The sequence below is a fragment of the Amblyraja radiata genome, chromosome 4 (assembly GCF_010909765.2).
Source record: "Amblyraja radiata isolate CabotCenter1 chromosome 4, sAmbRad1.1.pri, whole genome shotgun sequence".
Lineage (NCBI taxonomy): Eukaryota > Metazoa > Chordata > Chondrichthyes > Rajiformes > Rajidae > Amblyraja > Amblyraja radiata.
In genome coordinates this window covers 118,840,871-118,912,959 of record NC_045959.1, presented here as the reverse complement: position 1 = coordinate 118,912,959, position 72,089 = coordinate 118,840,871, and positions in this window count along the sequence as shown.

Genomic DNA, 72,089 nt, shown 5'->3' with positions numbered 1-72,089 from the left:
TTTTTATTGTTTTCTGTCTTGTTCTATGTAGTTTTTATTGTTTTTTTTGTCGGGGTATGTGTGTGTGTGACTCTGACATGGGGGGGAGAGGGGAGTGCAGGGGAGAGATATGTTTAAGTTTTGCCTTCCATCACAGCGAGGAGGAGATGCGCTGTGAAGTATGTTTATGTAAATTGTGTTGGGTCTTGGGTCTTTTTTGTTTTGTATGTATGGCTGCAGAAACGGCATTTCGTTTGGACCTTAACTGGGTCCAAATACAAATAAATGTATTGTATTGTATTGTATTGTATTGTATTGTATTGTATTGTATTGTATATTTTTAAGGCAGAGATAGATAGATTTGGGTCTCAGGGGTTATGGGGAGAAGGCAGGGGAATAGGAGGGAGAGATAGATCAACCATGATTGAATGGCGGAGTAGACTAGACCAAGGCAAATTCCTTGGCCAATAAACTTATTCATTAATTCATGGGCCGAATGGCCTAATTCTACTCCTATCACTTATGCTCTTATGTCTTCCTGCACATTAATCATGTCTAGTCTTCCCGCTGACAGGTTAGCATGCAACAAAGGCTTTTCACTGTACCTCGGTACACATGGCAATAAACTAAACTGAACTAAGCGTTATTCCCTTTATCCTGTATCTGTACACTGTGGACGGTTCGATTGTAATCATGTATTGTCTTTCCCTGACTGGATAGCACGCCACATACAAGCTTTTCACTGTACCTCGGTACACGTGACAACGAACTAAACTCAACTAAACCAGTATAACTAATGCCCCTGTCCCACTTACGCGATTTTTTAGGCGACTAGGCTGTCACCACATGGTCGCTGGGGTTGTCGCCTGTACGGTCGTGAGACGTCTCCTCAGTCGCCCAAAGAATCGTAGCGTTATTCTGGTCGCCGCTGGATTTTGAAAAGTTCAAAACCTTTTGGCGACAGTCGGCGCCCATGGGCTTGACGACAACGATCGTAGCCTGATGTAGGCGCTGTCGTAGGTTGTCACCAGGATGACATAGGTTGCCGCCAGTGCTGACTTCGGTGAATTCCATTGGCGACAGCCTACGTCAACCGGCGACAGGTATCAGCGACTAAATTGTCTTCAGCTGTTGCCGACAGGGTCGTACCTTGTCGTAGCTTGTCGCGGGAGGACGTAGGTTGTCGTAGGTGTGGTCGTAGGTGGACGTTCTAATGGGTCGCCGGTTGTCGGTAGCTTGCCGTAGCTTGACGTCAACTAGGTGGTAGGTTGTTGCAGACATTGTCGTAGTTGGGGGGGGGGGTCCAGTCGCCAGTTTTTCGGCGACCTGCTACGACTGTGACAGTCGCCGAAAAATATCGCCTACGTGGGACAGGCCCTTAAAGCTCAAAATCTTCTGCTTTAGGAACGAAGGATTCAGTCTCTGCTCTCCCTCCGTGGTTCCTCTCACGGTTCCTCTCCCCCTCTCATGTTAGACCGGTTGGCCCAGACTATGCTCGCTGATGGTGGCCTCTCTACTCCCTCTTTGCCGCTGTTTGTAGACACCAGTGGTGCAGCATCTGGAACTCACTGCTTCCTTCCCACAGCGTTCATCTTGGAGAAACAGCCACCGCATCTTGACCAAGCCCCCACATCTTTAAAAGAGCCATTGGCCAGAGCTGAGATGGCCTTCAGTTTTCTTAACATGCCATCTGGTGGATCTGGTGACCACTCACGCTGTCTGGCTGCTGTAACCGGAGCAATTGTTCAAGGGCCTCCCAGTGCGGAACGCCTCATAGAACACGGAGAAGTCGGGCAGGTTGTGGATATTGAGGATAGATTGGGTTTGGAGCAACATGGGCCAAACTGTCACATGGTAGGCGGGACTAGTGTAGGTGGGACATGTTGGTCGGTGTGGGCAAGTTGGGCCCAAGGGCCTGTTTCCACGATAATAATAATAATAATGGATGGGATTTATATAGCGCCTTTCTAATACTCAAGGCGCTTTACATCGCATTATTCATTCACTCCTCAGTCACACTCGGTGGTGGTAAGCTACTTCTGTAGCCACAGCTGCCCTGGGGCAGACTGACGGAAGCGTGGCTGCCAATCTGCACCTACGGCCCCTCCGACCACCACCAATCACTCACACACATTCACACACATTCACACACAGGCAAAGGTGGGTGAAGTGTCTTGCCCAAGGACACAACGACAGTATGCACTCCAAGCGGGATTCGAACCGGCTACCTTCCAGTTGCCAGCCGAACACTTAGCCCATTGTGCCATCTGTCGTCCCATGATGTACGACTCTGTGACCTTGTGACCCTGCGACCCTGTGACTATGACCCTGAGACCCTGTGACTATGACCCTGAGACCCTGTGACCCTGTGACTATGACCCTGTGACCCTGTGACTCTGTGACTATGACCCTGTGACCCTGTGACTATGACCCTGTGACCCTGTGACTCTGTGACTATGACCCTGTGACCCTGTGACTCTGTGACTATGACCCTGTGACCCTATGACCCTGTGACCCTGTGACTATGGTTCATTGACTATAACTCTCATCTCTATGACCCGATGACTGTCTAACTAAGTAGCCACTACATACTTGGGCAGCCAACAACCCTCAGTGGCAAGAAAATGGACTTTTCCTTTTCAGATAATCCCCTCCACCACTTCTCATCCTCCCGCTCCCTCCGGCCCCCTCATCGTCTCTGCACACTCTTCTATCACTCTGCTTCATCAACAGTCTTTAAGGGCGGCACGGTGGCGCAGCGGGTAGAGCTGCTGCCTCACAGCGCCAGAGACCCGGGTTCCATCCTGACCACGGGTGCTGTCTGTACGGAGTTTGCACGTTCTCCCCGTGACCGAGTGGGTTTTCTCCGGGTGCTCCGGTTTCCTCCCACATTCCAAAGACGCGCAGGTTTGTAAGTTAATTGGCTTCAGGAAATTGTCCCGAGAGTGTAAGATAGAACTAGTGTACGGGGTGATCGCGGGTCGGCGCGGACTCGGTGGGCTGAAGGACTTGTGTCCACCCTTGAGTTAGATAGAGCTCTAGGGGCTAGTGGAATCAAGGGATAGGGGGAGAAGGCAGGCACGGGTTATTGGTTGGGAACGATCTGCCATGATCACAATGAATTGCGGTGCTGGCTCAAAGGGCCGAATAGACAATAGACAATAGGCAATAGGAGTAGGCCATTCGGCCCTTCGAGCCAGCACCGCCATTCAATGTGATCACGGCTGATCATCCCCAATCAGTACCCCGTTCCTGCCTTCTCCCCATATCCCCCGATTTTCTTAAGAGCCCTATCTAGCTCTCTCTTGAAAGCATCCAGAGAACCGGCCTCCACCGCCCTCTGAGGCGGAGAATTCCACAGACTCACCACTCTCTGTGAGAAAAAGTGTTTCCTCGTCTCCGTTCTAAATGGCTTACCCCTTATTCTTAAACTGTGGCCCCTGGTTCTGGACTCCCCCAACACCGGGAACATGTTTCCTGCCTCTAGCGTTTCCAAACACTTAACATTCTTATATGTTTCAATGAGATATCCTCTCATCCTTCTAAACTCCAGAGTGTACAAGCCCAGCCGTTCCATTCTCTCAGCATAGGACAGTCCCGCCATCCCGGGAATTAACCTTGTAAACCTACGCTGCACTCCCTCAATAGCAAGAAACGCCTCCTCCTGCACCTATTTTCTACATCTATGTCTACAGTATGTCTATGTATCTCTAAACTAAACTAAACTAATCAGAGACCCACACCACCCTGGCCATGGTCTCATTCACTGCTACCGTAGGGAAGAAGGTACAGGAGCCTGAACACCGTGACCTCCTGGTTCAAGAACAGCTTCAACACAGCAACCATCAGGCTCTTGAACGCTGCACAACACTAACCACAACTATGTGTTTAAGAAGGAACTGCAGATGCTGGAAAATCGAAGGTAGACAAAAGTGCTGGAGAAACTCAGCGGGTGAGGCAGCATCTATGATGAGTTTCTCCAGCACTTTTGTCTATCACTAACCACAACTATGATCTATGGACTGTCTTTGGTTGCACTAAGGACTTTGTGGGGGGGAGGGGGGTTGCAATGATATTGGGGTTATTAAATTATTCCATTTTCTATTATATATTATCTAAGCGTATTTTCTTTACCAGCCTGCTATAGATATGAAGACCACACTAGTGTTATCCCACTTTCTCATCCACTCCTTACACACGAGGGGGCAATTTGATTCCTTTATTTGATTCCTTTATTGTTTCGTTGCCTGCAGTCATACACAGTAACAATAAATAACAAAACATACAATAAACACAAATTAACATCCACCACAGTGAGTTCACCAAGCACCTCCTCACTGTGATGGAGGCAAAAGTCTTAGTCTCCGTCTCTTCCCTCCTTGTTCTCCCTCTGCGCTGAGGTGATCGATCCAGGCCGAAGATGCCGCCCTCCAGTCCAGCGGACCTCCGTGGTGATGTCGCCGCCGCCGAAAGCCGGAACGCCGTCTCCGCTCCGAGTCGGCCCGCCACAGCCTCAGCTCCTAGTCCCGCTGCATCAGCTCCGAGTCCCGCAGCCTCAGCTCTGGGTCGGGCCGCTGCCGAAAGCTGGAACGCCGCATCAGCGAGTCGGGCCACCACCGCTACAGCCCCGAAGACGGCCAGCCTCGCGTTGGTGAGTCCTGGCTAGCTCTGCCTCCGGAGCCTCGAGGTCGGTTGCAGGTTGGAGACCGCCAGCTCCGCCATTAGGCCTCAGCGCAGACGGAGGCAGAGAAGGGGGATACGACAAGAAAAAGTCACATTCCCCCGAAGGGAGAGACAAAAAAACATGTTTCACCCCCACCCCCCCATAACACAACATAATAAACTAAAATTTAGCTAAAACAAGACGAAAAAACAACAACAAAAAGTAAAGACAGACGGACTGCAGGCGAACCGCAGCTGTTCAACAATGCCGCCACTTCCGGATTTTTACAGAGGGGCCGATTAGCCTACAAACCCGCACGTCTTTGGAATGTGTGGGAAGAAACAGGAGCACCCGGATGAAACCCACGCGGTCACGGGGAGAGCGTGCAAACTCCGCACAGGCAGCACCCGAGGTCAGGATGGAACCCGGGCTCCACCCGCTGCGCCACCGTGCCGCCAACATGGATGAAATTAGTCAAAGTAAAATTGGGGAGGTTTCAAAAACAAGCCGGAAACATTATAATGCGTATAACATAAACAGCAGGGCGGTTTCATTCTCAGTTTCTGAAATATTTTAAGAAGCCCAGAAAACTGTTTGAAATCTGTGGGGAGGTGAGGATTTAGTGAGTGAGTGAGAAAACAAAGAGACTATTGGGCCTGTCCCACTTAGGCGACTTTTTAGGCGACTGCAGGAGACTGCGGTCTCCACATGGTCATAGAAACATAGAAACATAGAAAATAGGTGCAGGAGTAGGCCATTCGGCCCTTCGAGCCTGCACCGCCATTCAATATGATCATGGCTGATCATCCAACTCAGTATCCCGTACCTGCCTTCTCTCCATACCCTCTGATCCCTTTAGCCACAAGGGCCACATCTAACTCCCTCTTAAATATAGCCAATGAACTGTGACCTCAACTACCTTCTGTGGCAGAGAATTCCACAGATTCACCACTCTCTGTGTGAAAAAAAATAATTCTCATCTCGGTCCTAAAAGATTTCCCCCTTATCCTCAAACTGTGACCCCTTGTTCTGGACTTCCCCAACATCGGGAACAATCTTCCTGCATCTAGCCTGTCCAACCCCTTAAGAATTTTGTAAATTTCTCTAAGATCCCCCCTCAATCTTCTAAATTCTAGCATGTACAAGCCGAGTCTATCCAGTCTTTCTTCATATGAAAGTCCTGACATCCCAGGAATCAGTCTGGTGAACCTTCTCTGTACTCCCTCTATGGCAAGAATGTCTTCCCTCAGATTAGGCGACCAAAACTGTACGCAATACTCCAGGTGTGGTCTCACCAAGACCCTGTACAACTGCAGTAGAACCTCCCTGCTCCTATACTCCTGTTCGTGGGTGGTTGCCGGGGAGTTGCTTCCATGGTCGCCTTCCTGTGTGGTACGGTTGCCCAGCCTGCAGCTGTTCGTTTTTCACTGTTTTTTTTGTGAGTTTTAGTGTTTTGTTTTTGGAGTTCTAGTCTTTTTTATGTGGGGGGGGGGGGAAACTACATTTCAGGGTCCCTACCTGGTCGGAGAGGCAGCTTTTCTCCAGGCTGCACATTCGACCTGTCCTCGCGGCCTACCAGCGGGCCTGGAGCGGCGTTTCCTGAGGGGACCGCCCAGAACCTCGGCTTCGGCAGCGGCACAGCGCTGGAGCGCTATCGCGGAGCGGGCGATGCCTTGTCCGGGTCGCCGCGCTGGAACTCCGGTATGCTGAGACCGCCAAGAAAAACATCGCTGAGCTGCGGGTCTGAGGAGCGGCCAGCTGCGGGCGGTGGCGCTGACTTCAACATCGGGAGCCTGGGATCTCTCGATGAGATCACCAGTGGTGGAGCTCCATCCGGCGCGGCCTTGTTGGCTTCGGAAGCCGCGGTCTCCGGTAAAGGAAGCGGCCGTTCCAGGTGTCCCATGCCGCTGAGAGGATTCTCCCGACGCCGGAGTACAATCATCCGGCGAGAACGGCCTGGAACATCGGGCCTCCTTAAAGGCAACTGCGGAGGCCTCAATAGGCCCGACTATGGGTGGACATGGATGGGGACTGGACTTTGTGCCTTCCCTCACAGTGGGAACCATTGTGGGGGGATGTTTTTATGTTTAAATTTCCTTATTAATGTTATGTCTGTATTCTTTCTTTATGTGCTGCATTGGCAAGAAGCATTTCACTTCACTACACCTAGGTGTATGTGACCAATAAAATAACCTTTGAACCTTTGAACCTTTGGTCGTGAGGAGTTCCCGCATTCTGGGAACTAGTCGCGGCCTCATTATGGTCGCCGAGAAAAATTAGCGGCGCCTGGAACGAAGCCGCCATGGAGAGTAGCGAGAATTCACGAGCCGTAGGTGGGTCGCGAGGAGGTCCTCGTGGGTTGCCAGGAGGTCGAAGGTTGTCGGAGGTTTGAATGGCGGAGAAGACTTGATGGGCTGAATGGCCTAATTCTGCTCCTATCACTTATGAACTTATGAATTTATGAATTTAATATTTTTTTTACCAAAGCCAATTAACCTACAAACCTGTACGTCTTTGGAGTGTGGGAGGAAACCGGAGCGCCCGGAGTAAACCCACGCTGTCAGAGGGAGTGGCTGGGGTGCGACTGGTCCTTGATGATGCTGCCGGCCTTGCCGAGGCAGCGTGAGGTGTAGATGGAGTCAATGGAAGGGAGGGAGGTTGGTTGGTGTGATATCATCAACATTTTCGGGTTTTATTTCACATTCCCGACATCCACGGCAAATTTCCTTTTGCTTTGGATTCACTCCCCTTTCGAAGAGCGACCTGCTTTCATATTTATTCCACCAAATGAGAGACCAATTCCACAGGTCTGAATCCCAAACCGTGAATCACTTCAACAACTTGAGACCTTTATTCAGTCTCCCAACCATAAATCAATCCCTAATGAATATTAAACCATCACCCCCAATCCCAGAAGCATTAATTTAGCCAATAACTTTAGGCGAGGCAGTTTATCAGATGCAATATGTCTGCCGCTACAGTATAATTTCATTTATAGTCGATTTCCTTTACATAGTCTATCAGTTACAGCCTCATAAACATCCCAATAGACAATACACAATAGGTGCAGGAGGAGGCCATTCGGCCCTTCGAGCCAGCACCGCCATTCAATGCGATCATGGCTGATCATCCCCAATCAGTACCCCGTTCCTGCCTTCTCCCCATATCCCCTGACTCCGCTATCTTTTCGAGCCCTATCTAGCTCTCTCTTGAAAGCATCCAGAGAACCTGCCTCTCTGAGGCAGAGAATTCCACAGACTCACAACTCTCTGTGAGAAAAAGTGTTTCCTCGTCTCCGTTCTAAATGGCTTACCCCTTATTCTTAAACTGTGGCCCCTGGTTCTGGACTCCCCCAACATCGGGAACATGTTTCCTGCCTCTAGCGTGTCCAAACCCTTAATAATCTTATATGTTTCAATAAGATACCCTCTCATCCTTCTAAACTCCAGAGTATACAAGCCCAGCCGCTCCATTCTCTCAGCATATGACAGTCCCGCCATCCCGGGAATTAACCTTGTAAAGCTACGCTCCACTCCCTCATTAGCACGACTCCAGTAAAAGACATCCTTTATCTCCTGCCACTTGATCACGATACAAATATTGTAATTTAAAAATGTATATATTTGCAATCACAACCATTTACTTGAGATTCAGAATATGCAAATTGAATGACATTTCTGTTCCAGTTGAATTGAAACAGGCCATTAGCATCAGTGAGGGCATCCAGTTTTAATTTCTTATTTCAGAAGAAATGGTTTTATTATCCATTTTCTCCATTTATCTCCCTTGAGAATAGAAATGGGTAAATTCATTAAGTTTGCCTTTGTGTGTCTTGCCACGATAACTAGTTTATAAGACTGCTGACTCGAAAGATTTGAGCATGTAAAAAACAGATTATATCCGAACACAGAAATCTCTGCTGAGACTCCACAGAGTCTAATGGGCCTGTCCCACTTACTTGTCCACGGCACGCAAATTACGCGACCTCGTGGTCGCGTTGAGGCGCATGGGCACCGTATGGCCGCGCGGGGCCGGTCCCACTGTGAAGCGCGGAGGGGTATCTAATTGTGCGCGTCATCGAAAAATTTTGTAGCGAACGAAATCTTCGCGCGCCAACGGCCTGTCGCGTAACTGACGGCCAAAGTGGGACAGGCCCAAGACCCTGGCGTGACGCAACGTCTCACCTTTAACAGCAGCGGAAGCAGGCAAACGATTGACAAACTCGGCCTAGGGGCTCACGTCCGTTGGGGTCCGGATCCGCCCCCAATTCTACTCCCAGAGCAGGGCCAAGAAAATTGAAGATAGACACAAAATGCAGGAGTAACTCAGCGGGACCGGCAGCATCTCTGTAGAGAAGCAATGGATGAAGTTTCGGGTCAAGACCCTTCTTTCACACTGAAGAAGGGTCTCGACCCGAAACATCACCCATTCCTTCTCTCCAGAGATGCTGCCGGTCCCGCTGAGTTACTCCTGCATTTTGCGTCCATCTTCAAATGACGTCACGCGCTCCAGACGGCTGTGCGGGCGCATGAAGACGTGCGCGACCTTCACGGGACAGTCGCGCCTCAATGCGACCACGAGGTCGCGTAATTAGCGTGCCAAGGACACGTAAGTGGGACAGGGGGTTTACAGCATGGTAACAGGCCCTCTGGCCCAAGTTGCCCACAACATGTCCCAGATTGTGGACTTTTGAAGGAGTAGGATGGGGACCCACAGTCCCATTTATAACTTTTGTGATAGTCCCAGCCTCAACTACCTCCTCTGGCAGCTCGTTCCATACACCCACCACCCTCTGTGGGAAAAAGGTTACCCCTCAGATTCCAATTATATCTTTCCCATCCTCACAATAAACCTCTGTCTTTTGGTTCTCGATTCCCTTACTCTGGGCAAAAGACTGTGGACCTGATCTATTCCCCTCATGATCTTATACACCTCTATAAGATCATCCCTCATCCTCCTGCGCTCCAAGGAATAGAGACCCAGCCCACTCAACCTCTCCCTGTAGCTCGCACCCTCTAGACCTGGCAACATCCTCATAGATCTTCTCTGAACCCTTACAAGCTTGACAATATCTTTCCTATAACATGGTGCCCAGACCAACGTCCTATACAACTGTGCAGGAGGATGAGGGGTGATCTTATAGAGGTGTATAAAATCATGAGGGGAATAGATCGGGTAGTCTCTTGCCCAGAGTGGGGGAATCAAAGAAAGGTCTCGGCCTGAAATGTCACCTATTCCCTTTTCCCGAGATGCTGTCTGACCCGCTGAGTGACTGCAGTTTGGTGGAATTGAGGACCAGAGGACATAGGTTCAAGGTGAAGGGGGAGTGGAGAAAGATTTATTAGGAACCTGAGGGGCAACATTTTCACACAGAGGGTGGTGGGTGTATGGAACGAGCTGCCAGAGGAGGTAGTTGAGGCAGGGACTATCCCAACGTTTAAGAAACAGACAGGTACATGGATAGGACAGGTTTGGAGAGATATGGGCCAAACGCAGGCAGGTGGGACTAGTGTAGATGAGACATGTTGGTCGGCATGGGCAAGTTGGGCCGAAGGGCCTGTTTCCACACTGTGTGACTCTATGACTCTGAATGACTATCGCTCCTCATTGAGAGGACTGGTACAGGATTACAGAGACCAGCATGGATTCCAAATGTGCCATCTGTCATTGGCTTGTGAGTGCACTAAATCACATCAACTCAAGTCACCTCGAAATCAGCTGTGCTCTATTTAATTTGCCAAGACGTTACATGACCTCCCCATCTTTTATCTTCAATGCTATCTTTTAGAAAGCCAACTATCGCATGTATATATTTTCCCAACGGCCTCACCAAATTACCTGGTTGCAATCAAAGTGTCTTAAAGAGTTGTTTCTATTCATCTGTAGCTCTGGCAGATTGGAACACCTCGCACTGGACATCAGGTGACATAAACACTCGCTCAGCGCCTTACCCCAAACGCATCACACCGCACATTGTAGATTAAAATCAATCTGTCGTACGTCTCCCCCCCCCCCCCCCCGCCTCTTGACGTCTATCTCCGTCTCCCCCCTCCCCCCCCTTGCCAATTTGGGAACCTCCTGGAAACCTTGAAGCAATCGATCCCAACCTTCCTCATCCCGTTTTCCCCTAGCAACTTTAATCGGGCATTACAATGTTATTTCACTTGCTTATGACAATAGACAATAGGTGCAGGAGTAGGCCATTCGGCCCTTCGAGCCAGCACCGCCATTCAATGTGCACATAGCAAAAAAAGCCTTAAAATGTAAAATAATTAAAGATTATAATGTAAAATGATTAAAATGGAAGGATTACAATTTAGAGTACATTTTATTTTTTTGCTTTCCTTCGTAATGCTGATATTCTGGGTTATTTTGTGGATTGTATAGGATGGGCAAACATAAGCTTTGTGGCTTCAGCCTATTCCTTTTTCGGTCATTGGTTATGTGAATGTTGTGTGAAATGGAGACAGTGTTGGTTCATATTCACACAGATTGTAAACTTTTGTTCTTTTTAATGTATGACCAAAATAAACTATTCATTCATTCATTCATCATCCCCAATCAGTACCCCGTTCCTGTCTTCTCCCCATATCCCAGGTTGACGGCCCGATTGTAATCATGTATTGTCTTCATTCTCTCAGCATATGACAGTCTCACCATCCCGGGAATTAACCTGGTGAACCTACGCTGCATTCCCTATTTCCTGATCTTTCCCTCGCCAACCCCATTCTCCTGCCCCCCCCCCCCCCCCCCCCCCCCACCCCCACAACTCCTGACACCCGTACTAATGAAGAATCTATCGATCTCATAGAAACATAGAAACATAGAAACATAGAAATTAGGTGCAGGAGTAGGCCATTCGGCCCTTCGAGCCTGCACCGCCATTCAATATGATCATGGCTGATCATCCAACTCAGTATCCCGTACCTGCCTTCTCACCATACCCTCCGATCCCCTTAGCCACAAGGGCCACATCTAACTCCCTCTTAAATATAGCCAATGAACTGGCCTCGACTACCCTCTGTGGCAGGGAGTTCCAGAGATTCACCACTCTCTGTGTGAAAAAAGTTCTTCTCATCTCGGTTTTAACAGGTGAAATAACCAAGTTAACTAGAAATAACAGTTCAGGATCACAGAGCAAGTGTGGAATTTGATATTGCATCAAATAACAATGCAGTCTCAGTCATAAAGACAATGAAACCGTTTCAGTTTAGTTTATTGTCCCGTGTATCGAGGTACAGTGAAAAGCTTCTGTTGCGTGCTAACCAGTCAGCGGAAAGACAACACATGATTACAATCGAACCGTCCACAGTGTACAGATACATGATAAGGGAATAACGTTTAGTGCAAGGTTGAATAAGTTAGGTCTTTATTCTTTGGAGCGCAGAAGGTTAAGGGGGGACTTGATAGAGGTCTTTAAAATGATGAGGGGGATAGACAGAGTTGACGTGGATAAGCTTTTCCCACTGAGAGTAGGGAAGATTCAAACAAGAGGACATGACTTCAGAATTAAGGGACAGAAGTTTAGGGGTAACATGAGGGGGAACTTCTTTACTCAGAGAGTGGTAGAGGTGTGGAATGAGCTTCCAGTGGAAGTGGTGGAGGCAGGTTCGTTGGTATCATTTAAAAATAAATTGGATAGGCATATGGATGAGAAGGGAATGGAGGGTTATGGTATGAGTGCAGGCAGGTGGGACTAAGGGAAAAAAGTTGTTCGGCACGGACTTGTAGGGCCGAGATGGCCTGTTTCCGTGCTGTAATTGTTATATGGTTATATGGTTAAGGTAAAGCCAGCAAAGTCCGATAAAGGATAGTCCGAGGGTCACCAATGAGGTAGATAGTAGTTCAGGACCGCTCTCTGGTTGTGGTAGGATGGTTCAGTTGCCTGATAACAGCTGGGAAGATACTGTCCCTGAATCTGGAGGTGTGCGTTTTCACACTTCTGTACCTTTTGCCCGATGGGAGAGGGGAGAAGAGGGAGTGGCCGGGGTGCGACTGGTCCTTGATGATGCTGCTGGCCTTGCCGAGGCAGCGTGAGTTGTAGATGGAGTCAATGGAAGGGAGGTTGGTTAGTGTGTGTGATGGTCTGGGCTGCTGAGAAACATAGAAAGATAGAAAATAGGTACAGGAGTAAGCCATTTGGCCCTTCGAGCCAGCACCACCAATTTCACACAGAGAGTTGTGAGTCTGTGGAATTCTCTGCCTCAGAGGGCAGTGGAGGCAGGTTCTCTGGATGCTTTCAAGAGAGAGCTGTATAAGGCTCTTAAAGTTAGCAGAGTCAGAGAACATGGGGAGAAGGCAGGAACGGGGTACTGATTGGGGATGATCAGCCATGATCACATTGAATGGCGGTGCTGGCTCGAAGGGCCGAATGGCCTACTCCTGCACCTATTGTCTATTGTCTGTAATATTATCATGCCTGACCATCCACAATCAGTACCCGTTCCTGCTTTCTCCCCATATCCCTTGATTCCGTTGGCCCTAAGAGCTAAATCTAACTTTCTCTTGAAAACATCCAGTGAATTAGCCTCCACTGCCTTCAGTGGCAGAAAAAGATTCACAACTCTCTGGGTGAAAACTATTCTCCGAAGGGGAAGGGTTCCTGCTTTCTTCATTCAGACGTCTCTGTGAGATTTAATTCTGACAATGCCAGCAAACCCCAGGCAGTTGTGTCGTAGTGTTGCGTGAAACGTATAATTATGTAAATCCTCCTTCCCCATGCATCTTGGCAAGTGTGAAATCCCTAACTAGATGGATGGCGTTCTCATTCCCGCTACAGTTGTCTCAGGACAAATGAACAATGGAACAGGGACTAGCTGTACATGAGCTGTCTGCCGTTAGTCCACGTACTGAGGTAAAGTGAAAGGCTTTGTTTTGCATGGAGTCCAAACAGATCAGATATATCATAAGTGATCGGAATAGGCAATAGACAATAGGTGCAGGAGGAGGCCATTCGGCCCTTCGAGCCAGCACCGCCATTCAATGTGATCATGGCTGATCATCCCCAATCAGTACCCCGTTCCTGCCTTCTCCCCATATCCCCTGACTCCGCTATCTTTAAGAGCCCTATCTAGCTCTCTCTTGAAAGCATCCAGAGAACCGGCCTCCACCGCCCTCTGAGGCAGAGAATTCCACAGACTCACAACTCTCTGTGTGAAAAAGTGTTTCCTCGTCTCCGTTCTACATGGATTACCCCTTATTCTTAAATTGTGGCCCCTGGTTCTGGACCCCCCAACATCGGGAACATGTTTCCTGCCTCTAGCGTGTCCAAACACTTAATAATCTTATATGTTTCAATAAGATCCCCTCTCACCCTTCTAAACTCCAGAGTGTACAAGCCCAGCTGCTCCATTCTCTCAGCATATGACAGTCCCACCATCCCGGGAATTAACCTTGTGAACCTACGCTGGGCTCCCTCAATAGCAAGAGTAGTTTTGCATGGTGTCCAAACAGATCAGATATATCGTAAGTGATGGGAGTAGAATTAGGCCATTCTGCCCATCAAGTCTACTCCACCATTCAATCATGGCTGATCTATCTCTCCTTCCTAACCCCATTCTCCTGCCTTCTCCCCATAACCCCTGACACCCGTATCCGAGCAAGGGAATCCATTTATCATCCGTATATTTCAATGCACAATGTACTGTGTGTTAGCACCAGAACAAAATGCCAAGCTTTAATGAAATAAAAGGTGAATAGATCTAGTAAGTAAGTAAGTACGTTTTATTTATATAACACGTTTTAAGTCAACTCACATCGACACCAAAGTGCTTTACATTAAATAGATAATGTTTCCATACAAACCATAGAAAAAGGTGAATAGATCTAGGATTCATCTTTGTAATTTTTATACATAGGTACATCATCAGACTCGGGTAGAACAAAGGGGAAGATACAGAGTGCAGAATATAGTTCTCAGCATTGTAGCGCACCAGTCCCACAGACAAAGTCCAATGTCCGCAATGGGGTAGAGGTGAATCGGACAGTACCCTAGCTTATGGTCAGACAGCGGGTGGGCTCGGTGGCGCAGCGGTAGAGTTGATGCCTCACAGCGCCAGAGACCCGGGTTCCATCCCGACTACGGGTGCTGTCTGAACGGAGTTTGCATGTTCTCCCCGTGACCTGCCAGAGTTTCTCCAAGATCTTCGGTTTCCTCCCACACTCCAAAGACGTGCAGGTTTGTTGGTTAATTGGCTTGGTGTAAATGTAAATTGTCCCTAGTGTGTGTCGGATAGTGTTAATGTGCGGGGATCGCTGGTCAGCACGGACCCGGTGGGCCGCAGGGCCTGTTTCCGCGCTGTGTCTCTAAATAAACAATAGGTGCAGGAGGAGGCCATTCAGCCCTTCGAGCCAGCACCACCATTCAATGTGATCATGACTGATCATCCCCAATCAGTACCCCGTTCCTGCCTTCTCCCCATATCCCCTGACTCCGCTATCTTTAAGAGCCCTATCTAACTCTCCCTTGAAAGCATCCAGAGAACCGGCCTCCACCGCCCTCTGAGGCAGAGAATTCCACAGACTCACAACTCTCTGTGTGAAAAGGTGTTTCCTCGTCTCCGTTCTAAATGGCTTACCCCTTATTCCTAAACTAAACTAAAGGCTCTAATGATCATCTAAGGATCAACAAACTCCTCTGGCAGCTGGTTCTGTGTCAATGTTTGGAGGAGCTTTGCACTATAAGCTAGCCTTGGCAAGGCCATGTAACTCTGGCAGACTATTTTGCGTGTGACAATACCAGCGACGTCGGTGATGTGTTAATTGCCGACTTTACTCGCTGTACTGCCGTAGGAATATAATTTGTGCCTCTCATCGCCTGCCAGCCACTCGCAGCTCTTTTGTTCCTTGCCCCGCCCTGCACCCTGCCACTGCTCAAACACACACAGCGTTTCCAAATGATTCCAGTCAGGCCCTGATGTTGCTCTAGTGAGCTGGAGGCCAGGCGGACACAGGCAGGCAGGGAGGGAGGGAGGGCTGGGAAGGAAATGTGGTTACAAGATGGTGCCCAGTCCAGGCGACTATTAGCATGCCCGCCGCGCGAAACGATCGACAATCTCACAGGTCTTTGGCTTTTCTTACGGGGCAGCACGGTGGCGCAGCGCTAGAGTTGCCGCCTTAGGGGCCTGTCCCACTTACGCGACTTTTTCGGCGACTGTCGGCACCCGTCATAGGTGGCCGAAAATGTTCAACATGTTGAAAATCCAGCGGCGACCAGAACAAGGTACGACTGTTTGTGCGACTACTCACGACCGTACAGGCTTCACCCCGCGACATGTCACCTGTACGGTCGTGAGTCGTCTCCTCAGTCGCCCAAAGAGTCGTAGCGTCTTTCTGGTCGCCGCTGGATTTTCAACATGTTGAACATTTTCGCCGACCTGCAACGACCTACGACGGGTGCCGGCAGTCGCCGAAAAAGTCGCGTAAGTGGGACAGGGCCATGTTCAATCCTAATCACCAAGATCTTCAGTTTCCTCCCACACTCCAAAGACGTACAGGTTTGTAGGTTAGTCATGTTGGTATAAATATAAATTGTCCTTAGTGTGTGTAGGTAAGAGTAAATAGACAATAGGCAATAGGTGCAGGAGTAGGCCATTCGGCCCTTCGAGCCAGCACCGCCATTCAATGTGATCATGGCTGATCATCCACAATCAGTACCCCGTTCCTATCTTCTCCCCATATCCCCTGACTCCGCTATCTTTAAGAGCCCTATCTAGCTCTCTCTTGAAAGTATCCGGAGAACCGGCCTCCACCGCCGGTTCTCTGGATACTTCTCGGGGTACACTGATTGATTCCACAGACTCACAACTCTCTGTGAGAAAAAGTGTGTCCTCGACTCCGTTCTGGACTCCCCCAACATCGGGAACATGTTTCCTGCCTCTAGCGTGTCCAAACCCTTAAGGCAGCATCTGTGGAGAACATGGATAGGTGACGTTTCACAGAGTGCTGGAGTAACTCAGCGGGTCAGGCAGCATCTGTGGAGAACATGGATAGGTGACGTTTCACATAGTGCTGGAGTAACTCAGTGGGTCAGGCAGCATCTGTGGAGAACATGGATAGGTGACGTTTCACAGAGTGCTGGAGTAACTCAGCGGGTCAGGCAGCATCTGTGGAGAACATGGATAGGTGACGTTTCACATAGTGCTGGAGTAACTCAGTGGGTCAGGCAGCATCTGTGGAGAACATGGATAGGTGACGTTTCACAGAGTGCTGGAGTAACTCAGCGGGTCAGGCAGCATCTGTGGAGAACATGGATAGGTGACGTTTCACAGAGTGCTGGAGTAACTCAGCGGGTCAGGCAGCATCTGTGGAGAACATGGATAGGTGACGTTTCACATAGTGCTGGAGTAACTCAGTGGGTCAGGCAGCATCTGTGGAGAACATGGATAGGTGACGTTTCACAGAGTGCTGGAGTAACTCAGCGGGTCAGGCAGCATCTCTAGAGAGAAGGAATGGGTAACGTTTTGGGTCGAGACCTTTCTTCAGACTTCAACCTGTCCCGTTGAGTTCCTCCAGCATTTTGTGGTGTCAACCAGCATCTGCAGTTCCTTCTTACACATGTCACCTGCACATGTTCTCCAGTGATGCTGTCTGCCCGCTGAGTTACTCCAGCACTTTGTGTTTTTTTTTTGTAAACAGACACCTGCAGTTCCTCATCCCACCGCTGGTCACATCTTCCCATCTCCACCCCTTTCCGCAGAGACCGTTCGCTCCATAACTCCCTGGTCAACTCGTCCCTTCCCACCCAAACCACCCCCTCCCCAGGTACATTCCCCTGCAACCGCAGGAGATGCAACACCTGTCCCTACACCTCCTCCCTTGATACTGTACCCTTTTTCACACCCTACACTTCCATATCTCTGTGTCTCCCTCTCTCCTGCCACTCAGTCTGAAGAAGATGTCTCGACCCGAAACGTCACCCGTTCCTTCTCTCCAGAGCTGCTGCCTGTCTACATCGGGGAGACTAAGCGGAGGTTGGGCGATCGTTTCGCCGAACACCTCCGCTCGGTCCGCAATAACCAACCTGACCTCCCGGTGACTCAGCATTTCAACTCCCCCTCCCTTCCCAATCCGACCTCTCTGTCCTGGGTCTCCTCCATGGCCAGAGTGAGCAACACCGGAAATTGGAGGAACAACACCTCATATTCCGCTTGGGGAGTCTGCATCCTGCGGGCATGAACATTGAATTCTCCCAATTTTGTTAGCCCTTGCTGTCTCCTCCCCTTCCTCTGCCCTCGAGCTGCCTCCTCCCATCCCCCCGCCCTCGGGCTCCTCCTCCTCCTTTTTCCTTCCTTCTCCCCGCCACCCCCTATCAGTCTGAAGAAGGGTTTCGGCCCGAATCGTCGCCTATTTCCTTCGCTCCATAGTTGCTGCTGCACCCGCTGAGTTTCTCCAGCATTTTTGTGTACCTTCGATTTTCCAGCATCTGCAGTTCCTTCTTGAACAACATGCTGCCTGTCCCGCTGAGTTACTCCCTCACTTTGTGCCTGTCTTGGGTGTAAACCAGCATCTGCGGTTCCTTCCTACACCTAACGTTTGCAAGGTTACATCGGTGAATTCTCTAAGATCTTTCACTTCTCAGACCTTACATAACTGCATCTATAGCCCAAAGCTAAACATACTCTGCAGTTACTGATCACAGTCCATGCTGTCAGTCTTTGACAGATGAACTCTCCAGCTAAAAATAACATGGTATTATGTAAAGGATAAATACTTAGTAGGAATCTCCCCTTCCTGCCCACTCCGCCTCAACTAACTCCACCCGACTACTCTTCGCAAAGGTTACATCGACTAAATTTCTTTCAAGATCGGCAAGGGACAGTTTATAATCTAACAACTAAACACAGCTTTACTTTAGACTATAGAGATAGCTGTCTCTATCACTCTGTGACACGTCACCTATCCATGTTCTCCACAGATGCTGCCTGACCCGCTGAGTTACTCCAGCACTCTGTGAAACGTCACCCATCCATGTTCTCCACAGATGCTGCCTGACCCGCTGAGTTACTCCAGCACTCTGTGAAACGTCACCTATCCATGTTCTCCACAGATGCTGCCTGACCCGCTGAGTTACTCCAGCACTCTGTGAAACGTCACCTATCCATGTTCTCCACAGATGCTGCCTGACCCTCTGAGCTCTGGACATTGTGGGGTTTGTGTCACAAGATTTGAACTTCTTTAGCCTAGTTTTGTTTTGCTTAGTTTACAGTGCAGAAACAGGCCCTTCGGCCCATCGAGTCTGTGCCGACCAGCGATCCCCGCACACTAACACTATCCTACACACACTGGGGACAATTTTCAATTTTTACCAAAGCCATTTGACCTACAAAGCTGTTCGTCTTTGGAGTGTGGGAGGAAACTGAAGATCTCGGAGAAAACCCACGCAGGTCACGGGGAGAACGTGCAAACTCCGTACCGACAGCAACCATAGTCAGGATCAAACCCGGGACTCTGGCGCTGTGAGGCAGCAAACATAGAAAAATAGAAACATAGTCAATAGGTGCAGGAGTAGACCCTCGAGCCAGCACCACCATTCAATGTGATCATGGCTGATCATCCACATTCAGCATCCCGTTCCTGCTTTCTCCCCATATCCCTTGATTCCTTTAGCCCTAAGAGCCTCATCCAACTCTCTCTTGTAAACATCCAGTGAATTAGCCTCCACTGCCTTCTGTGGCAAAGAATTCCACAGATTCACAACTCTCTGGGTGAAGAAGTTTCTCCTCATCTCAGTCCTAAATGGCCGACCCCTTATTCTTAAACTGTGGGCCTAATGTGCTGCCCTAATGTCTACGGTGAATGAAGATGAACTAAACGCTCCCAATGCTGACATAATTGCAGTGGATCAGAGATGGGGTAGGGTTAGGAACTTTAGGGTTGAGTCTAAAGAAGGGCCTCGACCCAAAACGTCGCCCATTCCTTCTCTCCACAGATGCTGCCTGTCCCGCTGAGTTACTCCAGCACTCTGTGTCGACCTTGGGAACTTTCATACTGGGACATGAAGTTAACATAGAACATGTTGAATATATATGGAGGGAGAAATATATAACGGCATTAAAATGGATGGCCTTTGGTGTTTGTGTTAGAGATGGGCTGGGAAAGAAAGGCGGGAGAGGGGGAGGGAGAGGGGGAGGGGGAGGGGGAGGGGGAGAGGGAGAGGGGGGAGGGTGAGAGGGAGGGAGAGGGGGAGGGGGAGGGAGGGGGAGGGGAAGGGGGGGAGGGGGAGGTTGGAGAGGAGAAGGGGAAGGGGAAGTGGGGGGGAGGGGAAGGCAGGGAGGAGGGGAGGAGGGAGGGAGAGATGGAGGGAGTGTGGGAAGATAGAGGATGAAAGGTTGAAGGTGAGAAGGGAGGGAGGGGGAGGGGGAGAGTGGGGGGGGGGAGCAAGGTGGAGGAAGTGGGGGAGAGGGAGGGGGGGACGGACAAATTGCATTCACCGAGCAACTTTATGAGTTGTGAATGTTTGCCTCACTAACCCGTTTAATATGTAGTCATTGCTAAATGGAGAAAACACTCCAGCAGGTTTCCCACAGGGAGGGCTCTGTAAATACAGTAGCCACAACAAGATGACCAAATCATCTGTCTGTGATGTTGTTTCAAGGAATAAAATTAGCCCGTTTATTGTTGGGCGTTGTCTGTAAATAGCCCCATGAGATATTTTACACGGATCTAACAGTGCCGTGAGAGCCACAGTGTACAATAAACTAAACTCTCAGTCTGAAGAAGGGTCTCGACCCAAAACGTCACCTACAGGGTTTTTTTACAGGGTTTCCTTTATTGTCATTCAGACCGAAGTCTGAACGAAATTTCGTGCCTGCAGTCATACATACATACAATACAATAAAAAAACAACAATAAACACATATTAACATCCACCACAGTGAGTCCACCCAGCATCTCCTCACTATGATGGAGGCAAAAGTCTTAGGGCTGCAGTCTCTTCCCTCCTCTTCTCCCTGTCCACTGAGGCGATACCCCACCGGGCGATGTAGCAAACAGTCCCGCGGCTCAAACACCGCGGCCCCGGGGTGGTCGAAGCTGCCGTCCACCAGTCCTGCTGACACAGCCGCTGGCCCACGGCCGAACCCCGGACTCAGGTCACCGCCGCCAGAACGCCATCCCAGCCACCGGAGCACCGTTCCAGCCCCGAGCCGGATCGCCCTCACGTGAGTACCGTTACCGTCTCAGCCTCGCGCCAGGCCGCCCCGACTGGGCGCCACTCCTCCCTCGGGCTGGGCCGGGCAGCCCCGACATGGGCGCCGCTCCTCCCTTGGGCCGGGCAGCCCCAACATGGGCGCAGCTCCTCCCTTGGGCCGGGCAGCCCCGACATGGGCGCCGCTCCTCCCTTGGGCTGGGCCGTCCAAACATGGGGGCCGCTCTCCCTTGGGCTGGGCCGTCCAAACATGGGCGCCGCTCCTCCCTCGGGCTGGGAGCGCCGTACCTCCCCGAGCTCGGCCGCTCCGACGGGAGCACCGTTCCTTCCTCGGACCAGGCCGCCCCCCGGGAGCGTCACTGCCCCTCACGGAAGCCCTGTTCCAGCCCCGCGCCGGGCCGTCCTCACGAGAGCGAGTCCTGGCGGGCTCTACCTCCTGAGCCTCGAGGTCGCCAGCTCCGCCATTAGGCCTCAGCGCAGACGGAGGCAGAGAAGGGGAATACGACAAAAATGTCGCATTCCCCCGCAGGGAGAGACAGCAAGCCCCGTTTCAACCCCCCCCCCCCCCCCAAAACACAAACTAAAAAACCAAAAACTGGACTAGCCAAAACGAAATAAACAACACAAAAAAAGCAAAAACAAATGGACTGCAGGTGAGCCGCTGCTGCCAGGGCAGCGCCGCCACTTCCGGACCATGTTCCCCACAGATGCTGCCTGACCCGCTGAGTTACTCCAGCACTCTGTGTCTCGTTTGATAAACCAGCACCTGAGGTTCTTTGTGGCTAGCTCTGGACAGAGAGTGGTGAGTCTGTGGAATTCTCTGCCTCAGAGGGCGGTTGAGGCAGGTTCTCTGGATACTTTCAAGAGAGCGCTAGATAGGGCTCTTAAAGATAGTGGAGTCAGGGGATATGGGGAGAAGGCAGGAACGGGGTACTGATTGTGGTTGATCAGCCATGATCACATTGAATGGCGGTGCTGGCTCGAAGGGCCGAATGGGCTACTCCTGCACCTATTGTCTATTGTCTATTGACATTGTGGGGTTAATGTCACAAGATTTGAACTTCTTTAGTTTAGTTTAGAGAAACAGCGCGGAAACAAGACCTATGGCCCACCGAGTCCGTGCAGACCAGCGATCCCCGCACACGAACACTATCCTGCACACACTAGGGACAATTTACAGTTATACCTAGTCAATGTACCTACAAACTTGTACGTCTATGGAGTGTGGGAGGAAACCAGAACGTCCGGCGAAAACCCACGCAGGTCACGGGGAGAACGTCCAAACTCCATACAGACAGCACCTGTAGTCAGGATCGAACCAGGGCCTCCGGCCCTGTGAGGCAGCAACTCTACCGCTGTGTCCCGATAGTTGTCGCCAAAGTTATTCAGTGCAATTGAAAAGGTTTGTTTGGTTATTAGGGGTAGTTATGATATGACTTACAGATCACTGCAAAGGTTTGTCAATTCTCCTTCATCCTTTACTTTGAGTTTATGAGTCACTAGACCAAGTGGGACCCGTTGGGTCCCTGTCACATGGGGGGCCTGGTCCCCCAACGCAACCCGTTCCCCCAACGCAATATTCCACCACTCACCCATAGCCCCCACAGGAGGCCTGGTCCCCCAACGCAACCCGTTCCCCAAGGCAACATTCCACCACTCACCTGTTTCCCCAACACAACCCGTACCCTCACGGATAGCCAACAACTGTGCAAGGGCTGCTCATTTTGCCTTATTCAGCCTCCTTCATTTTCAAACTCAAAAAAAAAATGCATTTGCATTTGCTAGCTAGCAGGACTCAGTGTACTGTGACTAAAAAAAATGCATTAACCCTTGCTCGGGCTAGCAGGACTCAGGGTACTTGGATAGCAACAATGTTGTGAGCAGGGCTAAGCACAGGGAATAAGTGAAAGACAGTTGTTTTTTTCCCAAGTTTTTAGAGATTTTTGAAATTTTCATAAATAACTCAAGAAATAATACATGAAATTTTCAGATAAGACGATTTTTGACATCACGGCATGAATATCTATCGGAATATGTAAAAATTTCACTGTTAGCCCGTCGTGTTTTCGAGGAGATGTGAAACGCACAGGAACATCACACACACACACACACAAATACATACACATCCAAGATCAGAGTTGTATAAGTATAGAGATACATTCGACAGTTAGTCTGTGTTTCAACTGTGGCGACTGTAAAAATGTACGGAGCAAACCTGCAGAGGGAAGACAGAGCCTACAATAAATAAACGGCAAGGAAGAAGTCATAAGGTCAGAAGCAGAATTAGGCCATTCAGCCCATCAAGTCTACTCCACCATTCAATCATGGCTGATCTATCTCTCCCTCCTAATCCCATTCTCCTGCCTTCTCCCCATAACCCCCGACACCCGCACAAATCTATCTATCTCTTCTTTAAAAACATCCATTGACTTGGCCTCCACAGCCCTCTGTGGCAAAGAATTCCACAGATTCACCACCCTCTGACTAAAGAAAAAGTCGTTGAGGCAGATACTATTGCGATCTTTCAGAAACATTTGGACAGGTACATGGATAGGACATGTTTGGAGGGATATGGGCCAAATGCAGGCAGGTGGGACTAGTGTAGCTGGGACATGTTGGCTGGTGAGGGCAGGTTGGTCGGATAGGCCTGTTTCTATGCTGTATCACTCTCACTTGGAAGCCCACAGAGCAGTGAAGCAAAAAGGTGAACCAGATGGTGAATATTGAGCTGAGCGCGTGGATCATTGCTTGACAGAGGAAGGGAGAGGATCGATGGGATGTGCTGACATTTGTACAGTCAGTGCTCACTGACATTTCACAAGGCCAGTACCAGCCTTCCCAGGAAGGCAAGACAAGGTACAGTCACATCAGGTCTTAAGAACAATGAGACTGATGCTTGACCTGAACCTAGGCTTCCGTTACAGGAATTAGTGGGTTAACCTAGGATGGGCGTTTGTCGGCACTGGGCCTGTACTCGCTGGAGTTCAGAAGAATGAGGGGGGACCTCATTGAAACGTACAGAACAGTGAAAGGCTTGGATAGAGTGGATGTGAAGAGGATGTTTCCACTAGTGGGAGAGTCTAGGACTAGAGGTCACAGCCTCAGAATTAAAGGGCGTTCTTTTGGAAAGGAGGTGAGAAGGAATTTCTTTAGTCAGATGTTAGTTCATCTGTGGAACTCATTGCCAAGGAGGGCTGTGGAGGCCACGTCAGTGGATAATTTTAAGGCAGAGGTAGACAAATTCTTGATTAGAACGGGTGTCAAGGGTTATGGGGAGAAGGCTTATGGGGAGAGGATTTTGGATAGGTGACGTTTCACAGAGTGCTGGAGTAACTCAGCGGGTCAGGCAGCATCTGTGGAGAACATGGATAGGTGACGTTTCACAGAGTGCTGGAGTAACTCAGCGGGTCAGGCAGCATCTGTGGAGAACATGGATAGGTGACGTTTCACAGAGTGCTGGAGTAACTCAGCGGGTCAGGCAGCATCTGTGGGGAACATGGATAGGTGACGTTTCACAGAGTGCTGGAGTAACTCAGCGGGTCAGGCAGCATCTGTGGAGAACATGAATAGGTGACGTTTCACAGAGTGCTGGAGTAACTCAGCGGGTCAGGCAGCATCTGTGGAGAACATGGATAGGTGACGTTTCACAGAGTCAGGCTGACCCGCTGAGTTACTTCAGCACCCTGTATCTATCTTAGATATAATAACCTATTTAACGCACACTGTCAGTGCAGAGAATTAGCAATGACAATGTATTTGATTACAGTGATGTTGTTTTGAAACAAAATTACTCTAGAGTACCAGAAGCAAATTATTGAGCATTTCTCGTGAAGGATTTTCAACATCGGTCGGTCCTGATAATGAACGATGAATCATCTGCTCAAACTTTATAAAGTACTCTCAGCATGCCTGAAAGATTAGCATAACATTGGAATCTTTTGTTAATTCACCACACATTTACTTATGGTGCTAAGCTGGGAATATGTTCAAAATAAATACAGGCAGAAATGTTTTGAGAGTACAGGTATGACTTTTCCTCCCTGCAGATATATTAAGTGCAATCTTAATTGATAGATTTTCGATTAGTACGGGTGTCAGGGGCTATGGGGCGAAGGTAGGTGATTGGTTTAGTTTTTGTTTAGAGCAGGGGTTGGCAACCTACGGCCCCCGGGCCGAATGCGGCCCCTGCCCCGAAATCATCCGCCCCGCCGAGCGGCAAGTGCGGTCAAGCACGGCCGAACTCTGTCTGTACCGCATCCTGCGCAAAGCCGCCGGCACGACCCCGAACCTTCTGTGAACACGTTTATGAAAGAACTGCAGATGCTGGAAAAATCGAAGGTAGACAAAAATGCTGGATAATCTCAGCGGGTGAGACATGCGAGGATTGCACGAGGCTGCCTCACCCGCTGAGTTTCTCCAGCATTATTGTCTACCTTCTGCGGACACGGGATTTGATGCCTGCTATCCGGGGCGGGATCCATGTGTACACGTGATAGATGTGACCCCCCCCCCCCATCCGCTCACAGACCTGCGTCCCGGCCCCTATGCAGAACAAGGTTGCACACCCCCGGTTTAGAGATACAGCGCAGAAACAGGCCCAGCGGGTCCGCGCCGACCAGCGATCCCCGCACACTAACACTATCCTACACACACTAGGGACAATTGTTACATTTACACCAAGCCAATTAACCTTCAAACCTGCACGTTTTTGGAGTGTGGGAGGAAACCGAAGATCTCGGAGAAAACCCACGCAGGTCACGGGGAGAACGTGCAAACTCCGTACAGACAGCGCCCGTAGTCGGGATGGAACCCGGGTCGCTGGCGCTGTGAGGCAGCAACTCTACCGCTGCGCCTCCGTACCGTTTTGAGAGTGTACATTTTCGTTCATGCAGGTAAGTCAGGTGCCATCTTAATTGACACGTTCTTGATTAGTACGGGTGTCAAGGGTTATGGGGAGAAGGCAGGAGAATGGGGTTGAGAGGGAGAGATAGATCAGCCATGATTGAATGGCGAAGAAGACTTTAGACTCAGTCAGCGGAAAGACAATACATGATTACAATCGAGACTTTTACTGTGTATGAATACATGATAAAGGGATTTAGTGTTTCATGCTTCCTTTATCATGTATCTGTACACTGTGGGCGGCTCGATTGTAATCATGCATTGTCTTTCCGCTGACTGGTTAGCGCGCAACAAAAGCTTTTCACTGTACCTCGGTACACGTGACAATAAACTAACCTGAAGAATAATGCAAGATAAAGACCAGTAAAGTCCCACAACAGACAGTCCGGGGATCTTCAATGAGGTCGATGGGAGGTCAGGACCATATCATTAGATCATAAGCAATAGGAACAGAATTAGGCCATTCGGCCCATCAAGTCTACTCAACCATTCAATGATGGCTGATCTATCTCTCCCTCCTAACCCCATTCTCCTGCCTTCTCCCCATAACCCCTGACACCCGTACTAATCAAGAATCTATTTATCTCTGCCTTAAAAATACCCACTGACTTGGCCTCCACAGCCCACTGTGGCAAAGAATCCCACAGATTCACCACCCTCTGACTAAAGAAATTCCTCCTCATCTCCTTCCTAAAAGAACGTCCTTTAATTTTCCCACTAGTGGAAACATCCTCTCCACATTAACTCTATCCAAGCCTTTCACTATTCTGCATGTTTCAATGAAGGTCCCCCCTCATTCTTCCAAACTCCAGCGAGTACAGGCCCAGTGCTGACAAACGCTCATCATAGGTTAACCCACTCATTCCTGGGATCGTTTTTGTAAACCTCCTCTGGACCCTCTCCAGAGCCAGGACATCCCTCCTCAGATATGGGGCCCAAAACTGCTCACAATATTCCAAATGCTGCCTGACCAGCGCCTTGTAGAGCCTCAGCATTACATCCCTGTATTTGTATACAAGCCCTCTTGAAATAAATGCTAGCGTTGAGTTTGCTTTCTTTACTTCCGATTCAACTTGCAGATTAACTTTTTTGTGAATCCTGCACCAGCGATTCCAAGTCCCTTTGCACCTCCGATATCTGGATTCTCTGTCAATATTGAAAATAGTCTACGCCTTTATTCCTATGACCAACATGCGTGACTCCACACTTTGCGACACTATATTCCATCTGCCACTTCACTGCCCACTCTCCCAACCTGTCCAAGTCCTTCTGCAGAGTCCCTGCTTTCTCTACACTACCTGCCCCTTCCACCTATTTTTGTATCATCCGCAAACATGACCACAAAGCCTTCAATCCCCTCGTCCACATCATGAATATACAACGTGAAGAGTAGCGGGCCCAACACCGAGCCCTGTGGAACTCCACTAGTCACTGGCAGCCAACCAGAAAAAGCCCCCTTTATTGCCACTCTTTGTCTTCTGCCACCCAGCCAACCTGCTATCCACGCTAGTATCTGCCCTTTGATGCCGCGGACTCTCATCTTACTATGCAGCCTCACATGCGGCCTCCCATATGTTCCTAGTATTTTGTTTCCGACCACACACTATGTGTACAAAATCACGAGGAGAATTGATTGGGTAGATGCACAGAGTCTCTCGCACAGAGTAGGGGAATCGAGGACCAGAGGACGTAGGTTCAAGGTGAAGGGGAAACGATTTAATGGGAATCTGAGGGGTAACTATTTAAGGTGGGTGTATGGAACGAGCTGCCGGAGGAGGTGGTTGAGGCTGGGACTATCCCAGCCTCAACTTCCCTTAAAATCTTCTATTTTAAGAAACAATAGACAATAGGTGCAGGAGTAGGCCATTCGGCCCTTCAAGCCAGCACCGCCATTCAATGTGATCATGGCTGATCATCCCCAATCAGTACCCCGTTCCTGCCTTCTCCCCATATCCTCAGACTCCGCTATCTTTAAGAGCCCTATCTAGCTCTCTCTTGAAAGTATCCAGAGAACCGGCCTCCACTGAGGCAGAGAACAGTTAGACAGGTACATGAATAGGACAGGTTTGGAGGGATGTGGACCAAGCGCAGGCAGGTGGGACTAGTGTAGCTGGGACATGTTGGCTGGAGTGGGCAAGATGGGCCGAAGGGCCTGTTTCCACACTGTGTGACTATTTCTATATTTATCACTCATCCATCTTGGTTGACTCAGCATATTTTGACAGTCTGAAGATATTCGGTGCTCTAGATGTAAATTTAAGCTGACCTTTCTTGAATTTGTAACTAACGGTGGCACAAATCCAATATTTCACATCCTGTCCATTCCGATATATCCTGGCTCCACTGACATTTGGATTTGTTACAGGCAGAGTAACGTCAGCTTCAAAGAACAGCATTGTGAGAGATATACTTGCAAATGCAGATCATTAGTTCCATTAGAGACTGAGGTAACTAAACTATTGAGGTACAGAGCCCTAGTGAGACCACACCTGTAGTATTGTGTGCAGTTTTGGTCCCCTAATTTGAGGAAGGATATTCTTGCTATTGAGGGAGTGCAGTGTCGGTTTACAAGGTTAATTCCCGGGATGGCTGGACTGTCATATGCTGAGCGGCTGGGCTTGTATACTCTGGAGTTTAGAAGGATGAGAGGGCATCTTATTGAAAGGTATAAGATTATTAAGGATTTGGACATGCTAGAGACAGGAAACATGTTCCCCATGTTGGGGGAGTCCAGAACCAGGGGCCACAGTTTAAGAATAAGGGGTAAGCCATTTAGAATGGAGATGAGAAACATTGTTTCTCACAGAGAGTTGTGAGTCTGTGGAATTCTCTGCCTCAGAGGGCGGTGGAGGCCGGTTCTCTGGATACTTTCAAGAGAGAGCGAGATAGGGCTCTTAAAGATAGCGGAGTCAGGGGATATGGGGAGAAGGCAGGAACTCAATGAGATATCCTCTCATCCTAAATTGCAGAGTGTACAAGCCCAGCCGCTCCATTCTCTCAGCATATGACAGTCCCGCCATCCCGAGAATTAACCTGGTGAACCTACGCTGGGCTCCCTCAATAGCAAGAATGTCCTTCCTCAAATTAGGGGACCAAAACTGCACACAATACTCCAGGTGTGGTCTCACTAGGGCTCTGTACAAATGCAGAAGGACCTCTTTGCTCCTATACTCAACTCCTCTTGTTACGAGGAAAGTGGAGAACCCTCATCCTCCTGTGCTCCATGGAATAGAGTCCAAGACTGCTCAACCTCTCCCTGTAGCTCACACCCTCGTGTTCTGGCAACGCCCTCTCAGTTAAGGAGAGATTGGCTCTGATTGTGACCTATCCCACTGAATTAAAACTATCGGAACAATCACAGTTGTTGGCTTCCAACTTTCCAACCAGAAATGAAGCTGTGTGGGAAGGAACTGCAGATGCTGGTTTACGCCGAACATGGACACAAAGTGCTGGAGTAACTCAACGGGACAGGCAGCATCTCTGGAGAGAAGGAATGGGTGACGTTTCGGGTTGAGAACCTTCAGACTGAGAGTCGGGGGAGAGGGAGACACAGAGACATGGAAGGGTAAGGTGTGAAAACGAGAGATCACAGGGTATGAAGCTCAAGGAAAGTGTAGATTAGAGCATTTGTTAGCTGGGAGAAGTGGACAAAGAAGCACACAAAGATAAGATTTAATCAGGAGGACAGTCAAACTAGTATGAAGAAGTGTCTCGACCAGAAACGTCACTCATTCATGGAGTCAAAGAGTGATACAGCGTGAAAACAAGTCCTTCGGCCCAACTTGCCCACACCAGCCAACATGTCCCAGCTACACTAGTCCCACCTGCCCACATTTGGTCCATATCCCTCCAAACCTGTCCTATCAATGAACCAGTCTAACTGTTTCTTAAACATTGGGATAGTCCCAGCCTCAACTACCTCCTCTGGCAGCTTGTTCCATACACCAACCACCCTCTGTGTGGAAATGTTACGCCCCAAATCGTTTCCCCTTCACCTTGAACCCATGTCCTCTGGGCCTCAATTCACCTACTCTGGGCAAGAGGCTCTGTGCATCTAAAATGATTCCTTCTCTCCAGAGATGCTGCCTGTGCCGCTGAATTACTCCAGCATTTTGTGTCTATATGAAGCTGTTTGTACTGAAGATCTGTATTATAGAAACATAGACAATAGGTGCAGGAGTAGGCCATTCGAACCTTCGAGCCAGCACCGCCATTCAATGTGATCATGGCTGATCATCCCCAATCAGTACCCCATTCCTGCCTTCTCCCCATATCCCCTGACTCCGCTATCTTTAAGAGCCCTGTCTAGCTCTCTCTTGAAAATATCCAGAGAGTATCATAAGTATCATATGCTGAGAGAATGGACCCCAAACGTCACCTATTCCTTCGCTCCATAGATGCTGCCTCACCCGCTGAGTTTCTCCAGCATTTTTATCCACCTTCGATTTTTCCAGCATCTGCAGTTCGTTCTTTAACATTTCCTATCCCAATAACATTCTGCAAGCAAAGCAATTGTTGCAATCAGCCTCCTGATTATTTTCTGAGCTAATCCTTCCTGCCCTTGTGTTGAATAAAAGATGATAAATCCAATTTTACTTTGCAATTCTCAATTATAATATTTTATAATTTTTGTCTCCATTGTGTTCACCTTCTCTGTTGAGGAGCACAATTCGGGCGTGACCTGATCATAAACTGTAGCTTAAAGAGGTTTCAATAGACAATAGACAATAGGTGCAGGAGTAGGCCATTCGGCCCTTCGAGCCAGCACCGCCATTCAATGTGATCATGGCTGATCATCCCCAATCAGTACCCCGTTCCTGCCTTCTCCCCATATCCCCTGACTCCGCTATCTTCAAGAGCCCTATCTAGCTCTCTCTTGAAAGTATCTAAAGAACCTGCCTCCACCGCCCTCTGAGGCAGAAAACTCCACAGACTCACAACTCTGTTCAATTCAATGTGATCATGGCTGATCATCCACAATCAGTACCCCGTTCCTGCTTTTTCCCCATATCCCTTGATTCCGTTAGCCCTAAGAGCTGTATCGACAGTAACTCTCTCTTGAAAACATCCCAATTATCTTATTTAAACATCAAATGCTCCTCGCTCTTCCCCCCCCCCCCCCCCCCCCCCCCCTCCCCCTCCTCCCTACACTAGGCTCCTGCTCCCAGCTTAGTCACAATGGATGCTTACTGAACATGGTTGCTGTTAGCATGAGTCCTGGTCGCCCTAGATGCCCTGCCACTGTGTAATTTCTATATTACCCTTTAGCATAATTGTACTAATTAATCAGATGATGTATAAAACTGTTAAAAGTCTGTCCTCTCATCTCTTCAATCCCACACGCCATGCACTCAAGCATCAGTCCACTGCCGCGTGAGAGGGCTCATTTACATCAGCATCTCTCCTCTGCTTTCTGCTCAACACATATAATTTTTCTTGAATTTTAATGTGAAAGTGGCAATTCTGTCTGCAGCAAGCTGAAGCGAAACTGAAGGCCCAAGGAATTGCCGGCGCTGTATAAAATGAATAGTTCATGATGACTTGCTATTGAGGGAGTGCAGCCTAGGTTCACCAGGTTAATTCCCAGGATGGCGGGACTGTCATATGCTGAGAGAATGGAGAAAAGGGGAAGTACAACGGGATCTGGGGGTCCTTGTTCATCAGTCAATGAAAGTAAGCAGTTTAAGATGGAACTGCAGATGCTGGAGAATCGGAAATTCGCCCGAAACGTTGCCGATTTCCTTCGCTCCATGGATGCTGCTGCACCCGCTGAGTTTCTCCAGCATTTTTGTGTACCAATGAAAGTAAGCATGCAGGTACAGCAGGCAGTGAAGAAAGCGAATGGCATGTTGGCCTTCATAACAAGAGGAGTTGAGTATAGGAGCAAAGAGGTCCATCTGCAGTTGTACAGAGCCCTAGTGAGACCACACCTGATGTTAGACCGTTTGGCAGCGCCTTGTATTGCCAAAGCTGTCCCATCCAGTTAAATTTCAAAAACCGCCTGTGTTCACCTCTGATGGGTATCGTATAGTAAGCATCTTGAAGATCAATACTTGCCATAAAGTAGCCCGCTAAAACTAACTCTGTAGCAGTGCTAAAAGTATCCATTTTAAAATGAACATATTGTACAAAATTGTTAAGCGTTGATAAATCAATAATAATACGGCAACCCCCATCTTTCTTATGTCTAATAAATATGTTTGAGACAAATTCCTGTTGTTCATGTTTGGTCATTTCAATTACTCCTTTAGTGAACAACCTTTGTAGTTCTATGTGAGCTTTAGCTTGTTATAATTTGGTAAGCATGTATATTCTGTCCGGTGTATGTTGTACTGGAGGGTTTCGTATGTGTATAAACTCTATCAGATATCCCTTAATACTGCTAAGGATATATCTGTCCATAGTTATATTACACCATGCTTCCAAATGAAATTGCAACCTCCCTCCAACTTCCGTGCTCCTTATTAATTCTGGAGGCACAGACCCACCTACCTCCATGGTTATCGGTGGAAATTTAGTTACTTTCTTGGTTTCAACCGTGGTTGCGGAGGGCCTTGAGGTTGAGGGTGGGGTAGATGTTGAAGTGGAGGCTTGCGCATCTTCCACAGTGGGCGTCCCGGGCCAACCCCTAAAAAAGGCCGCTGCTGCTGGTTACCTCTGGCCTCTCTCCAATTTCTCGTACTATAAGTATAAGTACTACCTTTTTTAGGAGGCCCATAAGGTTGATATCGTTTGCCAAGATATCCTTTGGCCGCTCTGATTAGGCCCAAAGTCTTGGCCTCCTCTACCAAATCTTTGACCTGTTTCGACAGGTCACCACCAAACAACAAGGTTTGGGGTTTTATAGCTTTTTGCTTGCACAGGATTGCAAACTTTGGATCCAGAGCTGGCTGAATAGCTCCCTTCCTTATATTATTAAGTTCAAATTGAACGTTGCAAAAAAGCGCTAAAGCATCTTTATGGTAATTCGTCATGTCTACGTTCTCTAGCGTACGGCCCAAGGCTGTTATGCCCGCCGAGAGACCTTTCAGAGCGTTTTGAATTTTTATATCCTGACTCCTGATTGCCTGACCAACGTGTCTCCAAATACTTTGGTTAACACTGGCCACATTCAGAGCCCCACAATTTCCCGGAGGTAAATGTCTTGCCAACACCTCAGCAAAGGTATTGGCTTGCAGGTGATGTGTAGACATGTACTCAATGCTGGCAGCCATCCTGGCCTCTAGATCTTTGCCAGTCTGTTCTTGCTGAAAGTATTGCCCTACCATGTCCAGCAACTTGGTTTCCTCGTCCTCCATATGGGAATGTGGGTCCATCTCTAGTTCAGAATCTGACACAGGCAGCCCTTCAACACCCTCTTCAATGTCAAGCAGCCCTTTATGGTAATCTGCTGAGGGACTTACACCTTTGCCACTGTGGTTATCGTCCATATCCTGGAGCCTGCCACTCTGGAGAAGTTTCTCCAACAACCGCTCCTGCCGACCTTCGTGCTCTCGGGCACTAGTCGCATGCGGTTTTTGCCGCAGCCGGTCCCCATGCCTACAGGCACTGGTCGCTCCCGGCCGCCCCATATAATTATGCCATTGCTCGCAGTCCCGGTACTCCCCGGCAACTGTCGCTGACGGCCGAACATGCTGCAGCCACTCGTACCGGTTTCCCAGCTCCGCGAAAGTGGCCGCTGCTGGCTGCGCTATATCCTGCAGCTGCTCATCCTTACTCTGGTATCGGTAAGTATTATCCGGAGGCTGTTTCTCCACATCACTTTCGCAGTGATGTACTTTGCACTTTGCCTTCCCGGCCGGTCTAGGATTTAATTTTCCCGGCGCGGGGTTTAAATCCGGCACAGCTGATGTCTCCATACAAGTTGCCTGTGCCGGCGGCTGCTGCTGCAGGTCCCCGGCACCTTCGCCACTGACGTCCTGCAGCTTCTTTACAGCCTTTCTACGCGTTGCTCTGTCCATTTCCTACACAGGGTGAAATGCAGAGTCACTTACCTGCCGTCCGTCGGCTTTTTCAGTTCTCCCGTTCAAGGGGACGTCCTCCCCAGGTGCGACTCGTTCAATGCGTGTATGCGATATGACACGCATGCGTCGTAAGCGGGGTTCTTCACGTAGTCACTCACGTGACTCTGAAGTAAAATCTATCTATGTATGTGTAAGAAGGAACTGCAGATGCTGGCTTAAACCGAAGATGGACACAAATAGCTGGAGTAACTCAGTGGGACAGGCAGCATCTCTGGAGAGAAGGAATGGGTGATGTTATGGGTCGAGACCCTTCTTCAGAATCTATCTATCTCGGCCTTAAATATATCCACTGACGTGGCCTCTACAGCCTTCTGTGGCAAAGAATTCCACAGATTCCCCTACTCTAGGCAAGAGACTGTGCATCTACCCAATCTATTCCTCTCTTGTGTTTTATACATATACATACATGTGTATGTACATACACTGAACTATTTGTGTTTATTTTATGGGTTTTACAGATGACTATGTTTACACATCTGTTGTGCTGCTGCAAGTGTGAATTTCGTTGCTCTATTTTGGAACTTCTCCGTGGGTTGTCACCTTGTCGTGGTGGAGAATCTTGCGTGGACCTGAGATCCTGAGAGCGATGCCGTCTGGAGCTATGCTCCTGGTAGGGCCACCCATGGCGGGAAGGTCGAGGGGGAGGTCCCTGACAAAGAGCCAATCCAACCAAGACCTCAACAGTGGAACAGGCAGAGGACGATGGCTGACCTTAGTGGAGCGTCACAACGGCTGGGAAGGTGGATGAAGGCTGCAGCAGAAAAGGGTCTCCGGTCGTCTTGGACTCCACGCCACTGGATCCTGACCCAGATCTGTCAAGGACCGTGGGGTGGCTGTCTGTGCACCAGTCTCCCCACGTTAAACAAAGTCACGCACAGGCGTCCTCCATATAGGGAATAGCACCATGACCAAAGGCAGCCTAAGAATTTTGGAACATATGACAATATAACACTCTTCACTCAATGGGCCGAATGGCCTGTTTCGTTGCTGCATCTTTCAATCAGGCATTCAAGTGGACAAAGTGAGTGCCTGAGCCTCTAATCACACTGAACTCAATGGGCATTAGTCTAGGGGAACTTCTAATGAAAAACACTAGTGTCAACATGAGCGCTGACCCGCTGAGTATTTGCGGCATGCTCTGTTTCCATGATGTTTTTACACACTGCCTCCTTGCAGGGGGCTAGCAAACTTATTACATGTTGGAAGAAAAGTTTATTGGGAACTAACAATTTGAGAGTTTGCCTAACTCAACAAAAATATCAGCAACTGATTCGACTCTGTTAATTGGGGATTACACCCAGAGAGTTGTGAATCTGATTCGAAGACGTTTTTATCACCGAAGTATGTATACAGACTGTCAAGTGGCTGGCAGTCGCCTGAAAAACCAGCGACAGGAACGGCGACTGTCAGAGTGGAACACACACACACGCACACGCACGCACGCACGCACGCACACGCACGCACACACACACACACACGCACGCACACACACACGCACACACACACACATGCACACACACACGCACATGCGCACACACACGCACACACGCACACGCATACACACACACACACACACACACACCTACGCACACACGCACACACACACACAGGCACACACACATACACACACACACGCACACACACACGCACGTATGCACGAACGCACATGCACGCACGCACACACACACACACACGCACACACACACGCACGTGCGCACACACACGCACACACACACACACACACACGCACATGCGCGCACACACGCATACACACACACACACACACACACACACACACACACACACACACACACACACACACACACACACACACACACACACACAACTTCCTTCACCAGCCCGTTATACAGGCGGGGGACAGGGCAAGTGGGGGGAGCGCTGTCTGAGTGTTATTCACACGGTGCAAGGCCACTGTGATACAGACACACACCGCGTGGAACAGGAAGGGTGGCGCTGTAATTAAAACACAGTGTGAAAACACAGTGTATGGGAAGGGTCACTGAAGTCCTTTAAAATGGGGGGAGGGGGGGGGGTAGAAGGGGGGAGAAGGAGTGGAGACAACTTTTAAGAAGCCAGAGATACACGGCTGTGAAGCTCGGAGGATATTTAATGTTACCGATCGGTTATCCTTGGTTCTGAAAACTACTGCTTACGTTTTTTTCCCCAATGAGCCAATGAAATTCACCAGTCAGCACCGGCTTCAACCTACGAGAACCTTCAATCAATTAACCTTTATTGTCACCTTGCAAAGCAACAGTTGTACAGTGCAAAATGACAAGACGTTTCCCGGGGAATATCGGAGCATCGCACATGAAACTTAAACATTTCACACATAATAACTGTAAAAACAATCCAGTCCCTGATGGAACAGTATAAATAGTTAAAAGCAGGTAAAACAGCAACATTAAAATACAGTAAAAACAATCATTAAAATGTCCGGGGCAGCTGATTTGAGTGGCCAGTGCCAGTTATTAAAGTGGCCAGTGCCAGAGTTATTATTAAAGCTTTATTTCAGACACAGGTCCATATAACACATCAAACAGTATTATTAAAGTGTCCGTGCCAGCCGCAGAATCAAGTGACTGAGTACAGAGTGACTGTTTAGCAGCCTCACAGCCTGTGGTAGGAAGCTGTTTAGCAGTCTTGTAGTCCGGGCTTTGATGCTGCGATATCTCTTGCCTGATGGCAGGAGATCCAAGTGTATGTGGAGGGGGTGCAGTTTGTCCTTAGCTATTAACCATATAACCATATAACCATATAACAATTACAGCACGGAAACAGGCCATCTCGACCCTTCTAGTCCGTGCCGAACACGTATTCTCCCCTAGTCCCATATACCTGCGCTCAGACCATAACCCTCCATTCCTTTCCCATCCATATAACTATCCAATTTATTTTTAAATGATAAAAACGAACCTGCCTCCACCACCTTCACTGGAAGCTCATTCCACACAGCTACCACTCTCTGAGTAAAGAAGTTCCCCCTCATGTTACCCCTAAACTTCAGCCCCTTAATTCTCAAGTCATGTCCCCTTGTTTGAATCTTCCCTACTCTCAGTGGGAAAAGCTTTTCCACGTCAACTCTGTCTATCCCTCTCATCATTTTAAAAACCTCTATCAAGTCCCCCCTTAACCTTCTGTGCTCCAAAGAATAAAGCCCTAACTTGTTCGGGGATAAAGCACTATTCTCAGTGCTTTTTTCAGTCAGCGGCTCTGGAACAGTTCTTGTACCGAGGGTAGGGAGACGCCAACGATCCTCTCTGCTCCCCATCACTACCCTCTGCAGAGCCTCCTGTCTGAGCAGTTGCAGTTGGAGTACCACGTATTTATGCAGTACGTGAGTACAGACTCCACTGTACCCCTGTAGAAAGTCCTGAGGATGTTGGTGGGGAGTGAGGCCTGTTTGAGTTTCCTAAGGAAGTGCAGTCGCTGATGGGCCCGTTTGACAATCCCAGTGGTGTTCCTGGACCAGGTGAGACTGTCTGTGATTTGCACACCGAGGAACTTTATGCTCTCCACTCTCTCCACCGTGGTGCAACAAACTGACGACCCACCTACGGCATGAGAATTCTCGCTACTCTCCGTGGCGGCTTCTATCCAGTCGCCGCTAATTTACCAACATGTCGAAAAACTCGCGGCGAACATAATGAGGCCGCGACTAGTTCCCAGAATGCGGGAACTCCTCACGACCATGAAGGCGACTCCCCGGCAACCACCCGCATAGTCTCCTGCAGTCGCCTAAACAGTTGCCTAAGTGGGACAGGCCCACAAAGGAATTAAGGGATTTGGGGAGAAGGCAGGAACTGATTGGGGATGATCAGCCATGATCATATTGAATGGCGGTGCTGGCTCGAAGGGCCGAATGGCCTACTCCTGCACCTATTGTCTTTGTTTCAATGTTTTAAGTTTTTTTCTAATGTGCTTGTGTGTGGCAGTACTTTGCTGGCCTGTGTGGAAGGCAAGTAGTACACAGTGTGTTTGCACATGTGACAATAGAAACTCTATTGAACACTTAGACTACGTCATTTAGACAAGTGCATGGATTGAGTAGGTTCATGATAGGAGAAGAATTAGGCCATTCGGCCCATCAATTGGCTGATCTATCTCTCCCTCCTAACCCCATTCTCCTACCTTCTCCCCATAACCCCTGACACCCGTACTAATCAAGAATCTATCTACCTCTGCCTTTAAAATATCCACTGACTTGGCCTCCACAGCCATCTGTGGCAATGAATTCTCCATCCTTGTAGAGGGATGTGGGCCAAACGCAGGCGGGTGGGATTAATGTAGGCGGGACATGTTGGTAGTGTGGGCAAGTTGGGCCGAAGGGCCTGTTTCCACACTGTATGGCTTTCTGGCAGAATCCCCCTCCCCAGAATACATAGAAACATAGAAACATAGAAACATAGAAAATAGGTGCAGGAGTAGGCCATTCGGCCCTTCGAGCCTGCACCGCCATGCAATATGATCATGGCTGATCATCCAACTCAGTATCCCATCCCTGCCTTCTCTCCATACCCCCTGATCCCTTTAGCCACAAGGGCCACATCTAACTCCCTCTTAAATATAGCCAACGAACTGGCCTCAACTACCTTCTGCGGCAGAGAATTCCAGAGATTCACCACTCTCTGTGTGAAAAATGTTTTCCTCATCTCGGTCCTAAAAGATTTCTCTCTTATCCTTAAACTGTGACCCCTTGTTCTGGACTTCCCCAACATCGGGAACAATCTTCCTGCATCTAGCCTGTCCAACCCCTTAAGAATTTTGTAAGTTTCTATAAGATCCCCCCTCAATCTTCTAAATTCTAGCGAGTACAAGCCGAGTCTATCCAGTCTTTCTTCATATGAAAGTCCTGACATCCCAGGAATCAGTCTGGTGAACCTTCTCTGTACTCCCTCTATGGCAAGAATGTCTTTCCTCAGATTAGGAGACCAAAACTGTACGCAATACTCCAGGTGTGGTCTCAGCAAGACCCTGTACAACTGCAGTAGAACCTCCCTGCTCCTATACTCAAATCCTTTTGCTATGAATGCTAATATACCATTCGCCTTCTTCACTGCCTGCTGCACCTGCATGCCTACTTTCAATGACTGGTGTACCATGACACCCAGGTCTCGTTGCATCTCCCCCTTTTCCTAATCGGTCCATTTAGATAATAGTCTGCTTTCCTGTTTTTGCCACCAAAGTGGATAACCTCACATTTATCCACATTATACATCTTCACAGAAAGTAGCCACATGCTGTCTGTGGACAGGAGAATAGGGTTAGGTGAGGGAGATAGATCAGCCATGACTGAATGAAGGAGTAGTCTTGATGGGCTGAATGGCCTAATCACGTATCCATTCCCTCCACAGGTGCTGCCTGACCCGCTGAGTTGCTCCAGCAGTTTGCGTTTTTACTGAGCATTTGTTGGATTCCTATGGAAACCTCTTTAGGAGCAGCTGGGCTTGTACACTCTGGAGTTTAGAAGGATGAGAGGGCATCTTATTGAAACATATAAGATTATTAAGGGTTTGGACACGCTAGAGGCAGGAAACATGTTCCCGATGTTGGGGGAGTCCAGAACCAGGGGCCACACAGTTTAGGAATAAGGGGGAAGCCATTTAGAACGGAGACGAGGAAACACTTTTTCTCACAGAGTCTGTGGAATTCTCTGCCTCAGAGGGCGGTGGAGGCAGGTTCTCTGGATACTTTCAAGAGAGAGCTAGAGAGGGCTCTTAAAAATACCGGAGTCAGGGGATATGGGGAGAAGGCAGGAACGGGGTACTGATTGTGGATGATCAGCCATGATCACATTGAATGGCGGTGCTGGCTCGAAGGGCCTACTCCTGCACCTATTGTCTATTGTCTATTGAAACCTCTTTAAGCTACAGTTTATGATCAGGTCACGCCTGAATTGTGCTCCTCAACAGAGAAGGTGAACACAATGGAGACAAAAATTATAAAATATTATAATTGAGAATTGCAAAGTAAAATTATCTTTATCATATTTTATTCAACACAAGGGCAGGAAGGATTAGCTCCGAAAATAATCAGGAGGCTGATTGCAACAATTACTTTGCTTGCAGAAGGTTATTGGGATAGGAAATGTTAAAGAACGAACTGCAGATGCTGGAAAAATCGAAGGTGGATAAAAATGTTGGAGAAACTCAGTGGGTGAGGCAGCATCTATGGAGCGAAGGAATAGGTGACGTTTGGGGTCCATTCTCTCAGCATTTGACAGTCCTGTCATCCTAGTGGGAGAGGATCATAAGGTTATAAGACATAGGAGCAGAATTAGGCCATTCGGCCCATCAAGTCTACTCCGCCATTGAATCGTGGCTGATCTATCTCTCCCTCCTAACCCCATTCTCCTGCCTTCTCCCCATAACCTCTGACACCCGTACTAATCAAGAATCTATCTATCTCTGCCTGAAAAATATCCACTGACTTGGCCTCCACAGCCGTCTGTGGCAAAGAATCCCACAGATTCACCACCCTGAAGAACTGAAGACTGAAGAAATTAGAGGGAGGGAGAGAGAGAGGGAATGCAAGGGTTACTTGAAGTTAAAGGCATCAATATTCTGTATCTCATCTATATCTTCAATCAATAGCGATATCTCATTCCTTTCTCGCTGTAACTGTATTTCTGCACCACATTTCATCTTCAGTGGAAGTACAGTATGACACTTGAAGACAATAAACAATAGACAATAGACAATAGGTGCAGGAGTAGGCCATTCGGCCCTTCGAGCCAGCACCGCCATTCAATGTGATCACGGCTGATCATCCCTAATCAGTACCCCGTTCCTGCCTTCTCCCCATATCCCCTGACTCCACTATCTTTAAGAGCCCTATCTAGCTCTCTCTTGAAAGTATCCAGAGAACCTGCCTCCACCGCCCTCTGAGGCAGAGAATTCCACAGACTCACAACTCTCTGTGTGAAAAAGTGTTTCCTCGTCTCCGTTCTAAATGGCTTATCCCGTATTCTTAAACTGTGTGGCCCCTGGTTCTGGACTCCCCCAACATCGGGAACATGTTTCCTGCCTCTTGCATGTCCAAACCCTTAATAATCTTATATATTTCAATGAGATGCCCTCTCATCCTTCTAAAGTTGTTCACCGGAAACGCAAACTTTGCTAAAGATAATTAAACATCCAAGCTAAAGAGCATTACCTGCATAGTGGGCATAACTAAATGCGGAGTGCGGCTGGAGTCACTGTGTTGTAGAAAGGGGGGCACTTAATGGAGAGTGTGTGGGTACCACATCCCATTAAACACTCAAAGACACCAATGACTCACCAGCTTTTGACATTAAAATAATCATTTTAATAGACTGAAGGTAGACAAAAATGCTGGATGAACTCAGCGGGTGAGGCAGCATCTATGGAGCGAAGGAATGGGCGACGTTTCGGGTCGAGACCCTTCTTCAGACTGAAGACATTTCCTTCCTAAAAGAACGTCCTTTAATTCTGAGGCTGTGACCTCTAGTCCTAGACTCTCCCACGAGTGGAAATATCCTCAGTCTGAAGAAGGGTCTCAGCCCGAAACGTCACCTATTCCTTCTCTCCATAGATGCTGCCTCACCCGCTGAGTTTCTCCAGCTTTTTTGTCTGCCTTCGATTTTTTTTCCAGCATCTGCAGTTCTTTCTTAAACATTTTAATAGACTGCATGCTTTATGCTTTTTGTAATTGTCCACGAACAATCTGCTAAAATACTAACCCACGTTAGTTATTCTTGCTGTTGGATCTCACAGCTCTTGGAGAATTGCAGCAAGCTGATATTAGAAGTGCAGGCAATGCTGGATTTCAGTATCTAAACCACTTGACTTTGAAGGACATTAATTCCATCTCCTCCATTCATCTTCATTTGCGTTTGAATAGGTTATATGCGGATAAAAAATGTTCTCCAATTTTATTCCTTCTTACCTTGCCATGGTGACACAGTGTGGAAACAGGCCCTTCAGCCCAACTTGCCCACACCGGCCAACATGTCCCAGCTACACTAGTCCCACCTGCCTGGGCTTGGTCCATATCCCTCCAAACCTGTCCTATCCATGTACCTGTCTAACTGTTTCTTAAACGATGGGATAGTCCCAGCCTCAACTACCTCCTCTGGCAGCTTGTTCCACACACCCAGCACCATTTGTGAGAAAAAGTTACCCCTCAGATTCCTATTAAATCTTTTCCCCTTCACCTTGAACCCATGTCCTCTGGTCCTCGATTCCCCTACTCTGGGCAAGAGACTCCGTGCATCTACCCGATCTATTCTTCTTTTTCTGATGGTGAACTCAAGATTTCCATCCTACCAAGAGACATAGAAACATAGAAACATAGAAAATAGGTGCAGGAGTAGGCCGTTCGGCCCTTAGAGCCTGCACCGCCATTCAATAAGGTCATGGCTGATCATCCAACTCAGTATCCTGTACCTGCCTTCTCTCCATATCCCCTGATCCCTTTAGCCACAAGAAATTGGAATATTCTGACAATCTCACCTTGCTCATATTGTTCTTCCTGGACCTGCTGTATATTCATACATCCATGTTAATGGTGTATGCCAAAACAAAACTGACCCTTAAGGTCATAGGTTCATAAGTGATAGGAGCAAATTAGGCCATTCGGCCCATCAAGTCAACTCCGCCATTCAATCATGGCTGATCTATCTCTCCCTCCTAACCCCATTCTCCTGCCTTCTCCCCATAACCCCTGACACCCGTACTAATCAAAAATCTATCTATCTCTGCCTTTAAACATATCCACTGACTTGGCCTCCACAGCCTTCAGTGGCAATGAATCCCACAGATTCACCACCCTCTGATTAAAGAAATTCCTCCTCATCTCCTTCGTAAAAGAACATCCTTTAATTCTGAGGCTGTGACCTCTAGTCCTAGACTCTCCCACCAGTGGAAACATCCTCTCCACGTCCACTGTCCAAGCGGATAGAGGTTTGATGGTGTTTCTGGCACAAGGGTAAACTGCGGGAGTTCAGGCAACGCCTTCCATTCCCAACACACACTCTCAATGAGGTCTCTCTCAGAGCACATGGATTTCAGGTGAAGGGGAAAAGATGTAATAGGAATCTGAAGGGTAACATTTTCACACAAAGGGTGGCGGGTGTATGGAACAAGCTGCCAGAGGAGGTAGTTGAGGCTGGGATTATCCCAACATTTTAGAAACAGTTAGACAGGTACATGGATAGGACAGGTTTGGAGGGATATGGACCAATAGACAATAGACAATAGATAATAGGTGCAGGAGTAGGCCATTCGGCCCTTCGAGCCAGCACCGCCATTCAATGTGATCATGGCTGATCATCCCCAATCAGTACCCCGTTCCTGCCTTCTCCCCATATCCCTTAACTCCGCTATCCCTAAGAGCTCTATCTAAGACCGCCAGCAGGATTATTGGTGCTCCACTCCCTTTCCTGCTGGACATATACAGGAAGAGATGTATCAGCAGAGCCATCTCCATCATCAAAGACCCCTACCACCCATCGCATCACATATTCTCCATCCTGCCATCTGGGAAGAGGTACAGGAGCATTAGCTGCAAAACCAGCAGGATGCTCCTCAGCTTCTTCCCGCAGGCTATAAGAATGATAAACGGACTTTGCCCCCTGCCAAAGTATCGCGCACCAACCACCAACCTGGACAGAGCCACTGTCGTGCCGCTGCCGATCGGAACGCCTGTTGATGTTTAGTAGAGAGTAGAGTGTTTAATTTGTTCATGATATATGTATTTTTATTTCTATTTATTTTTTACTGCACACTGAATGGACACTAGTTGAGCAATGTTTTTTTGTTTCCTCTGGGTATGTGAGTACTCAGGAAAAATGGCAATAAAGATATACTACTATACTAACTCTCTCTTGAAAGCATCCAGAGAACCAGCCTCCACCGCCCTCTGAGGCAGAGAATTCCACAGACTCACAACTCTCTGTGTGTAAAAGTGTTTCCTCGTCTCCGTTCTAAATGGCTTACCCCTTATTCTTAAACTGTGTGTGGCCCCTGGTTCTAGACTCCCCCAACATCGGGAACATGTTTCATGCCTCTAGCGTGTCCAAGCCCTTAATAATCTTATATGTTTCAACAAGATCCCCTACCATCGTTATAGCGCGGGCAGGTGGGACTAGTGTAGCTGGGACATAGACTGAAGAACGTTACCTATTTCCTTCGCTCCATAGATGCTGCTGCACCCGCTGAGTTTCTCCAGCATTTTTGTGTACCTTTAGCTGGGACATTGATGGGCGGTGTGGGCAAGATGGGCTGAAGGGCCTGTTTCCATGCTGTATCACTCTATGACTCTGTGAGGCCATTCTCAATGCTCCGTGGGTTACATGCACTGAACCTCACCCACATTCCAGGCTCAGCATTTAATTAGATCATCTTCATTCAACTATAATGCCTCGGAAAACATCGTGGGCCAATCCAACCCTGTCCATGTGGACTTCCTGTTTCCCAGCAGGGATTAATTTTAAAAATACAGCTGGGAAACAGGCCCTTCGGCCCATCGAGTCCACGCCGACCAGCGTTCACACTAGTTGGATGGTATCCCACTTCCTCATCCACTCCTCACACACTGGGACCTCACACATGAATGTTTGCACTAAATGTTATTCCCTTATCATGCATCTATACGGGACGACAGATGGCACAATGGGCTAAGTGTTCGGCTGGCAACCGGAAGGTAGCCGGTTCGAATCCCGCTTGGAGTGCATACTGTCGTTGTGTCCTTGGGCAAGACACTTCACCCACCTTTGCCTGTGTGTGAATGTGTGTGAGTGATTGGTGGTGGTCGGAGGGGCCGTAGGCGCAGATTGGCAGCCACGCTTCCGTCAGTCTGCCCCAGGGCAGCTGTGGCTACAGAAGTAGCTTACCACCACCGAGTGTGACTGAGGAGTGAATGAATAATGCGATGTAAAGCGCCTTGAGTATTAGAAAGGCGCTATATAAATCCCATCCATTATTATTATTATTATTATACCTGGTAAATGGCTTCTTCTGTACTATAATCATGTATTGTCTTTCCGCTGACTGGTTAGCACGCAACAAACACTTTTCACTGGTAGACACAAAACGCTGGAGTAACTCAGCGGCTGAGGCAGCACCTCTGGAGAAAAGGAATGGGCGACGTTTCGGGTCGAGACCCTTCTTCGAACATGATGATCAGTCTGAAGAAGGGTCTCGACAACATCAGTCTGAAGAAGGGTCTCGACCCGAAACGTCGCCCATTCCTTCTCTCCAGAGATGCTGCCTCACCGGCTGAGTTACTCCAGCACTTTGTGTCTACCTTCGATTTAAACCAGCATCTGCAGTTCTTTCTTACGCTAAAAGCTTTTCAGTGTACCTCGGTACCCGTGACAATAAACTAAACTGTAAGGATGTATAAGGCCCTCCAGGTACATTATACTGGCTGCCATTTAATCAAACACAAAGTTACTAAAAGGGATGAATATGTCAAAATCGCACTGATTGTGGGCACTTTGAGTACACATTTGTGGCCATCTTTCCCGTGCTATAATGGTACGATGATTCAGAATCACTTTAGTTGTGGTAAAGCACTTGGATATGCCCTTGAAATGGCTACAGTAAGTGAGATAAAAGCAGTATCATTTTACTTTTCATAAGGTGGCACAAGCGGTAGAGTTACTGCCTCACAGCATCAGAGACCCGGGTTCGATCCTGACTGCGGGTGCTGTCTGTACGGAGTTTGCACGTTCTCCCCGTGACCTGCGTGGGTTTTCTCCGGGTGCTCCGGTTTCCTCCCACACTCCAAAGACGTGTAGGTTTGTAGGTTAATTGGCTTGGGTAAAATGGTAAATTGTCACCAGTGCGTGTAGGATAGTGTTAGTGTGCGGGGATCGCTGGTCGGCGTGGACTCGGTGGGCTGGAGTCCATGCCGACCCACCGAGTCCACACCGACCGGTGATTTCCGACCTCACACTAACTCTACCCTACACACACACACACACACACTGGGGACAATTTACAATTTTACCAAGCCCATTAACCTACACACCTGCATGTCTTTGGAGTGTGGGAGGAAACCCGCGCAGGTCACAGGGTGAACGTGCAAACTCCATACAGACAGCACCCGTACTCGGGATCGAACCCGGGTCTCTGAGGCTGTGAGGCAGCATCTCTACCGCTGTGCCACCGTGGCTGATGAATGGTTTGAAGTGCAAGGGAATTCAGCACCTACACCCACAGAGCCAAAACAGTCGAAGGTAGACAAAAATGCTGGAGAAACTCAGCGGGCGAGGCAGCATCTATGGAGCGAAGGACTGGGTGACATTTCGGGTCGAGACCCTTCTTCACCTATTCCTTCGCTCCATCGATGTTGCCTCGCCCGCTGAGTTTCTGCAGCATTTTTGTCCACCTTCGATTTTTTTCCAGCATCTGTAGTTACTTCTTAAACAGTCCAACAAAACCATGGGCAAAATGTACAATACAAATTAAAATGTAGTGCAGTGGTGGTGACTGATAATTGCGGAGGTTGCTAATGTATAAATATGTGGCCACTGATAAACACAATTCTCTACAGCGAGGAAAAGTGATCCAACGTTGTCATTGTGGTCTCCAAGGCAACTGAGTAAACAGAGGCCGTGGGCAAACGCTCGGCTTGGTATCCGAGTTCAATATACTCATCTATATACCGAGTTCAATATACTCATCGTACTACATCTATTACTAAAGACCTGAATTAGCCTTTTTCAACATGATCTTGCTCTGCGAAAATGAGCAATTTTATAATACCCCTGTCCCACTTAGGAAACCTGAATGGAAACCTCTGGAGGCAAAGGCTCGGCTTGGATTCTGAGTTCAACATACTCATCCACTACATCCATTACTAACGGATGGTTAGTAACCCAAGGTTTCCGTGCGGTTCCCGGAGGTTCCCGGAGGTTTTTGTCAGTCTCCCTACCTGCTTCCACTACCTGCAACCTCCGGCAACCGCCTGCAACCTCCGGGAACCGCACGGAAACCTTTGGTGGGGCGCAAAGTCTCCAGAGGTTTCCGTTCAGGTTTCCTAAGTGGGATCCTAAGTCTATCCCTCCCTCCTAACCCCATTCTCCTGCCTTCTCCCCATAACCCCTGACACCCGTACTAATCAAGAATCTATCTATCTCTGCTTTAAAAATATCCATTGACTTGGCCTCCACAACCTTCTGTGGCAAAGATTTCTACAGATTCATCACTGAGTGGTAACTTTTTCACACAAACGGTGGCGGGTGTATGGAACAAGCTGCCAGAGGAGGTAGTTGAGGCTGGGACTATCCCAACATTTAAGAAAGATTTAGACAGGTACATGGATAGGACAGGTTTGGAGGGATATGGACCAAGCACAGGCAGGTGGGACTAGTGTAGCTGGGACATGTTGGCCGGTGTGGGCAAGTTGGGCCGAAGGGCCTGTTTCCACACTGAGTTACCAGTTGAAGCCATTTCGCCATTCCAAGGTGAATAGAAACAGTTCTTCCATTGATGCAGATTTCCTTTTGGCTTCCGACAACAAACTTCCACATTGGCTCCTTACTGTCTGACTGCTACCAGCCTCCGGCAGTAGCGTGCAGCCAGCCCGACACAGATTGCAGAGATAGCCAGGCAGCTGCAGCGTGCATGGTAACCCCTTCTGTGTTGTGCTGCATGTAGGAGTCCCAGAGTGCTGGAGTAACTCAGCGGCTCAGGCAGCATCTGTGGAGAACATGGGTAGGTGACGTTTCGCAGAGTGCTGGAGTAACTCAGCGGGTCAGGCAGCATCTGTGGAGAACATGGATAGGTGACGTTTCACAGAGTGCTGGAGTATCTCAGCGGCTCAGGCAGCATCTGTGGAGAACATGGATAGGTGACGTTTCACAGAGTGCTGGAGTAACTCAGCGGGTCAGGCAGCTTCTGTGAAGAACATGGATAGGTGACGTTACACAGAGTGCTGGAGTAACTCAGCGGGTCAGGCAGCTTCTGTGGAGAACATGGATAGGTGACAGAGAGTTGTGAGTCTGTGGAATTCTCTGCCTCAGAGGGCGGTGGAGGCCGGTTCTCTAGATACTTTCAAGAGAGAGCTAGATAAGGATCTTAAAGATAGTGGAATCAGGGGATATGGGGAGAAGGCAGGAACGGGGTACTGATTGGGGATGATCAGCCATGATCACATTGAATGGCGGTACTGGCTCGAAGGGCCGAATGGCCTACTCCTGCACCTATTGTCTATTGTCTATTGACATGTGTAAGAAGGAACTGCAGATGCTGGTTTACGCCGAAGGTAGACACAAAATGCTGGAGTAACTCCGCGGGGCAGGCTGAAGTCTGAGGACGGGTCTCGACGGGCAAGGTGTGAAAAGGACAGATCAAAGATCCTCAGTCTGAAGAAGGGTTTCGGCCCGAAACGTCGCCTATTTCCTTCGCTCCATAGATGCTGCTGCACCCGCTGAGTTTCTCCAGCTTTTTTGTGTACCTTCAAAGTTTGGTCGCTCTGAACCTCTACACATTAATGTGTGATATGCCACTGAGCGTTAATTACAACTCCAAACTTTCAGGGAATTAACATCCTAACTGCACTGAACGAGAGCTGTAAATGTAATCTCACTCGCGTTTGAAGCAAGGAGACATCTACACTACACACGAACAATTTGTCATGAGAGGGAAAATAAGCAGCTTTCATTTGACAGAATTATCCTAACATCTTCTGTCACAATAATAAAAAAAAAAAGAAAGCCTGCAGCTGATAGATAAGTTATGCTTCCATTCAGAGTAATAGAGGCATACAGCACGGTAACAGGCCATTCGGCCCAACTCATCCATGCTAACCAACATGCCCCATCTACACTAGTCCCACCTGACTGTGTTTGGCCCATATCCCTCTAAACCGGCCCGATCCATGTTCCTGCCCAAATGTCTTTTATGTGTTCATATATCACTTGCTTGTACACTCTGGAGTTTAGAAGGATGAGAGAGGATCTTATTGAAACATATAAGACTATTAAGGGCTTGGACACGCTAGAGGCAGGAAACATGTTCCCGATGTTGGGCGAGTCCAGAACCAGGGGCCACACACAGTTTAAGAATAAGCTGTAAGCCATTTAGAACGGAGACGAGGAAACACTTTTTCACACAGAGAGTTGTGAGTCTGTGGAATTCTCTGCCTCAGAGGGCGGTGGAGGCCGGTTCTCTGGATACTTTCGCAAGAGAGCTAGATAGGGCTCTTGGAGATAGCGGAGTCAGGGGATATGGGGAGAAGGCAGGAACGGGGTACTGATTGTGGATGATCAGCCATGATCACATTGAATGGCGGTGCTGGCTCGAAGGGCCGAATGGCCTACTCCTGCACCTATTGTCTATTGTCTGTTGTTTCGACTATCTCCTCCGGCAGCTTGTTCCATACACCCACCTAAAAATTGCCCCTCAGGTTCCTATTTCGAGTGGTGTTGCCATCGGGTGTGGCTGCCTCGCCTGCAGCTGTCTGTCCTTTCATTCTTTGTGTTATTTTTAGTCTGTCTTATCGTTTGTTTTTGGAGGTCTTTTAGTCTTATTTATGTGGGGGGGAGGAGGGAGGGGGCAACTGTTTTCTTAGTCACTTCCTGGTCGAGGATGCGACTATTCTCCGAGCCGAATCTTCACCCCCCCCCTCGCTGCCAACCACGTGGATTGGCGCGGCCTTTCCTGCCGGAGACCGGCCAGAGCCTCAGCTTCAGCAACGGCACAGCAGTGGATTCCATCGCGGCCTTACAGGGGTCGATGTGTTGGAGCTCCGGAGTGCTGGGACTGCCGACTTTGGCACCGTGGAGTTGTGGTCTGTGGAGCTTGCAGCAACATAGGTGCAGGAGTAGGCCGTTCGGCCCTTCGAGCCAGCACCGCCATTCAACGTGATCATGGCTGATCATCCCCAATCAGTACCCCGTTCCTGCCTTCTCCCCATATCCCCTGACCCCGCTATCTTTAAGAGCCCTATCTAGCTCTCTCTTGAAAGTTTCCAGAGAACCGGCCTCTGAGGCAGAGAGTTCCACAGACTCGCCACTCTCTGTGTGAAAAAGTGTTTCCTCGTCTCCGTTCTCTGCCTCTCATAATGTATATACTTTATCACATATCCCCTCAACTTCTGCCGTTGGGTTTTGTGTGGGAAAACTCTGCCTTGAGGTTGAGGGGGAACTTGATAGAGGTTTATAAAATATTGAGAGGCAGAGACAGGCTCGACAGTCAGAACCTTCCTCCCACGATGTTTCTTTGTTTCCATAATCTTAAAAGGAGCAAATGGGTCTAGATACATAGATACATAGAAAATAGGTGCAGGAGTAGGCCATTCAGCCCTTCGAGCCTGCACCGCCATTCAATATGATCATGGCTGATCATCCAACTCAGTATCCCATCCCTGCCTTCTCTCCATACCCCCTGATCCCTTTTGCCACAAGGGCCACATCTAACTCCCTCTTAAATATAGCCAATGAACTGGCCTCAACTACCTTCTGTGGCAGAGAGTTCCAGAGATTCACCACTCTCTGTGTGAAAAATGTTTTTCTCATCTCGGTCTTAAAATATTTCCCCCTTATCCTTAAACTGTGACCCCTTGTCCTGGACTTCCCCAACATCGGGAACAATCTTCCTGCATCTAGCCTGTCCAACCCCTTAAGAATTTTGTAAGTTTCTATAAGATCCCCCCTAAATCTCCTAAATTCTAGCGAGTACAAGCCGAGTCTATCCAGTCTTTCTTCATATGAAAGTCCTGACATCCCAGATGGGGCATATTATTCAGGATGGACATTAGGCGGAAGGTTTGAATCCATGTCTGCGCTCCGTGAGGCAGCAGTGTATTTTAGTTTAGAGATACAGCGCGGAAACAGGCCCTTCAGCCCACCGAGCCCGCCCCGACCAGCGATCCCCGCACGCTAACACTCTCCTACACACACTAGGGACAATTTGACATTATACCAAGCTAAATAACCTACAAACCTGTACATCTTTGGAGTGTGGGAGGAAACCGAAGATCTCGGCGAAAACCTATGCAGTTGAGTTGTGTTCAGTTCTGGGCACCGTGTTACAGGAAAGATGTCGTCAAGCTGGAAAGGGTACAGAGAAGATTTACAAGGATGTTGCCAGGACTAGAGGTTGTGAGCTATAGGGAGAGGTTTAGTAGGCTGGGTCTCTAATCCATGGAGTGCAGAATCATGAGAGGAATAGATCGGGTAGATGCACAGAGTCTCTTGCCCAGAGTAGGGGAATCGAGGACCAGAGGACATAGGTTCAAGGTGAAGGGGAAAAGATTTAATAGGAATCTGAGGGGTGATTTTATCACACGGAGGGTGGTGGGCGTATGGAACAAGCTGCCAGAGGAGGTAGTTGAGGCTGGGACTATCCCGACGTTTAAGAAACAGTTAGACAGGTACATGGATAGGACAGGTTTGGAGGGATATGGACCAAGCGCAGGCAGGTGGGACTAGTGTAGCTGGGACATTGTTGGCTGGTGTGGGCAAGTTGGGCCGAAGGGCCTGTTTCCACACTGTATCACTCTATGATTCTATGTCATGGGGAGAACGTGCAAACTCCATACAGACAGCACCCGTAGTCTGGATTGAACCAGGGTCTCTGGCACTGTCAATACAAGCTTTTATTTATATTTGAAGGTAGACGAAAATGCTGGGGAAACTCAGCGGGTGAGGCAGCATCTATGGAGAGAAGGAATAGGCGACGTTTCGGGTCGAGACCCTTCTTCAGACTGAGGCTATTTCCACTCGTGGGAGAGTCTAGGACTAGAGATCACAGCCTCAGAATTAAAGGACGTTCCTTGTAGGAAGGAGATGAGGAGAAATTTCTTCAGTCTGAAGAAGGGTCTCGACCCGAAACGTCGCCTATTCCTGCGCTCCATAGATGCTGCCTCACCCGCTGAGTTACTCCAGCATTTTTGTCTTGCGTCGATTTTTCCAGCATCTGCAGTTCCTTCTTAAACCTTTTATTTATATTCTTATCTTTTATGAGACCTGATGGCAGAAATGTAATGAGACCTAATTCACCAGCTGATTATGATGAATGTACTTGGAACTGTGCATGTGTATCTCTGCTTTTAACGCACGCTATCTTCATTAGGCATGGGTTTAATTGCATTTACTTTGTCAGTTAACAGCTGATTAATATTTTATTGCTGCCTGTGTCTGTCGGGACCTGCTTCGTATTGCACTGGCTTATAAATGACAGAAACATGGAGACCTCAGAGCCTGTTGCTCACTAGGTGGGATAGAACATAGAATATAGAGCATACAACATGGAACATAGAACATGGAACATACAACATGGAAGATGGGGCATGGAACATAGAACATGGAACATAGAACATGGAACGTACAACATGGAACATGGAACATAGAACATGGAACACACAACATGGAACATGGGACATAGAACATGGAACCCAGAACATAGAACATACAACATGGAACATGGGACATGGAACACACAACAGGGAACATAGAACATAGAATATAGAACATACATCAGGGAACATAGAACATAGAATATAGAAAATACATCAGGGAACATAGAACATGCATAAGGGAACATAGAACAGAACATGCAACATAGAATATACAACAGGAACATAGAACACAGAACATAGAACACGCACCAGGGAACATGGAACACACAACAGGGAACATAGAACACTGAACATAGAACATAGAACATGGAACATACAACATAGACCATGGAACATGGAACATACAACATGGAACAGCACAGGAACAGACTCTTCGACCCATAATGTCTGTGCTGAACTTGATGCCAAGCCCAACACTTATCTGCCTGCACGGTGGTGCAGCGGGTAGAGCTGCTGCCTTAAAACGTCCACGACCCGGGTTCCATCCTGACTACGGGCGCTGTCTGTACAGAGTTTGTACGTTCTCCCCGTGACCTGCGTGGGTGTTCTCCGGGTGCTCCGGTTTCCTCCCACACTCCAAAGACGTACATGTTTGTCGGTTAATTGGCTTCAGTAAATTGTAAATTGTTCCTAGTGTGTGTAGGATAGTGTTGGTGTACGCGGAGATCTTTGGTCGGTGTGGGCTCGGTGGGCTGAAGGGCCTGTTCCTGCGCTGTATGTCTAAAGTATAAAGTCTGAAGCCACATAGTCCCCATATTCCAGGTTTACAAGGACAATCCCAGGAATGAGTGGGTTAACATATGATGAGCGTTTGTCGGCACTGGGCCTGTACTCGCTGGAGTTTAGAAGAATGAGGGGGAACCTCATTGAAACTTACAGAATAGTGAAAGGCTTGGATGTGGAGAGGATGTTTCCACTAGTGGGAGAGTCTAGGACCAGAGGTCACAGCCTCAGAATTAAAGGACATTCCTTTAGGAAGGAGATGAGGAGGAATTTCTTTAGTCAGAGGGTGGTGAATCTGTGGAATTCTACTACAGAGGGCTGTGGAGGCCAAGTCAGTGGATATATTTATATGAGGGCATGAGGACATTTACATGAGAACATGAGGGCATCATGTTCAAGAGAGAGCTAGATAGGGCTCTTAAAGATAGCGGAGTCAGGGGATATGGGGAGAAGGCAGGAACGGGGTACTGATTGTGGATGATCAGTCATGATCACATTGAATGGCGGTGCTGGCTCGAAGGGCCGAATGGCCTACTCCTGCAGCTATTGTCTATTGTCTATTTAAGGCAGAGATAGATAGATTGTTGATTAGTGCGGGTATCAGGGGTTATGGGGAGAAGGCAGGAGAATGGAGTTAGGAGGGAGAGATAGATCAGCCATGATTGAATGGAGGAGTAGACTTGATGGGCTGAATGGCCTAATTCTACTCCTATTCCTTATTACCTTGTGACCTTTCCATTCCCTGCATATCCATGTGCCTATCTAAGGTCTCTTCAATAGTACGGTTATATCGGCCTCCCATCGCGGTCCACTCTATTCTATTTCCCCCACCCTGGTGTGCACTCCCCATCCACCATCCACCTTCCCCCCCAACCCCAAACCTCAACCCCATTCTCCTGCCTTCTCCCCATAACCGCTGGCACCCGTACTAACCAAGAACCTGTCAATCTCCGCTTTATTGAGGGAGTGCAGCGTAGATCCACGGGTTAATTCGCGGGATGGCGGGATGCTGAGAGAATGTCCAAGTTCAAGTTCAAGTTCAAGTGAGTTTATTGTCATGTGTCCCTGAAAGGACAATGAAATTCTTGCTATGCTTCAGCACAACAGAACATAGTAGGCATTGACTACAACACATGAATAAATAAACTGATAAAGAGCAAATAACAGATAATGGGTTATTAATGGTCAGAGTTTTGTCCGAGCCAGGTTTAATAGCCTGATGGCTGTGGGGAAGTAGCTATTCCTGAACCTGGTCGTTGTAGTCTTCAGGCTCCTGTACCTTCTACCTGAAGGTAGCAGGGAGATGAGTGTGTGGCCAGGATGGTGTGGGTGGGTTGTACAGTGAGAGAATGGAGCAGCTGGGCTTGTACACTCTGGAGTTTAGAAGGATGAGAGGAGACCTTATTGAGACATATAAGATTATATAAGGGTTTAGACACGCTAGAGGCAGGAAACATGTTCCCGATGTTGGGGGAGTCCAGAACCAGGGGCCACACACAGTTTAAGAATAAGGGGTAAGCCATTTAGAACGGAGACGAGGAAACACTTGTTCTCACAGAGAGTTGTGAGTCTGTGGAATTCTCTGCCTCAGAGGGCGGTGGAGGCAGGTTCTCTGGATGCTTTCAAGAGAGAGTTAGATAGAGCTCTTAAAAATAGCGGAGTCAGGGGATATGGGGAGAAGGCAGGAACGGGGTACTGATTGGGGATGATCAGCCATGATCACATTGAATGGCGGTGCTGGCTCGAAGGGCCGAATGGCCTACTCCTGCACCTATTGTCTATTGTCTATTAAAAATACCCCATGACTTGGCCTCAACAGCCACCTGTGGCCAAGAATTCCACAGATTCACCACCCTCTGGCTGAAGAAATTCTTCCTCATCTCCTTTCGTAAGGTTCGTCCTTTAATTCTGAGGCTGTGACCTCTGGTCCTAGACTCTCCCACTAGTGGAAACATCCTCTCCACAACCACTCTATCCAAGCCTTTCACTATTCGGTAAGTTTCTGTGAGATCCCCCCTCATTCTTCTAAACCCCAGCGAGTACAGGCCCGGTCAAACACTCACCTTGCTTGTGACTGTAATTCGCCCGTGCCGACCAGGATGTCCATCCAAGTTTGTCCCACCTGCCCACATTTGACCCCTGACCCTCCAAACCTTTCCAATCCATGTTGTCTAAATACTTCTTTACCTACTCCGGCAGCTGGTTCCATATAAAGTTGACCCTCAGATTCCTATTCAATCTTTTTCCTCTCACCTCAAACCCATGTCCCCTGGTTCTCGATTCCCCTACTCTGGGCAAAAGTTTTGTTTAGTTTGGTGATACGACGTGGAAACAGGCCCTTCGGCCCACCGAGTCCGCGCCGACCAGCGATCCCCGCAGGTCACGGGGAGAACGTACACACAAGCGCCCGTAGTCAGGATCGAACCCGGGACTCTGGCGCTGTGAGGCAGCAGCTCTACCTGCTGCGCCACCGTGCCCACCCTAAAAGACTCCATTTACCCAATCAATTTCCCTGATGAATTTATACACCTCTATAAGATCACCCCTCAGCCTCCTGCGCTCCAAGGAATAGAGACCCAGTCTGCCCAACCTCTCTCTATAGATTCCAGGTGGACAAAAATGCTGGAGAAACTCAGCGGGTGAGGCAGCATCTATGGAGCGAAGGAATAGGTGACGTTTCGTGTCGAGACTGATGTGGGGGTGGGGGGGGGAAGGAGAAAGGAAGGCGGAGACAGTGGGCTGTGGGAGAGCTGGGAAGGGGAGGGGAAGGAGGGAGAAAGCAGGGACTACCTGAAATTGGAGAAGTCCATGTTCACACCGCTGGGGTGTAAACTATGAGGTGCTGCTCCTCCAATTTGCGGTGGGACTCACACTCAGTAGATCCGTGGCTTCACATTAGACTCTTCCATGGTTTTGTTCTATTTCTGTAAGGAGGCAGAGATTGAGAGTGCTGTTATTCTTTGACCCACATGTGAAGTATTCGGCTTGAGCGAAAATCATTTTAAGTGCTGTGCTGTAATTTCAAAGTGGATAGCCTTTTCCATTTGGAGCAGTAATCTTTCAGCAATCAGACAGGCTGGAAGAACAGATCCCTGCTTCTCTCCACAGATGCTGCCTGACCCATTGAGTTCCTCCAGCACTTAGTGACTTGAACAATCAGATGGAGAGTGGTTTTTGCTCATATTACTTGTTATAGATCTCCATGGATTGTCACCTTGTCGTGGTGGAGAAGCTTGTATGGTCCTGAGATCCTGTGAGCGATGCCGTCTGGAGCTATGCTCCTGGTAGGGCCACCCATGGTGGTAAGGTTGAGGGGGAGGTCTCTGACAAAGAGCCAATCCAACCAAGACCTCAACGGTGGAACAGGCGGAGGACGATGGCTGACCTTAGTGGAGCGTCACAACGGCTGGGAAGGCAGATGAATGCTGCAGCAGAAAAGGGTCTCCAGTCATCTTGGACTCCATGCCACTGGATCCTGACCCAGATCTGTCAAGGACCGTGGGGTGGATGTCTGTGCACCAGTCTCCCCACGTTAAACAAAGTCACGCACAGGTGTCCTCCAACCCTGGAGACACCCATGGTCAGCCATGACCGTTGGGGCTGAAGAAGAAGAGGTCTACTCATCTCAGTACTGTGTTCTGATTAGCGTGGACTCCATCAGTCGCTGCCTCACAGCGCCAGAGACCCAGGTTCGATACCGACCTCGGGTGCTGTCTGTGTGGAGTTTGTACGTTCTACCCGTGACCACGTGGGTTTCCTCTGGGTGCTCCGGTTTCCTCCCATATCCCAAGGATGTGCGGGTTTGTAGGTTAATCGGCCCCTCTGTAAATTGCCCCCCTGGTGTGTAGGGAGTGGATGAGAAAGTGGGATAACATAGAACTAGTGTGAACGGGTGATCGATGGTCAGTGAGGATTCATGTTTGCAGGCGGTAATCTAAAATTCATGGAGACATGAGGAACTGCAAATGTTGAAATCTTGTGCAAAGCACAGAGTGCTGGAGTAACTCAGCGGGTCAGGCAGCATCTGTGGAGAACATGGATAGGTGACGTTTCACAGAGTGCTGGAGTAACTCATCGGGTCAGGCAGCATCTGTGGAGAACATGGATAGATAACGTTTCAGGTCGGACCCTATCCATGTTCTCCAGAGATGTTGCCTGACCCGCTGAGTTACTCCAGCAATTTGTTTATTTTTTTTTATATCAACTAATATCTGCTGTTCCTTGCGTCTCCAATATTAGAGTCAGAATCACTCGACATGGAAACAGGCCCTTCAGCCCAACTGGCCCATGCTGGCTCAGATGCTTCTTGTGTGTGGCGTGCAATGGCCTAAAGTTGTAGGCCAACTTGTTCTGTTTGATCTTCAGTTTGTGCGCGCCAGGTTGATTGCATTCGTCGCTACAGGGTGGACCACTTGAAGGTTGCAACCTCCCTCCCCTTTCAATAGACAATAGACAATAGGTGCAGGAGTAGGCCATTCGGCCCTTCGACAACAGCATACTTGCCAGTTTCTAACTGCGCCTCAAGCTCGTCCACTTTATTTCTTATACTTCGCGCATTCACATACAACAATTTGTCCTCGCTATTCACCTCCCCTCTCACACAACTCGCAATTGGCCCTGACATTACTCTCTTATCCCTTCACGAACATTCCTTCCTATTAATGTGAGTGTCCTTTGTAATTTTTCCTGTACTCACTTCCCCTTCAACTCCAAGTTGTCAATCCCTCCCCCCCACCTATTTAGTTTAAACCCACACGTATAGCCCTAGCAAACCTGCCTGCCAGAATATCGGTCCCCCTCCATCAAAGGTGTAACCCGTCCCTTTTGTACAGGTCACCCCTACCCCAGAAGAGGTGGGGTGACCTGTACATGTTTCCGAACCATGTACCTGTCTTTAAATGTTGTTCTAGCCCTTGCCTCGACTACCTCCTCTGGCAGCTGCTTCCATACATACACCTGTGTGGAAAAGTTACCCTATCAAACCTTGCCTCTCTGACTGCAAACTTATGTCCTTTTGATTTTGATTCACTTGACCCAACAAGTTACTCCAGCGTTTTGTGCCTTTTTCTTTAAACTAGCATCTGCAGTTCTCTATCCGCATCTTTCTGGTAAAACTTCCCCTGAACCTTCTCCAAAGCCTCTACATCCTTCCTCAACCATTTCCCTCTGGGTATTCCTGTCTGGGCATCTTTATAAACTTAATCACAGGCGCAGCGGGTAGAGCCGCTGCCTCACAGCGCCAGAGAACCAGGTTCGATCCTGACTACGGGTGCTGTCTGTGCAGAGTTTGTACGTTCTCCCCATGACCTGCGTGGGTTTTCTCCGGGTGCTCTGGTTTCCTCCCACATCCCAAAGACGTGCAGGTTTGTAGGTTTAAGAAAGAACTGCAGATGCCGGAAAAATCTAAGGTAGACAAAAATGCTGGAGAAACTCAGCGGGTGAGGCAGCATCTATGGAGCGAAGGAATGGGCGACGTTTCGGGTCGAGACCCTTCTTCAAACTGAAGACATTTCTCCTCATCTCCTTCCTAAAAGAACGGCCTTTAGGCTGAGGCTGGGGCTGTGACCTCTCCCACAAGTGGAAATAGCCTCAGTCTGAAGAAGGGTCTCGACCAGAAACGTCACCTATTCCTTCTCTCCACAGATGCTGCCTGTCCCGCTGAGTTCCTCCAGCATTTTTGTCTACTTTCAGGTTTGTAGATTAATTGGCAAGTAGGTTAAATTGTAAATTGTCCTCAGTGTGTGTGTAGGATTGTGTTAAGGGTGTCCCACTTGGGTGTCATTTACACATCACGCAGGTGGCCAGCGAGGATTTTGAGAATCCTAAAGTCCTGGGGCGCCGCGCTACCACGTGCCATACGCGCGTAAATGCACGCCATGCGCGCATCGTGACGCGTACATGATGTCGCGTAAATGACGCACAAATCACGCCCAAGTGGGGCAGGCCCTTTAGTGTACGGGGAGATCGCTGGTCAGAGCAGAGTCGGTGGGCCTGTTTTCACGCTGTGTCTCTGAAGTCAGAAATCCCACCAGAAATACATGAATTCCACTCCTGCCTGTGTGATGTGGGGAAATTGGCCACTGATCGGCCTTTTACCAGAACAGTCAGTCGACTTGAAAGCAGGCATTGTTCCTGCATTTGCATTAATCTACATAACAGCAAATACACTTCAAAGAAACATCCTAAATGAGTTATGATAGTGGATAGGAATGACAGATGTTATGTAAATGCAAACTTCACGCCTCTAAATTTATTGATGTTCCTCTCTGCCATTTCCTAAGCGATTAAGTGGCATTTTCAACGGAGAAAATCTTTCATTGCATATGTTTGAGCAGAACTAAATGCCGATTAAATTATTCTCTCGTGTACCGAGGTACAGTGAAAAGCTTGTGTTGCGTGCTAACCAGTCAGCAGAAAGACAATACATGATTATATTTAGAATTATTTAATACAACTATCTCCCCTTGACTCTCAGTCTGAAGAACGGTCTCAACCCGAAACATCACCTATATCTTCTGTCCAGAGATGCTGCCTGACCCGCTGAGTTACTCCAGCACTCTGTGAAACGTCACCTGTCCATGTTCTCCACAGATGCTGCCTGACCCGCTGAGTTACTCCAGCACTCTGTGAAACGTCACCTATCCATGTTCTCCACAGATGCTGCCTGACCCGCTGAGTTACTCCAGCACTCTGTGAAACGTCACCTATCCATGTTCTCCACAGATGCTGCCTGACCCGCTGAGTTACTCCAGCACTCTGTGAAACGTCACCAACCCATGTTCTCCACAGATGCTGCCTGACCCGCTGAGTTACTCCAGCACTTTAGACAATAGACAATAGATAATAGGTGCAGGAGGAGGCCATTTGGCCCTTCGAGCCAGCACCACCATTCAATGTGATCATGGCTGATCATCCACAATCAGTACCCCGTTCCTGCCTTCTCCCCATATCCCCTGACTCTGCTATCTTTAAGAGCCCTATCTAACTCTCTCTTGAAAGCATCCAGGGAACCGGCCTCCACCACCATCTGAGGCAGAGAATTCCACAGACTCGTCTCCGTTCTAAATGGCTTACTCCTTATTCTTAAACTGTGGCCCCTGGTTCAGGACTCCCAACATCGGGAACATGTTTCCTGCCTCTAGCGTGTCCAAACCCTTAATAATCTTATATGTTTCAATAAGATCCCCTTTCATAGAAACATAGAAACATAGAAAATTAATGCAGGAGTAGGCCATTCGGCCCTTCGAGCCAGCACCGCCATTCAATATGATCATGGCTGATCATCCAACTCAGTATCCTGTACCTGCCTTCTCTCCATACCCCCTGATCCCTTTAGCCACAAGGGCCACATCTAACTCCCTCTTAAATATAGCATCCTTCTCATCCTTCTCAACTCCAGAGTGTACAAGCCCAGCTGCTCCATTCTCTCAGCATATGACAGTCCCGCCATCCCGGGAATTAACCTTGTAAACCTACGCTGCACTCCCTCAATTCGTGTCTACCTTTGGTGTAAAGCAGCATCTGCAGTTCCATCCCACACATACGATCGAGCCATCTGTGGTGTACAGATACAGGATAAGGGAATAACGTTTAGTGCAAGGTAAAGTCCTGTAAAGACCAATGGAAGAATGTCTGATATAGATGAGGTAGATGCCAGCTTAGGACCTCTCTCTAGTTGGTGATAGGATGGTTCAGTCCTACCAACACCTTCAACATGTCACCACTGTAGGAAGACTCCATTCAGCTCCCTTTGGTAATGCACCAATTAGCAACTAGTCAAAAAAGATATCCTCCCATCCTAAATGACAGAGTGTACAAGCCCAGCCGCACCATTTTCTCAGCATATGACAGTCTGGAGAGAAGGAATGGGTGATGTTTCGGGTCGAGACTGAGAGTTGTGAACCTGTGGAATTCTCTGCCGCAGAAGGCACTGGAGGCCAATTCACTGGATGTTTTCAATAGAGAGTAAAGGGGCTGTCCCACTGCGGTGACCTAGTTGGCGAGTATAGAAGAGTTTAGGAGATTTTGAAAAAAATGTCATGTTGAACTCCTTCGACTATGTTGAAGACTACCTACAACTACATACAACTACCATTGATTACCTACGACTAACATGCCGACCTACTACGACCGACTACGACTAAACCTACTAGTAAAAAAAGTATCGATTTTTTCCATGGCAACCTTTTTTTACTCGCGGGCATTTTTCAACATGTTGAAAAATACGCCGTGACCAAGCTGAGGCGTCGAGTACGCAGGGACCACTCTCGAGCATGAAGGAGAGTTACAAAGACCACCTACGACCTCGTGTCGACCATGCTGCGAGTATGAGTCGAGGGCAAACTCGTCTGAACTCGCGGATTAGGTCGCCGCAGTGGGACAGCCCCTTTAGGTTTAGCTCTTAGGTCTAACGGAATCAAGGGATATGGGGAGAAGGCAGGAACGGGGAACTGATTGTGGATGATCAGCAATGATCATATTGAACGGCGGCGCTGGCTCGAAGGGACGAATGCCCTACTCCTGCACCTATTGTCTGTGTTTCTATGTTTCTATGAGAGTCAGGGCTTCGGAAGAAGGGTCTCAACCCGAAACGTCACCCATTCCTCCTCTCCAGAAATGCTGCCTGTCCCGCTGAGTAAAGGGCCTGTCCTACTTGCCGATTTTTTCGGCGACTGTCGGCATCATTGACTGACGTATCAGGTCACCGAACGCGCGGTGTTTTTTCAAGTGTAGCAACATTTTTTTTGTCGCCGCTAGATTTTGAAATGATCAAAATCTTTTGATAGGAATGTTAAACACATTCAAATATCCAGTTTATACATATTTATCATCCAGAAGGCAGCTTAATCTTCTAAAAAAAGGCTGAAATATCACATTAAAACGGAATGTTTAAGAAGGAACTGCAGATGCTGGAAAAATCGAAGGTCGACAAAAATGCTGGAGAAACTCAGCGGGTGAGGCAGCATCTACGGAGCGAAGGAATAGGTGACGTTTCGGGTCAAGACCCTTCCCCAGGTATTAAAATGGAAGGCACCTCCTGGCTTTTTAAGATCTCAATAGATTCCCTCAGAACCAGGCGACGTCTTCAAAGTTGACTACTTTGAAATAGGCAGCAGCAGTTCCACTTGGATTAGTGTCGATCACATTCATATGTAATTAGCTGATTAAAAATACTGCTAGGATTTATTCGATTGGATCCTGCAGTGCTGATGAAAGGGAATAAGTTCGTTTGTGTCAGACCGATTTGCGAGTTCGCTCGGGAATATCGAGTTGTTTAGTCATTCAGTCAGATGAATACAACTGCGTTTAATATTCGCAGGATTCCACAGCAAAAGATTAATTCCCGGGATGGCAGGACTTTACCTTGCACTAAACGTTATTCCCTAGTTATCCTGTATCTGTACACCACGGACAATGGTATACAGATACAGCTTGATCGTATGTGTGGGAAAGAACTGCAGATGCTGCTTTACACCAAAGATAGACACAAATTGAGGGAGTGCAGCGTAGGTTTACAAGGTTAATTCCCGGGATGGCGGGACTGTCATATGCTGTGAGAATGGAGCGGCTGGGCTTGTACACTCTGGAGTTTAGAAGGATGAGAGGTGATCTTATTGGAACATATAAGATTATTAAGGGTTTGGACACGCTAGAGGCAGGAAACATGTTCCCGATGTTGGGGGAGTCCAGAACCAGGGGCCACACAGTTTAAGAATAAGGGGTAAGCCATTTAGAAAGGAGATGAGGAAAAACTTTTTCTCACAGAGAGTTGTGAGTCTGTGGAATTCTTTGCCTCAGAGGGCGGTGGAGGCGGGTTCTCTGGATACTTTCAAGAGAGAGTTAGATAGGGCTCTTAAAGATAGCGGAGTCAGGGGATATGGGGAGAAGGCAGGAACGGGGTACTGATTGGGGATGATCAGCCATGATCACATTGAATGGCGGTGCTGGCTCGAAGGGCCGAATGGCCTACTCCTGCACCTATTGTCTATTGTCTGTAATAAACGATACTGCAGAGGTAACAGGTGCAGCGAGTGTCTAATGCATAAATATACCTGCTTGCGAACAAAGAGGGCACAGAACATGTAGGTTAACAACATCTATCTTGCTGAATGATGTACACCGAATCAGTGTCAGCCGTGCCAGCTGCTATTTTAAGCAGGTTCCTTTCCCGTCCTCTGCGGGCATGCAAGAAAGGGTTTCTCTTCATCAGCATCCTTCAATGTCAAGAGCAGCCGACATCATCAAAGCTGAGGCTCAATAATAGACAATAGACAATAGGTGCAGGAGTCGGCCATTCGGCCCTTCGAGCCAGCACCGCCATTCAATGTGATCATGGCTGATCATCCCCAATCAGTACCCCGTTCCTGCCTTCTCCCCATATCCCCTGACTCCGCTATCTTCAAGAGCCCTATCTAGCTCTCTCTTGAAAGTATCCAGAGAACCTGCCTCCGCCACCCTCTGAGGCAGAGAATTCCACAGACACAACTCTCTGTGAGAAAAGGTGATTCCTCGTCTCCGTTCTAAATGGCTTACCCCTTATTCTTAAACTGTGACCCCTGGTTCTGGACTCCCCCAACATCGGGAACATGTTTCCTGCCTCTAGCGTGTCCAAACCCTTAATAATCTTATATGTTTCAATGAGATGCCCTCTCATCCTTCTAAACTCCAGAGTGTACAAGCCAGCCGCTCAGCATATGACAGTCCCGCCATCCCGGGAATTAACCTTGTAAACCGACACTGCACTCCCTCAATAACTTTCATATGAAGAAAGACTGGATAGACTCGGCTTGTACTCGCTAGAATTTAGAAGATTGAGGGGGGATCTTATAGAAACTTACAAAATTCTTAAAGGGTTGGACAGGCTAGATGCAGGAAGATTATTCCCGATGTTGGGGAAGTCCAGAACAAGGGGTCACAGTTTAAGGATAAGAGGGAAGTCTTTTAGGACCGAGATGAGAAAAACATATTTTACACAGAGAGTGATGAATCTGTGGAATTCTCTGCCACAAAAGGTAGTTGAGGCCACAGTTCATTGACTATATTTAAGAGGGAGTTAGATGTGGCCCTTGTGGCTAAAGGGATCAGGGGGTATGGAGAGAAGGCAGGGATGGGATACTGAGTTGGATGATCAGCCATGATCATATTGAATGGCGGTGCAGGCTCGAAGGGCCGAATGGCCTACTCCTGCCCCTATTGTCTATGTTTCTATGTTTCTAGAAGGACATTTCGGGTCGAGACCATTCTTCAGACTCAGATTCTGTGGACGTTAGATGGGGAATTAGATTAAATCTGCCTGTGGCTGTTAGTTTTTGGATTTGTTGTTGGTTTTGTTATAGATTTCAAACCTTTGATCTTTATTTCTTCGCTAAAGCCTCATGGGCTTTCTGCTCAGTGTGCGGTGAATGGGTGAGTAGAAACATTTAGAAAACACAGGCAAGGTTTGACAGCGCTCGCATAGTTACATCCTAATTACATCCACAATGACTCAGACCTTGTCAACATCGGTAAACAATACAAAACATTCTCCTTCTTTTACCCAGAGTTGGGGAAGCAAGATCCGGAGGACATAGGTTGCAGATGAGAGGGAATTAGTTAGGGTGACTTTACATATTCCTTGGAGCTCAGAAGGCCAAAGGATGATCTTTTGACTCGGCATGCCGGTACAGCAGGCAGTGAAGAAAGCGAATGGCATGTTGGCCTTCATAACAGGAGGAGTTGAGTATAGGAGCAAAGTGGTCCTTCTGCAGTTGTACAGAGCCCTAGTGAGACCACACCTGGAGTATTGTGTGCAGTTTTGGTCTCCAAATTTGAGAAAGGACATTCTTGCTATTGAGGGAGTGCAGCGTAGGTTTACAAGGTTAATTCCCGGGATGGCGGGACTGTCATATGCTGAGAGAATGGAGCGGCAGGGCTTGTACACTCTGGAGTTTAGAAGGATGAGAGGGTATCTCATTGAAACATATAAGATTATTAAGGGTTTGGACACGCTAGAGGCAGGAAACATGTTCCCGATGTTGGGGGAGTCCAGAACCAGGGGCCACAGTTGAAGAATAAGGGGTAAGCCATTTAGAACGGAGACGAGGAAACACTTTTTCTCACAGAGAGTGGTGAGTCTGTGGAATTCTCTGCCTCAGAGGGCGGTGGAGGCCGATTCTCTGGATACTTTCAAGAGAGAGCTAGATAGGGCTCTTAAAGATAGCAGAGTCAGGGGATATGGGGAGAAGGCAGGAACGGGGTACTGATAGGGGATGATCAGCCATGATCACATTGAATGGCGGTGCTGGTTCGAAGGGCCGAATGGCCTACTCCTGCACCTATTGCCTATTGAGGCTGTGCAGCCCCAAATCGTGTTAATGTGAGAAAATATGTTGAGAATTAATTGACCTTTAAAAGATCCTTTAGAAAGAATCTGGTGGTGGTGAGGCCACCATAGCTGAAGCTTTTCAGGAAAAAAAAAATATTTTTTTTTTCACTTCAGTTCTTAGCCAAAGAAAGGGAAACAGGGAGCTGTTCAAATGCAAGAATAGATAGCTGACTAATGTGGACAGCACAAATCCAAGCTGTCAATGGTGACCTTGAAACATCACTCACATTCATCAGGGTTTCTGTCCCTTCATGTTCCCGAGTCTTTTTCACAAATTCAGCATTCTGCTATTCTCAGTCAATGCACAGTATCCAAGAGAGAATATAAAACATACAGGCAGCGGTAGAGTTGCTGCCTCACAGCGCCAGAGACCCTGGCTCTTTGTTTATCTCCGAGGCAGCGTGAAGTGTAGATGGAGTCGATGGTGGGGAGTGTGGTGTGTGTGGGACTGGGCTACATCTACAATGGTGGGGAGTGTAGTGTGTGTGGGACTGGGCTACATCTACAATGGTGGGGAGTGTGGTGTGTGTGTGGGACTGGGCTACATCTACAATGGTGGGGAGTGTAGTGTGTGTGGGACTGGGCTACATCTACAATGGTGGGGAGTGTGGTGTGTGTGGGACTGGGCTACATCTACAATGGTGGGGGGTGTGGTGTATGTGGGACTGGGCTACATCTACAATGGTGGGGAGTGTGGTCTGTGTGTGGGACTGGGCTACATCTACAATGGTGGGGAGTGTGGTGTGTGTGGGACTGGGCTACATCTACAATGGTGGGGAGTGTGGTGTGTGTGGGACTGGGCTACATCTACAGTGGTGGGGAGTGTGGTGTGTGTGATGGACTGGGCAGGGAGTTGGAAACCTCCGCCGGCCATCCTCAGCTCCAGTAAAGACGCGATGGCGCCGGAAGGGGCGGGCCGTCCCGGAGAGTGACAGGGGAAGAGACTAATCCGCGCGGCACTGACTGGCAGGAGAAGAGATCGATCTGCGCACGCACGGTTTTTAAGATTTTTAAACCTCGCTAACATTTACAACATTCAACTGATCGGAAGGAAACGGTGAGTGAACTGGCAAAAAAGTGTAGCGCTCTCGCGAACCGTTTTTGCGCAAATAGCAAGGCCGCCAAACCGGAATATAACAAGATCAGAGTTTTAGAGAGAGAGAGAGAGAGAGATGGGTAGATAGATAGATAGATAGATATATCAATAGGTGCAGGAGGAGGCCATTCAGCCCTTCGAGCCAGCACCGCCATTCAATGTGATCATGGCTGATCATCCACAATCAGTACCCCGTTCCTGCCTTCTCCCCATATCCCCTGACTCCACTATCTTTAAGAGCCCTATCTAGCTCTCTCTTGAAAGTATACAGAGAACCGGCCTCCACCGCCATCTGAGGCAGAGAATTCCACAGACTCACAACTCTCTGCGTGAAAAAGTGTTTCCTCGTCTCCGTTCTAAATGGCTTACCCCTTATTCTGTGGCCATTTAGAACGGAGACAAGGAACTTTTTCTCACAGAGAGTGGTGAGTCTGTGGAATTCTCTGCCTCAGAGGGCGGTGGAGGCCGGTTCTCTGGATGCTTTCAAGAGAGAGCTAGATAGGGCTCTTAAAAATAGCTGAGTCAGGGGATATGGGGAGAAGGCAGGAACGGGGTACTGATTGTGGATGATCAGCCATGATCACATTGAACGGCAGTGCTGGCTCGAAGGGCCGAATGGCCTACTCCTGCACCTATTGTCTGTTGTCTATTGTAACCGGGGAACCCGGGTCTCTGGCGCCGTGAGGCAGCAACTCTAACGCTGCGCCACCGTGCCATTCCCTTTTACTCTGCTTGGAGAGGAAATAAACGCCCTACAAGTGACTTTATGCTTCTCATTGAAGAAGAATTCCCTGGGAACAACGCTGAGCCCTGCGTACAAACCCATTCTGTGTTTAAGGTCGTGTCTGAAGCTGCCTTTAGAAATGTTTAGAACAAAGGAATAGATATGGATGAAAAGGGAAAGGAAATGCAGGGGAGTGGGCAATTATACGTGTCAGCATACCCAGTGATTTGGTTTGCATTGTGTGCATTGTGCCCCCTCTCCCCCTGTGTTGTTCCACTCCCTGTGGGCAGGGATGTCTGCCACAGACACCAACATGTACGCGCTCCTCTCTTACGCCGCTTCCAAGCTTTTACTGAAAGGAACGTCTGCTTGACAACTTCTTGGAGCCGTGAACAAAGTGTGCGAGAGGAGAGCAGGGCTACGCACGGGGATAAAATTACAACTTGTCTCTCCCTTGCCGCCCGTCAAAGGAACAATTGTAATTGTGGAGCGAGGGAGCGGGTGGAGGAGCGATGGGCAGGCCTTGGATCAGCTTCAGCTCACATCATCAATCACCGTACAATTACTATCAAAGCTATTATGCGGCACGGTGGAGCAGCGGTAGAGTTGCTGCCTCACGGCGCCAGAGACCCGGGTTCCATCCCGACTACGGGCGCTGTCTGTACCTTCTCCCCGTGAAACATATAATAATAATAATAATAATGGATGGGATTTATATAGCGCCTTTCTAGAATACTCAAGGCACCATATACGATTATTAAGGGTTTGGACACGCTAGGGGCAGGAAACATGTTCCCGATGTTGGGGGAGTCCAGAACCAGGGGCCACACACAGTTTAAGAATAAGGGGTAAGCCGTTTAGAATGGCGATGAGGAAACACTTTTTCTCACAGAAAGTTGTGAGTCTGTGGAATTCTCTGCCTCAGGTGGAGGCCGGTTCTCTGGATGCTTTCAAGAGAGAGCTAGATAGGGCTCTTAAAGATAGCGGAGTCAGGGGATATGGGGAGAAGGCAGGAACGGGGTACTGATTGGCGATGATCAGCCATGATCACATTGAATGGCGGTGCTGGGTCGAAGGGCCGAATGGCCTACTCCTGCACCTATTGTCTATTGTCTATTGTTTATTGACCTGCGTGGGTTTTCTCCTGGTGCTCCGGTTTCCTCCCACACTCCAAAGACGTGCAGGTTTGTAGATTAATTGGTTTCAGTATGAATGTAAAATTGTCCCCTAGTGTGCGTAGGGACCCTCAGTTACCCTCGATACCCCTACTCTGGGCAAGAGAGTCTGTGCATCTACCCGATCTATTCCTCACATCATTTTGTACACCTCTATAAGATCACCCCTCATCCTCCTGCGCTCCAGGGAATAGAGACCCAGCCTACTCAACCTCTCCCTGTAGCTCACACCCTCAAATCCTGGCAACATCCTCGTGAATGCATGGTGTGGAGTATTGTGTACAGTTTTGGTCTCCTAATTTGAGGAAGGACATCCTTGTGATTGAGGCAGTGCAGCGTAGGTTCACGAGATTGATCCCTGGGATGGCGGGACTGTCATATGAGGAAAGATTGAAAAGACTAGGCTTGTGTTCACTGGTGTTTAGAAGGATGAGGGGGATCTCATAGAAACATATAAAATTATAAAAGGACAGGACAAGCTAGATGCAGGAAAAATGTTCCCAATGTTGGGCGAGTCCAGAACCAGGGGACACAGTCTAAGAATAAAGGGGAGGCCATTTAAGACTGAGATGAGAAAAAACTTTTTCACCCAGAGAGTTGTGAATCTGTTGAATTCTCTGCCACAGAAGGCAGTGGAGGCCAATTCACTGGATGAATTTAAGAGAGAGTTAGATTGAGCTCTCATAGATTGGGGCTAGCAGAATCAAGGGATATGGGGAGAAGGCAGGCACGGGTTATTGATTGGGGACGATCAGCCATGATCACAATGAATGGCGGTGCAGGCTTGAAAGTCTGAATGGCCTCCTGCACCTATTTTCTCTGTTTCTATGTTTCAAAATCTTCTACGTAACCTTTCCAAAATAGAAAGATAGAAAATAGCAGGTGTAGGCCATTCGGCCCTTCGAGCCAGCACCGCCATTCAATTGGATCATGGCTGATCATCTACAATCAGTACCCCGTTCCTGCTTTTTCTCCATATCCCTTGATTCCGTCATGACGGGATGGTTCTTAGAACTGAACGCAATACTCTAAATGAGGCCTCACCAACATCTTACACAACTGTAACCTGACCTGCCGGCTTCTATACGGCATAAACACCAGGATAAGCGTGCAACCGAGAAAACCAATGCAAATGTAGTATCTAAACTACCATTATACACTTAAGCCCCCGTCCCACTTGTACGACCTAATTGCCCTTGACTCATACTCGCAGCATGGTCGACACGAGGTCTTAGGAGGTCTTCGTAACTCTTCCTCATGCTCGTGAGTGGTCTCCGCATACTCGTGGCCTCAAGTAGGTCACTGCGTTTTTTCCAACCTGATTAAAAATGTCCACGAGTAAAAAAAGATCAGCATGGATAAAATCGATACTTTTTACTCGTAGGTAGGTCGTAGTAGGTTGTGATGCTCGTTGTAGGAGGTCGTAGACATAGTCGCAGGAGGTCGCGAGTCATTACGACAGTGACATTTTTTTTAACTCGTCTAAATTTCTTCTATACTCGTGGATTAGGTCATCCAAGTGGGACGGGCCCTTTATGCATGATAATATTCGTAGAGTTATAACCATACAGCATGGGAATAGGCTCTTCGGCCCAACTTGCCCACACCGACCAACATACCGTATCTACATTAGTCCCATCTGCCCGCGTTTGGCCCATATCCCTCTAAACCTGTCCGAAAAGGATTTGAGTATAGGAGCAGGGGGGTTCTACTGCAGTTGTACAGGGTCTTGGTGAGACCACACCTGGAGTGTTGCGTACAGTTTTGGTCTCCTAATCTGAGAAAAGACATTCTTGCCATAGAGCGAGTACAGAGAAGGTTCACCAGACTGATTCCTGGGATGTCAGGACTTTCATATGAAGAAAGACTGGATAGACTCGGCTTGTACTCGCTAGAATTTAGAAGATTGAGGGGGGATCTTATAGAAACTTACAAAATTCTTAAGGGGTTGGACAGGCTAGATGCAGGAAGATTGTTCCCGATGTTGGGGAAGTCCAGAACAAGGGGTCACAGTTTAAGGATAAGGGGGAAATCTTTTAGGACCGAGATGAGGAAAACTTTTTTCACACAGAGAGTGGTGAATCTGTGGAATTATCTCCCGCAGAAGGTAGTTGAAGCCAGTTCATTGGCTATATTTAAGAGGGAGTTAGATGTGGCCCTTGTGGCTAAAGGGATCAGGGGGTATGGAGAGAAGGCAGGTACAGGATACTGAGTTGGATGATCAGCCATGATCATATTGAATGGCGGTGCGGGCTTGAAGGGCCGAATGGCCTACTCCTGCACCTATTTTCCATGTTTCTATGTTTCTATTCATGCAATCTCAAACACGACAATCACTTGGATTAGGTAGGGTAGACGCACAGAGTCTCTTGCCCAGAGTAGGAGAATCAAGAACCAGATGACATAGGATTAAGGTGAGAGGGGAAAGATTTAATAGGAATCTGAGGAGCAACTTTTTCACTCAGAGGATGGTGTGTGTATGGAACAAGATGCCCGAGGAGGTAGTTGAGGCAGGTTATATAACAACATTTAAAAGATATTTAAGGTGGACAAAAATGCTGGAGAAACTCAGCGGGTGAGGCAGCATCTATGGAGCGAAGGAATAGGTGACGTTTCGGGTCGAGACCCTTTGTCAGACTGATGTGGGGGTGAGGGGGGGGGGGAGAAGAAAGGAAGAGGTGGCACAGAGGAGGACAGACACATGGATAGGGCCTGTTCTGTGATGTACACCTCACTAATACTTGGCATGGATGGAGTGGGTGTGGAGAGGATGTTTCCACTAGTGGGAGAGTCTAGGACCAGAGGGCATAGTTTCAGAATAAAAGGATGTACTTTTACAAAGGAGATGAAGAGGAATTTCTTTAGTCAGAGGGTGGTGAATCTGTAGAATTAATTGCCACAGAGTTACTCTAGCACTCTGTGAAACGCCACCTATCCATGTTCTCCACAGATGCTGCCTGACCCGCTGAGTTACTCCAGCACTCTGTGAAACGTCACCTATCCATGTTCTCCACAGATGCTGCCTGACCCGCTGAGTTACTCCAGCACTCTGTGTCTGTCTACAGTGCAGGACTGGCCAGTATATGATGAGCAGCAGATGTTTTGCAGCCCTGGTCTACATCACCCCCTGCAAAGCAGATCTTATTTTTAATTAATTGGAAATAGAGTTTTTTCTGAGCTGTGTCATGGAAAAGCCAACAGCAGCTCTACCAAGGGTGGATCTGTGTCCCAGACAAAAATCCAGCTGTTCCAGCCGCTTAAATAGCGGGCTCTATAAGATGACGTCTGAGTTTCTGATCAATTGCTGGACTTTTTAGAACAAGATAGCTTTGGAAAGACACAGAGTGCTGGAGTAACTCAGTGGGTCAGGCAGCATCTGTGGAGAACATGGATAGGTGACGTTTCACAGAGTGCTGGAGTAACTCAGCGGGTCAGGCAGCATCTCTGGAGAACATGGATAGGTGATGTTTTGGGGTGGGACCCTTATCGTAGAGTCATAGAGTGATACAATGTGGAAACAGGCCCTTCGGCCCAACTTGCCCACACCGGCCAACATATCCCAGCTGCACTGCCTCCACCTCTGTTTGCCCACTTTCTCCCCCCCCCCCCCCACTCCATCAGTTGTCCATTGTCCATCTGTGGCACGGTGGCGCAGCGGTAGAGTTGCTGACTCAAGGCGCCGGAGACCCAGGTTCGATCCCGACTACGGGCGCTGTCTGTCTGGAGTTTGTACGTTCTCCCCGTGACCTGCGTGGGTTTTCTCCGGGTGCTCCGGTTTCCTCCCACACTCCAAAGACGTACAGGTTTGTAGGTTAATTGGCTTCGGTATAAATTGTAAATTGTCCCTGGTTTACAAGAATGATCCCAGGAATGAGCGGGTTAACATATGATGAGTTTGTCGGCACTGGGCCTGTACTCACTGGAGTTTAGAAGAATGA